The following is a 54,686-nucleotide window of genomic DNA, read 5'->3' as shown; positions in this document are numbered from 1 at the left end:
ACTAGCACCCACTGAGCTAACCGGCCTCACGAGAGTGGTCCTCTCTGTGCTGCAAAAAATCGAACTCAGGGAATTTCTTTTGTCCTCCTTTGAATAGAAAGCTGTGTAATTCAGTGTATGGGCTTTCTCATGCAGTTTCATGGTTCTTGTAACCCAAATCCTACACTGCCCCCCCATTTCACAGCATTTTTCAGCTGATTTAAAATGTACCTAAAGGAGGAGCATTATTGAAGACCATCAATTACCAAGAGCTTTTGTCAAAGGTTTTGGTGGTCATTTTTAATGACCACAGAGCGCTGTGACCTCGGTTTTACATCTCATCCAAAGGACAGCACCCTTTTACAACACAGCGTCTCCGTCACTATGCTGGGGCATTGGGACCCGCACAGACCTCAGGGTGAGCGCCCCCCCGCCGGCACTGTTACGTCCCAGTGTGTGTTCTGTGTGTTTTTCTGTTATGTCCACACTGCTGACCCTTGATTGTTCTCCCTTCCCCATTGGCCAACCATCACACCACTGTTTCAATATGATGTCATCATTAATCAGCCTTCAGCCAATCAGAACACATTTTATTCACTATATAACATGGAGGCTTTCAGAAAGAAAAGGCCTTTCATTTGACTTCGGTCCCGTTCGGTTTTGGTTTTCGCTTCGCTTCGCTTCTTGTTATTGCTTTGGCTTCGTTTGTTGGTTTGTTTTGCTTTGTGTTTGTGTATTTTCGTATAGCTTCGGCTTTGTTGTTTTGTTGGTTTTACGTTAGTTTCTTTGTACTTTCGTTTGTTTGTGTGTTCATCCTTGATTTGTCTTTACCTTGCCAAAGTGTTACATGTTCAACTTATGTGTTCTTTTGTACCCTGTCCTGTTGATTACTCTTGTTTTTCCTTATTTGTATTCCTGGTTCACTTGTGTTTTTGTGTGAACTTTTGTATATAAGGTTAGTTTAGGTTGTTGGGTACACTTACACACTTAGTTAATTTTGTATTAGTACACTAGTTTAGTACGGGTGAGTGCCATTTGTCTTGTATGGTTTTGGGTAGTCAGTGCAGGTTAACTAGGGTGTTGAAGACGCAGAAGACCGTGTGTTTCTGGTTTTCTTTTGTAGTCAGATTAGCTTTCCCTCACTGTCCTAGCCAGCTCCATTTTGTTTGTTATTTTCTTTTCTTTGGCACCACTCTAGTTCCTTACCCTTATCACGCTTCCTAGTCCCTCACCAAAACCCATCTGCTTCCAAAAGACTTATCCTAAATGTTACACCCCTGTTCCCCTAGACACTTGGGGTTGTAACATTATTGGGGGCTCGTCCGGGATATCAAATTCCCGTCCTAAGGATTTTTTTTTGTGTTGCAGAATTTTGGTGTTGGTACAGGATTTTGATTTGTGGATTGTGTTTTGGCAAGGTACTGTAGTTATGGCTACTTTTGATTTGCGAAAGTTTGTGGAGGAACCTTCCTTTGAGCAGCTGGATAAGTGTAGGAAGGACGAATTGCTCCAAATTGCTGATTACTTCCAGATTCAGGTTTCGACGCAAGTTCTTAAAAGGGACGTCAAGAGAGCTGTGATGGATAGGTTGGTAGAGTTAGAGGTCATTGCATTAACGAGCAGGTACGCCGGTTCTCCTGGGGCTGGTGCTAAACCTGCTATGGTGGTGGAAGAACAGGACGAGGTGCAGGGGGTGGCTGAAGACTTAGTGGAGGCTGAGGTCAAGGCCACCTTGCCTCCCTTTGAACCGTTCTCTCCGGTCTCCACCGGGTCAAAAAGCGACACTCGCCTGAAAGTTCATTTGGCCCGCTTGCACATGGAGGCGCAGGAAAAAGCCCAAGTGCGCCAGGCAGAATTTGAATTGCGCCTTGCAATTCGTAAGATGGAGATCGAGGCGGAGAAAGAGGTTAAGCTCCGACAGCTTGAGCTAGAAGCACGAAAGAATGCTCCTGCTGTGCAGCCGACCCACTCCGAGGCCTCTAGCGTGTCTCCTTTGCAAGATCCACTCTCTACCACCTTTGATGTAAGTAAGCACATTGCTTTAGTTCCTCTGTTTAGGGAGACGGAAGTTGATTCGTACTTTGGTGCATTCGAGCGAATTGCCACATCACTTCGTTGGCCTAAGGAGGTTTGGTCACTGCTTTTGCAGTGTAGATTAGTGGGCAAAGCTCAGGAAGTTTGTTCTACACTTTCTTTAGAAGAAAGTTTGAATTACAATACTGTGAAAGCTGCTATCTTACGGGCTTATGAATTGGTTCCTGAGGCTTATAGACAATGCTTCAGAAATCATCGTAAAGTGTCAGACCAGACATTTGTTGAATTTGCTAGAGAGAAGGGCACTCTCTTTGATAAACGGGTTGTAGCCAGTAAAGTGAGTGACTTTAACTCATTGCGTGAGTTAATGCTCTTAGAGGAATTTAAGAACTGTTTGCCTGAACGCATTGTTGTGTATTTGAATGAGCAAAAAGTAACTACTTTATCGCAAGTCGCTGTTTTGGCAGATGAGTTCGTGCTCACTCATAAGAATGTTTTCATGTCTGTGCGTGCGGAGAAGACTTTGTCTACTCTAAGTTCCCAGTCTCAGTCTCCCCCAGTAAAAACTAGTTCCTCACGTCTTAAAGAGGAGCGTGAATGTTTTTATTGTCACAAAAGAGGTCATATAATTGCAGATTGTTTGGCCCTAAAACATAAGCAGCAGCAACAGCAACATCCTAAGAGTGCTGGGTTTGTTAAGACTGTTTCCCGTTCTGCTATTCCTTTGTCTAGTGAAAACAGTCTCCCTGACCCTAGTTATGATTAGTTATTTTTTTTCACTTTACCGTGAATCGGGCTCAGCTGCACAGAGGAGAGAGGACAGGTGACAGGGGAGTCACACGCTGGCGGTTTGAATACGCGGAAGATCACTGAGGGATCCACAGTATATGGACCCTCCGTGCGCCATCAGTCCACACTCCGGACTCTGAATCCTGCCATCCGAGTTAAGATCTCGGCGGAACCTGAGGCGCAGTTCCTTCTTAAAACGTAATCTGGTGAGCATTTCTAGAATCGTACTTGTATAGATGCAGCCTTTAATGTGTTGCTAGGTTAAAATTGATGATTTCCTGAACTTCAGTAGGCAACTGCCCTCTTGATTTCGGATTTAATTTCTTTATTACAGGGGCGCTTTTATGAAGACAGAGTCATGTTCAGGTACTTTGCTTGATGGAGGAAGCTCATTTCGGACTCTGTGATCTGCTCACCTGGAAAGGTCTGCTGTACTACTACAAGAGAGAAGTAGAGTCTGGAAGAAGGGACAATTTTATGATGCTTTGGAAGATAATGTTTTTTTTTTCTTTGAAATCGAAATGAATCAGAATATCAGTGCAAAAGACAAACTCTTGGTTTGGTTTAAAGAGATATGGTTTTAAAACAGACAAAATGTAGAAAACAGGTGTTTCTCACTTTTGGAAAAGAATGGACCGGGGGTAATATTTTACTAGTTGCAGTGCTGATCTCACTGGGTTACAGTCCTACAGTGTCACACCAGGGCCAGTGGCGCAATGGATAACGCGTCTGACTACAGATCAAGAGATTGCAGGTTCGACTCCTGCCTGGCTCGGGTTGTTTTTAAAAGCATCGGGCTACTCCCTAAGCAGTCTGTGCTACTTACTGCATTGTAATCGTACCCAGTAAGAGATTTCCTTCATGTAAATGAACTGCACCTGACAGCTTTAGAAAAACACCTGGGCTCAGTACGGTGCTGAGAGCTCAGCGTTGCTGTTGTTCTAATTAGCACGCACTGCATCGGCTATGAGCCCGAACTTTTCAAATATTCCGATCAGTTAGTCAACACGTAGTCCACATGAACGGTAGAAATATTCTCTTGTCTGTCTCTTGTTTGTATAGAACTGAATGTCCCTGACAATGTACTGTTAGTTTTAATTGAAGAACGGCATTTGTGTTCAAATATACCAGACAAGTTTACGTAACTGCTCATGCGACACTCAGTTGTAATTAGTCAAGAAATAAAGTCGAACAACAGCTGCGGGTTTGATTCTGAACGTATGAGATTGCAACGCCTTTTACTTCCATTGACAAATGACAGAGATTCGAAGAGAGATCCTTCAGACCAGCAAGCAAACCCACGGCTATTTCGGTTTTCTATCTAGGCAACGTTGGTGTCTGCAATAGCATACATGAAAGCGTGATGCAATTTCTGTGGCTACATTTGTTGCACGTCATGCACAGTAAGAGTGTTTCTAACACCAAATAAAAAGTCAACAATTAGCGATGACGCCTTCTCCTCAGTTAACCCACTGAAACCCTTGCTGTTAACAGTTCTTTACTGCGTGGTTTACCAGCACCTACATATCATGTCGGTTCTTTCAGCTTTATTCATTAGGTTTTCAAAGGCATAAGTAGAGCACCAGAGGTGCGAACGCAAAATGTGTGGTTATCTGAAGAATTGCTTTCAATGGCAGCGGGTCCAAGCGATTTAGCGTTTTTATAGTACCGGGAAAGGAGAAACGGCACTTTGCCTTTGCCGCGCAGGCACAAGGAGACGTGCGACAGACGCCGGAGTCGGCAAGTTCCGAACTTGCGCGGGGAGTCCCCAACGCACTTAACCACTCGGCCACGACAAAAGCGAGTTTGCTGCCGCCGCATTCCTCCTATAATCTAACACGGAGTGCGAGGTGGCTGCGGAAACCTTTTTAAAGTCGCTCTCCGTTAAAAAAAAAATACCTTTCACAAGATTCGTGCCGGCAGACAGACACGCCTCAGAGGGTTTAAGGCTGGCTTCACGTTCAAATGATAAAGTCCCCCAGTCCGGATGTCAAAATGCAACTTTGGCAGACAGAAAAAACATCAACAAACCACAAATGGTTTTTACAAGCTGCACCACACTGCACTTTCAAAAGCATTTACATTCGTGTTAGACGCGGGAATTGCCTTTGATTTGCGGGCTTACGAACGCCATGGAAAACGAAACAAAACTAAAGCCCTCAGCTCCTGCACTTGATTATAATGCCGTTACGTGTCGAAGCAGGAATTTATGTCATCCTACCACTGCAACACGGGGAATAGAGAGAAATGAGTACACGCTACGAATTGTCTCTTATCAGTCCCTACAGTTGTAAGGCGCCTGGAAGCGTGCACCCCCATCATTAATCTTTGCGCATCTGTGCAAGGTAAACTCTGGAGCAGTCTTTGAAACGGCTCAAAGGAAACACGTGATTGATTCCATGTGCATCTGGGGTTCATTTCTTATTTACATTTAATTCAAGGGAAAGGCTTGGGTCAGTTTCAGACGGCCTCCAACAGCGAGATTCAAGCGCCCCACCTTCAGCCCAATCTGCGCAGCCAGAACGCCAACGGTTCCTATGCTCTCCGGGGTGCGGTTGTGACCCCGTAACCTAAAATGTTGGTGGCAGACAAATGGAGACTAACAGGTGATGTCCTAGGACAGGACTACATTGTGGGGATGGTGACCATTGCTTGGAAAAGAGTGCGAGGCCCCTTTAGAAAAACATTTTGTTAACAGGCATTCTGCCTCAGCCTAAACACCTATAGCTTGCAAAGCGCATGCTATTAGACAGGCACCTCTGCAAGACCTTAAGAGTCTCTTAAACTAGTGATAGTAAGGTGTTCCCAATGGGCGATGTTCGGCTTTCAAATCATCTCTCCGTGGAAGCGCCGAGATGCAGCTGTTTAAGGCTTAGAAGCAGCTGACTGTTTTACTGCCTAACTGATCACTGTCAGTCAGGGAGCTCAGAGGTGAAAAGCCTGTCTGAGAGACAATTCGCCGTCGATCAGTTCAATATGTTCCGTACCAGCTCGGCGCACCTGAGATCATCTTGGTAGCCGTGTAGCTCAGATGAGTGAGAGCGTGTGTGTGTACCACCGTGATTGGATGCCGGTCCTTCTCAGGTCACAGTAAACCTTCTGCTGCCTAACTTTCCTAATTTTGGGGATCCCTTTGAAAAAGCAAAGGAAAAAAAAAACTGGCTCTTCATCAGCGTGATCGACCCAACCCAGTGTGCCCCAGTGGCCTAATGGATAAGGCACTGGCCTCCTAAGCCAGGGATTGTGGATTCGAGTCCCATCTGGGGTGCTCCTGTCCCATTTTGAGCGTACAAATGTCCTTGTGATTTGCAAAGCTGCAACCCCACCTTACTCAGTAGCGTCTCTGCTTTTCTCTCACATACAGTTGGGAGAAAAACTTTTGTAAACAGCCCTTCGGAATGATGTGGATTTCTGCATGAATGGCTCCTAACATGTGATCTTATCTTTATCTAAGTCATAATAATTAATAAAGAGAGTCTGATTTCACAAACAACACACGCCCAACATTTGACATTGCTGTTTCTTTATTGACCAAATGGTTTAAACAATCAAGGTCATTGATGGAAAAAGTACGTGAACCCTTATATTAAGGAGCTAGTGGAACCTCCTTTATGACAAAAACCTCAACCCCCACTTTCTGTAGCGGCTTGTCAGACCTGAGCAGCGGTTAGGAGGTATTTTGGCCTATTCCTCTATGCAAAACTGTTTCAGTTCATGTATATTTTTGGGATGTCTTGCGCTGAATGGCCTGCTTCAGATCACGCCACAGCACTTCAATGGGATTGGGGTCAGGACTCTTACTTGGCCATTCCAACATACGGAATTTCTTCTGTTTCAGCCACTCTGTTGTTGATGTACTCCTTTGTTTTTGTCATGTTGCAAGACCCAGCGTCTTTTGAGTTTTAGATCACAGGCAGACACCCTGACATTCTGCTGTAGAATTTCCTGATACATCTCGGAATTCATCGGTCCCTCGATGATTGCAAGCCGTACAGCCTCCGCCATGCTTCCCAGGTGGGATGAGGTTTTGGAGTTGGTATGCGGTGTTTTGTTATCTCCAAACATAACGCTGTGCACATTTACCAACAAGTTCAACTTTTGTCACGTCTGTCCACAGAACATTGTTCCAGGAGTTGTGGAACATCCATGTGGTCTTTAGCAAACTTGAGAGGGGCAGTGGTGGTTTTTTTGGGGGGGAGAGCAGTGGTTTCCTCCGTGGTGACCTCGCATGATCTCCACTCCTGTTCAGATTTCTTCTTATGGTGGACTCATGAACACAGACGTAAGACAAAGTAAACCACCTGTTTGCTAGATCCCATCCCCAGTCAGCTAGTCAAAGATTCCCTCGAAGGACTGGCAGGACCTATAATTAGTATGATGAATGCATCGCTTGCGTCAGGCGTCGTACATGATCAATTTAAGGTAGTGGTTCTTAGACCGCTCCTTAAGAAGTCAAATTTGGATCCACAAGTTCTTAACAACTACAGGCCTGTCTCAAAGGTCCCATTTCAATCTAAAAGTCTTGAAAGAATAGTTGTTGCCCAACATCAAATGGATTCAAATAATATACTTGAGAAATTTCAGTCTGGTTTCTGAAACTGCATTAACAAGAGTCGTAAATTATATTCTCTTAGCTACTGATGCGGGGAATACAACAGTGCTAGGTATGCAAACTTTAGGTTGCGCTTCTTCTTGCTGCATCATTGGCATGAGTGGAGCTTTTTAAACGTCTGTACTTACTGCGCCCCATAAGAAATCGTTTGTCCCTGTTCAAAAGAGATTGTGCGATGTCCTGCAGCGTTCGCAAAGCAAACCTTTGACAGTTTGAATAGAGGAATTTATTCTGCTTCCTGTGCGTGCAGTAGTTACAAACTTGAACGTCTTTACACGATCTCCTGCAGTTTTCAGTGGGCAGGCTTGGTCAGATGGCTTGGAAAAACGCACAGTGTTTCGGCTCGGGAAACATCATGAGCAGTGTCCTGCATGTTTTCTGTGTATAGCTGTCTTTTAACGCATACAGAATTCATTCGAAATCATTGATTTCTCCAATTAACAAGGGTCCCTTAAATGATGAGTCAAAGTAACATCTAATCGGATTAGTTTCCTTAGAGCTGGTTCAGAGTTTGCTCAAGAGTTTACATTTCACAGATGCGCAAAGAAGAATGTTGGGGGTGCACGCTTCAAGGCACCTTACAGCTGTAGGGAGTGATTCGAGACGATTCGTGGCGTGTGCTCGTTCCCATATACCATACGCCCCGGCGTGCAGTGCTAGGATGACGTACAATACCACTTGGGCACGTAACAGCGTTATATGCAAGTGCGGGACGTGAGGGTTTTCGTTTGTTCGTTTTGTTTTGCTCTGCTTTGCTTTGTTTTGCTTTCCATCGCGTGGGTAAGAGCGTAAATAAAAAGGTGATTCCTGCGTCTACCACTAATGTAAGAGCTATTTCAAGTGCGGCGTGGTGCGGCTTTTCAAATGCTTGTGGGCATTTCTCTGTTGTTGATTCTTTTTTTGTGTGTAACAAAGTGGCATTTTCATGTCCGGACGGGGAGACTTTATCATTCCGACATGAAGCCACCCTTAAGTCCTCTGAGGCATGTCTGTCTGCAAGGCTTGTATTTTGGAAATGTTTTTTTGAAACGGAGAACGACTTTGAAATAGGCTTCCGCCGGCGCCTCGCGATCCAGGTAAGATTGTAGCAAGAACGCAGCGGTGGTGGGGCTTGCTGTAGTCGTGGCCGAGTGGTTAAGGCGATGGACTAGAAATCCATTGGGGTCTCCCTGCGCAGGTTCGAATCCTGCCGACTACATTGTCTGCCTCCAGTCGGTGTGTTCCGGCGCAATCAAAGAAGCGCGCCTCTTTGCTGTTCCTGGTGGTTTTAAAACGCCCAATCGCTTGTACCCACTGCCTTGGAAATAAATTCTTCAGTGTCCGCAAATGGCATTTTGCAGCTGGAAGCATATGTCGACGTTTTTTTGCACAGAGCACCAAAAAAGCGTCTTTTTTGAAGGCCCAGACACTGAGCGTTGGTGGTTCAGCGGTAGAATTCTTGCCTGCCACGCGGGAGGCTTGGGTTTGATTCCCGGCCAATGCAGTGGCTTTTGCAGCAAGTGGCTCCATCACTTGCATCCCCTTGCAACTCGCAACTGAAAACCCACTGAAGCTAAGCAGGTGCGAGCCAGGTCAGTACCCGGATGAGGGTAAGCTACAGGGAAAAACAAAGCTTCCAGCTGGAAGCGGTGTTAATGGTGCCGGCGGGGGGGCGCTCACCCTGAGGTCTGTGCGGGTCCCAATGCCCCAGCATAGTGACGGCGACGCTGTGTTGTAAAAGGGCGCTGTCTTTCGGATGAGATGTAAAACCGAGGTCATAGTGCTCTGTGGTCATTAAAAATGACCACCAAAACCTTTGACAAAAGCTCTTGGTAATTGATGGTCTTCAAAAATGCTTCTCCTTTAGGTACATTTTAAATCAGCTGAAAAATGCTGTGAAATGGGGGGACATTTCAGGCCAGTGTAGGATTTGGGTTACAAGAACCATGAAACTGCACGAGAAAGCCCGTACACTGAATTACACGGCTTTCTATTCAAAGGAGGGCAAAAGAAATTCCCTGAGTTCGATTTTTTGCAGCACAGAGAGGACCACTGTCGTGAGGCCAGTTAGCTCAGTTGGTTAGAGCGTGGTGCTAAGAACGCCAAGGTCATGGGTTCGATCCCCGTATGGGCCAGGTTCTTTTCTCCTCTCTTACCAAAGCTGTTAGGTTCCTTTCCGTGGTGAGAGGGGTTGTCATGCAACGCTGCCACATAGTGCCGACAGACAAGAGTGTTGCAGGAGAAGAGAAAAGTGTTTGAAGATTTAAGAGTGTCTTAGGTGGAGCCAAAATCAAGTGTCACAAATGTAAGTGGTTGGATTTCCAATGTTTAATATGGTAAAAATAAGCAGAAGTTATCTGCCAGTCATTGCACAGTCTGCCATGCTTTTGTCAGATACTGTAAAGTGGTGTCGAACTGGAGCCTCACCATTTGCATATGTGAGGCTCCAGTTATACATCGAGTGTCACATTAAATGACAAAAATGAAGAGAGTTAAAGCAGCTGGAGAGGTTTTCTTACAACTTTTGAGCTGACACAGTTTTGGAAAATGTTTCCTTCACACTGCCCTGTACAACATAGGCAGCCAAGAGTCTCCAAAACAAAACAGAATTGACAGATAGGAGAAAATTCCCACTCGTCCTGAAGTTCCCAAAATCCAGCACTGAGCATAAACAAAGTGTCTAAGTAGCGTGGGAATGCTAACCCTAACCCTAGCTGGAGTTTGAGCAATCCAGCACTGAGCGTAAAAAGATGAGTCAAAGTAACGTCTAATCGGATTAGTTTCCTTAGAGCTGGTTCAGAGTTTGCTCAAGAGTTTACCAAGAGGACATTGATTCGTCAAATATACGTATATTCACGGCGAAAATACGGCTATACGTATATATACGTCGCCTCGACGTATAATCAACGTCAAATTGCAACCGTAAAATTGACGACATTAATAAACGCATATATAACGTCGAAAACACATCTAACACAGTGCCTGAGGCTTTTTACTGTACGTATCGTGTGTGCCGCAACTAGGAGTATACGGCTCTCTGCACAGTGTACGAAGTAAATTATTTTCACAGTAATTAATTTACACGTTTATAATAAATATAGTAAATATAATAAATTAATTACTGCGAAAATAATTTTCTTCGTAAATCCTGCAATCCAGATGATTGGGGCATTGGTGCATGGCTACAGTCTGTGTTAGGAACATGGAGAGGGTCTCTGGTTCAATTCATATTTGTGGGTCTGGTATTATTCGTTATGATCATATCGTTAATATCCTGTTTGAAAAACATGTGGACTAAAGCTGCTGCTTCTGTGCTAATTGTACGCCCTGAAGGGATCATGAAGGTCAAAAAATGATTTCATGGGAAAGGTTCTCTTATCTAGTGGCAGAACCTGATGGGTAGAACAATATAGTTTTAAGGGGGGTTACCCTTGGGAGTGATTCCCCTAGATGCAAATGATTTTTGTGGTTTGTTTGTTCATAATAAGATGTTTTGCAGGAACGGAACAAAGAGAAATTTTACAACTTCAGCTAGAATTGTTCTGCAAAACGTCACAGCTGAGGCAGGGGAACAATGTGTAGATTTTTCTAAGAGTTATTACCCAGTTGTTGACCAATCTGTTGACCAAAGTTGACCAAAAAAGCCTAAGATTATGCTGGGCTCCAGCCCACAGGGATTTACCTGTGCTGTAAGAACTAATGAGTGAATAAGGAGACTGGATTCTGGTGAAAGACTTCAGGAAAAAGAAATGGTGTTCACTCAGGTGGAGGGGGCTGTACCAGGTGCTGCTGACCACTGCCACTGCTGTGAAGGTCACAGAAATGGTGCCCTGGATTCATGCTTCCCACTGTAAAAAGGTCACAAACGAACTGAGCAAAGCGCAGGAGTGATGTCTCCACAAGGACAGATGGGGATAACCTGCTTGGGACTGATGTGCACAGCCCTTTTCCTTTTTATGTAGAAGCCTGTCACCACCCCAAAAGAGGAAGAATCTAAACACGAAGCCTCTTTGTATACAAACTGGCTGAATGAAACTGATAATGAGGGGGATATGAGTAATTTGTGGTATAAATTTATAAATCATACTGTAAAGTTAAAGAAATTTAATGCATCTTGTTATATATGTGCTTTAATGCCTCATTCTACAGCCTCACCCATGCGACTTTTTATGAAATGTACTCTTTTATTAATATAACGTTAGAAGGCTTAGACGCTATCAAACAAGAATTAAGGGGAGTTAGATTAATGGCACTTCAGAACAGGTTCGTGCTGGACCTTCAAAATGCAGCATCTGGAGGAGTCTATGCTTTAGTAGGAGACTCCTGTTGTACATATATTCCAGCTAATGACGATGATTACGGAAATCTTACGCTCGCTATTCAGCATTTGAAAGAACTAAAAGACAATGTGAATAAACAGAGAGGCATAAAAGATACACCGGCTTTTCTCTCCTGGTTAGAATCACTGTTTGGGCCAGGGGGAATGTTTTTCTTTTAAGTTACTAACACCGATTATAGGGGCTGTGATACTTGTCTTCCTGTTTTTATGTTGCTGTATGACATGTATTATTCCAATGCTTCGAAATATGGAAATATGGTACCTAGGGGGATAAACTGTTCATCCTTCCAGTCTGGAGAATTGGCAGCTGTCTGACGTCAGTAAGTGATCCTTAAAAATTAATAGTTCCATGACAGTGTGCATCACCAGAAAATCAATTTCAATGCATTAAAACTCTTGTTATCCTTCTGATCATTGAAGTGTCATTGCCCCAGCACTGTATACTCTTACTTTTGACGCCTGTCTGAAGTTGGATCCATTTCTAAGAATGGTGACTCACATATCCTCATGCTCAACTTTGGCTCAACCACACAAACTATGAAGATAATCATCTGCTTTTGCTCCAAGATTTATGTTACTAGGCTCTCTCCTGGGGATCCTCGTGTTCAAACATTGCCCTTATTGTGGATGATCCATGACAGAATTCAGGGAATTCAGAATTCTGATACCTCAGCTCAGATTCTCACTGGGCAGACTGTCATTGCCTGGTGTGAATGTGTGCATATCTGTTTTTGTGCATGTTCTGTGGCCTGTTGTACAGTACATCACAAATGAAAGGGAAATGGAAAACTAAAATAAGACTCAAGTGTTTTATCTTTCATTAACAGTGTTTCATTAGTATCTATGCTAGATCCTGTCATCCACTGCTTACCACGACAGGCTCTAGCACGGGATAGCAGCTAATACATTTAACAATCTCACTGCACAATGTTGTATATTCAAGGGCTGATCTTCTGTACTTTTTCTTTCACTTTTCATTTCCTAGAAACTCAGTCCTGCCAGGAATAATCTGAGAACAAAATCAATCTGAGTGAAAATCTAAGCAGAGGAAGATTGTTTTACAGAGTCAACAAGGTCTAATTCAAGGTCATCAGCACTAACAACATTCTCTCTGGAGACAGGCGATAAGAAAATTGAAAGTGTGTATTGTTACACAACAGCAGAGACTATGAGTTATGCTATCATGAGAGTGGTGATGGATTTTTTTCATTGCTTAGTTTTGCAGGTTCTGTACATTTGAACATTCAAAGTGACTAAAGTAAAGGAGTTTTCCCTTTTTACCACATAATTCCCAAAAATCAACACTAATAGAAAGCCTAATTCCAGCCAAGATTCAATTACAGTCTCTCAAGCATCCCAGCAGTGGATTTCATGACTTCAGACAGCCATCTTTATCAGTGGAGAACTCAATGCTCTGAGGTTTACTGGCAGAGTCTCACACTGGGTAATATGTTGGTAAATAATGTCCTATGGAATTCTACTATTGATAAATTCTACTATGGAACTGGGATGTGTCCTGAAAAAATCTTCTATGATAGTGGTACAGTCCATCACACCCCACCTACAGCCTTTAAAAGAGAAAAAAAAACTGACAACAACAAAGTAAGTCTGTGGTGTAATCAACTAGGTCTTGCAAACATACTTAACCTCTTCCAGCTACCAACATTACAAATGCTGTTTAGATGGTTATTTTTTGGCTTCTGATATTATGGTGGAAAAAGAGCCCTGGAATCTTTGTAGAAGGACAAAAGACGGAAAGAACAGGCAGTGTAACCATGGCGAAGAGAAGGGAAATATTGGAGAGAGCTTTTTTCATACACTTTTTATCATTGTTTTTCCAGCCCAACAATGATCAACTAATATGGGCAGGCGTCCTGTGCCAAATCCAATCTACCTTTCTTCCAAGCATACAGGAATGTCAGTGAATTAAATATTGACATATGAAAATACCCAAAAATATGCAATCACACATATGCAGTTTGAGCAAACATAAGACAATACCCAAGTACCACAAACTACCAGGCATCATTAGCAGTTCAGGTGGGGAGCTGTGTCAGCATGCGTAGGCTGCAAAGGAACAAGTAATAGGTCTATTCCATGCTTAAAAGAGAAGAAAGAAAACACAACATTTCAGCCGTGGAGCCCTCACACCTGAAGAAGGCTCCACGGCCGAAACGTTGTGATTTCTTTCTTCTCTTTTCATCTAGTGTCATTAGCCAGTTCCTGTCAAAATAAAATAGAAATGGATAACATTCTAGAGAGAGTTTGAAATACCAAGGTACAATTTAAACCATATTTCTTCCACTATAACCACAATATTTTGGAGAGATCGCTGAGCCTAACTGTTCTGGCATGCCCGTTAGCCTCAGTCCTGCTTCAGCAATGAATGCAACGGGGCACATTCTGAGGGAGATGCGGTCAATCAGGTTGCAGGAAAACCACGCTATGCTTTTTTTTGAGATCCTGAAAAGGACAGAGGGGCCATGTATATGTGTGCAGCTGGATATGTAATTGCAGGTGGCGTAGCAAATTCTGCTGAAGCCCCACTGCCTGGTGTGGACGGTAGCTGTGCATGTTGCAGCAGAATTGTGCATGTGAGATCAAGGGGGCATGTCATGTGTTTGAGCACTTCACTCCCTTCCGGAAGCACGTGATTCCCTGAGTCCCAAAAATTTGTAAGTTCTTTGGATGACCTGTGGACCGATCTTTCACGATGAAGAATTCCTTAAGAAGAATAGATCTCGGCCCACCATCCCAATGCCTCCATCTCAAAACAGCAACCTCCCACTGCCCTTAGTCTGCAAGGCAGTCCTTTCAAGTGCGATGATGACGCCGGGACCTTTGTTGCCTATTGTACGAGCTGAACTTTTGTGCTCATCAATTCAACGCTCTTTCCATCAACTCATCTTGTCTTTTGACGCTTCGTGTTTTGTGCTCCTTTGACTACTCTTTGGCAACATGGGCAGGCTGACAGCAGCGCGAAGTAAAGTAATGGCAAATTTCTTGACTTATTTCTGAATGTGAATGTTCTTTAGAAAAGGGATGCGGCGTTGCTTCTCCCCCGTGTAAAGGTCACGCATTCCAGACGTGGTTATGAGCGAACAGTTGCCGCAAGTGTTTGAAAAGAGCAAGAGAGGAAGCAGCCCTGCCCCGTGTGAGGATCAAACTCAGGACCTTCAGATGATGAGACTGACGCGCTACCAACTACACCAACGAGGCCAGCTGCAGTACACAGCCGGAAAGTTTGCCTCATATGGATTTCAGTCGCCCGTTCCCTAATCTTTAGACGCCCTCTGCTGGATGTTGCATTTGCCTTTTGATCTCACCGATACTTTTTTGGTCTGTTTCTGTTGCAAGTCCGTTTTTCAGATCTCACGTAGCACAAGTCTCTCTGGCTGAAGTGGCCTCTCTGCTTCAGCATCGTGCCCTCACTCAGCCATTAAAAACGTCACTCGGACTTCTGACATGCTGACATGAAATGTCAAGAGAGAGTGGCGGAGACGCTTAAGGCAGAGAGAAGATGAAGAGGGGGCGTGGCTGCGAAATGATTGACAGCTGCATGACGCTCTCCATGCAAGGCTTGACCACAGGCTAAAGGACACCTTTCGGCACATCAAGCTCTAAGCACACACCTGGAGGACGTGGGAAATGATCCCGCCACCTCTCGCATGCAAAGCGAGCGCTGTACCATGCAAGATAACCCCCCTCACTGGGGCTCATGCCTCAGTGTCGCCTAGTGCCGCTTGTTCCCCTCTTACCGGGTGCAGTTCACTGCCCTTCGTCTGCAAGGCAGTCGTGTAATTGCGGCTTTCTTGACTTATTGATGAAGGTCTGACTGGACGAGCGAATGACGCCTCTCCCCCGTCCTCAAGCTCGCTGACAGAATAAAATGGAAAGTGCTGCCGTGGCTCATTGGTTTAGGGGTATGATTCTCGCTTAGGGTGTGGGAGGTCCTGGGTTCAACTCGCGGATGAGCTCTTGTGTGCTCTTTTTGTCCTCGTCCACAAGACTGGGAACTGATATCCACATCACCTTGCAGCATCTGCTTATGGCAAACGATGGAATGTGACTAATGACTGAACGAGCCTGGTGAATACTCATCACGTGGCACAATGAGAGCGTGCAGTCAGCTGTCCAAGGCAGCAACCTCATTGCTCGTTCAAAAGAACACATACTGAAAACTCATCACCACTATGTCGTAAATGAGCACCGCGATCGCTTGTTGTCATGCGTCCTTACTTGGGAAATGCAGAAGCAAAAACTGCCCTCTCTCAGCCACCGAAACGTGTGCGGCTCGCCTTGCACTCTCTGCGCCTCGCTTATTTATGGAGCTGTCTGCTCTTCTTTCTGTTGAAGTGCGCAAGTTACGGGGCGTACTGCACACTATGATGTGCTCAATGACAGCTTTCAAGATTTGAAAACTATGAGCTTGATGGCTCAAGTCGAACGAATGTAGTTGTTACGCAATTGATGATCAAACGCACGTATTCTAACGATTCGTGAGAGTATGTTCTAAAGGTCCCTGGCTCGATCCTGGGTTTCGGCATTTTGTTTCATCGCACCCTTTGTTCCTCTCTCCAGCGCCCCCTGCCTAAAGTGACGCTTCCCTTTCTCAGCCCGAAACGCAAGCGAGACACCAGCAGCTGTCCCTGCAGGTTTCCGTAGTGTAGCGGCTATCACGTTCGCCTGATACGCGAAAGGTCCCCGGTTGGAGACCGGGCAGAAACAGCCTCGTTTTGCACGCTCCTGTACTTCACAGAGGTATTGAGCGACCGGTCATTTGTTCCCAATGTATTTCCGGTGCCTTCATGCACTCTTGTACCAAACGCACGTTCCTTCTGTACGTGGAGCTGATCATTTGCAATTGGGCTGTGCCGACAGACCAGGACGAGCTCTGTCGGCTCAAAAGCAGCGCAGGACCTGCAAGAACAACAGAAAGATTAGCATCCAGCGGGGGCTTCTTAGTGAGCCCAAGATCTCATCAAGAATCGGCTCCAGCAACAGGGCTGGGCGCATTGTTCCATTCTCCGACCACTCTCGGTGTAAACAAGTCCCTCCTGGTCTCTGCTTGAATTGCACTTTCCTGCGTTTGCTTTGGTGTAACTGGCTTCCCCTGCATGGGCGAATGTGAAGAAGATCCTTAGTAAGTCATTGAAGAAACCCGAGAAGAGGTCGGAGTGGCCTCTGTCGTTCATCAACGATCCAGTCAGGCAGTACTCCTCTGTAAAGCGCTGTTCGTTCACATCGATTGGCTTTTTTTTGCCTTCATTCGTGCAAGTAGTAAAAGCAGACGACCCTATTCTGCCGTGACCCGGATTCGAACCGGGGTTGTTGCGGCCACAACGCAAAGTACTGACCACTATACGATCACGGCGAGTTACTGATACACACGGGACAGGGCGGAAAAGGCTGTGCTCTCTTCGTGTGACATAATTTGGAAAAGTCCTGACGTTGCATTTCAACTGAGCCCCAGTATACATCGACCCTTCGACACTCTGAGTGACAACTCTCTTGCGTGTTTTCTCATATTTATGTAGTTTGCTTGCATGATGCCGGGAACAGCGGCATTGTGCGCTCCCATATGTTCTAGCGGTTAGGATTCCTGGTTTTCACCCAGGCGGCCCGGGTTTGACTCCCAGTATGGGAACGTGTCGTTTTTGCCTCCTGCTTTCCAAAAGATCAGCACCGTGTACGAAGGAGCCGCATTAAAACTACTCGAACGTGCAAAACGTGCGAGAAGAGGGGACGCTTGTTTCCAGCCGAAACTTCTCGCGTGTGAGATGAGCTGACCATCGCTGGTAGACTGGTAGACAGGGCTGACCTTGGGCAATAGGATTTTTACTCTCCAAGATGATATTTGCACTTTCTGGAGAGGCGATTTTCTCCACTTCAGTAGCCCGATTTCGTCGATTGCGTGGAGAGGGCTGTAGAATGTGGTGCGGCCTTTCCTGCTCCGTCCATGACAGGCGTGCTGGTCTCTGGAGAGAGAGCACGGTCCATCAGCGCACTCCAATAAAGGCACTGGAAGCAGCTGAATCACATTGGCGAAGCTCAGCACTGGGCCGCTGGGCACATCTTACCACCGTTTCCGTAGTGTAGTGGTTATCACGTTCGCCTCACACGCGAAAGGTCCCCGGGTGGAAACAGACTTCAGACTTCTTTTGTCGCCATGCACAAAAGGGGATTGGGGATTCGCCTAGCGCTGTGATCGAACAGACCCACTCACCTATTAGTGTGGCGGGATCTGCACAGTGCATGTCGCAGCGCATCCTGCTTTCACTTCAATGTGCGTCCTGATGTACCCCGGTCTCCCGCGTGACAGGTGGGGACAGGTGACAGGTCCTATACTAACGAGGAAGACATCGCTCTCTCCGACCCCCGGCATCGTGTCCCGACCCACCGTGCTTGAAGCCGACGCGTGCTGTGATTCCTTTACGGAGCAGAAATGACAACCGAGGAGCCGAGAGATCATTTCAGCATTTCGCGTCTGAACGGAAAACACAAACGACCAACTCGGAATGACTTGCCTTTGACGCTTTTCAAAGCGTTCTTTGTGCACGATGACTGCGCCGCCTAGCAGATACAAATGGGTTGTACAACTTTGAACTAGCAAATGGAAGAGGGCTAAGCCCCCTCTATTTTAGCCCAGGTTCGATCTGTCTCCCAGAATCACCAGGGCGCACACACACACACCCGTGCCGTTGAAGTGCTCTGCTTCAATTCTAAGGGCAACTCAACATTCACTCCTAACCCGAGTGCAGAAAAGACAGCGTCTGCAGCAGCAGCAGCTCAGGTCTCTGCACAGGAGCTAAGCTGCCCCCATCTCCTCTGCTCTGCGGCTCCGGCGGAGTGGAGTCCTGCCTGGAGCTGTGTTTGCAGGCGGCGGCTCCCCGCGCCCTGTCTGTGCATCGTGAAATTAATTAATAACGTTAATAAATTTATAAAGTAAATTTATAAAGTTAATAAAGTTATAAATTAGAAATTAATAACGATATAATTATATTCATGTACCGCAACACAAGAATAGTACACGCTGTACATTGTCTGTCGATAATGTTTCTGTAGTGCTTTAGTGGGTTAGGTTCCTGACTTCCATATCGCACGGTCTATGATTGAATCCCATGGAACTATGACTTCATTTTTTAACAAACATTTCTTTGAAAAAATGAAACGTTTCCCTTGGTCAGAGATTAAATAAAACCTCACTTTTTTTGAGGTTTTACTGTGCAGAGTGAGGTTTTATCTCACTTTTTTTGAGCAGAAGGTTTACTGTGACCTCAGAAGGGCCGGCATCCAATCACGGTGGTACACACACACGCTCTCACTCATATGAGCTACACGGCTACCAAGATGATCTCGGGTGCGCCGAGCTGGTACGGAACATATTGAACTGATCGACGGCGAATTGTCTCTCAGACAGGCTTTTCACCTCTAAGCTCCCTGACTGACAGTGATCAGCTAGGTAGTGAAACAGTCAGCTGCTTCTAAGCCTTAAACAGCTGCATCTCGGCGCTTCCACGGAGAGATGATTTGAAAGCCGAACATCGCCCATTGGGAACACCTTACTATCACTAGTTTAAGAGACTCTTAAGGTCTTGCAGAGGTGCCTGTCTAATAGCATGCGCTTTGCAAGCTATAGGTGTTTAGGCTGAGGCAGAATGCCTGTTAACAAAATGTTTTTCTAAAGGTGTGTCCAAGTGGCTGCAAAAGGACAACACTCCCGGGGCGCCATGGCTTAGTTGGTTAAAGCGTCTGTCTAGTAAACAGGAGATCCTGGGTCTGAATCCCAGTGGTGCCTTCTTTGTTCTATCTTCTCTAATAGTAGTGGTCATTATGGACAACCGCCTACGGCTAGACTTAATTAAATGCAAGTATTCATTTCCTGTCCTTAATGCGACTTGTTTTTCTTAAAATGGATGCAACTTGCAAAACATGAAATACAAACCTTGCTAATCAGCGCTAGCGGCTGGCAAAAAAAAAAAAGAAGTCAGCAATGTTTTTTTCTTTAACCTTAACCCTACTAATGGAGAAGAGTTAAACGACCGAGTCTATTCAACTTCCCAGTGGGCATTGACTCGTCGAATATACGTATATTTACGGCGAAAATACGGCTATACGTATATATACGTCGCCTCGACGTATAATCAACGTCGAATTGCAACCGTAAAATCGACGACATGAGTGTACTATCATGTTAGATTATGATAGTCCGCACTCCGGACTCTGAATCCTTTCCCCGGAGTAAAACCTGTTACATTGAAAGAATGCTTCTCACAGGTTAAAAGAGGGACCCTTGTTAATTGGAGAAATCAATGATTTCGAATGAATTCTGTATGCTTTAAAAGACAGCTATACACAGAAAACATGCAGGACACTGGTTCCCGAGCCGAAACACTCTTTTCAAACTGTCGAAGGTTTGCTTTGCGAACGCTGCAGGACATCGCACAATCTCTTTTGAACGGGGACAAACGATTTCTTATGGGGCGCAGTAAGTACAGACGTTTAAATAGCTCCACTTATGCCGACGATGCAGCACGAAGAAGCGCAACCTAACGTTTGACAGACAAAAGCCGGGCGCCGCTACGAGCAATATGAAATCGAACTGAGAGCACACGGCGTTTCGCGCTGACTCAAAAGTGATCTCGACAGACGCTGTTCTCTGCATAACGCTGAAAGAGCTAAAGAGCGTTTCTGTTGAGACGTAACAAACTCGTTTCTTTCTACCATGATAAAATCTGTCTTTAAACACCTTGCTCAGTATCTGACGAGACTGTCAAAAATTGCTTTCGCCGATTGTATTGCAAACCGGCGGAAGCGTGGTATTGGGAAAAGTTTTCAACTAGCAATAATCGCGCCTCGGCTAAACCTCACAGGCTACAATACTGCCACTGCGCAAAGCTGACGGTTGCCAGGCAACCGCCGGGATCCTATGGAAATCGTTATCAATCGTCTCATGGCATGTCGTTGCTGTAACGCTTCATATTTGTCGACTTCTTCTAGCTTGAGGTTTTGAAGAATTTCATGACAGACAAGGGCTCCGTCGGGAACAAAGGGCGTTGTGAGAAAACCGTTGCTTATTTTCAGCAGCAGAAATACAAGCCTTTAAATACAAGATGACAGAACAATGACGAAGGGCATGCCGGGAGGAACTCATGCACTACAGAGGAAAGGGGGCGGTCACGTACAGTTCACATTCAAGCCACAAGTACTCTTCTCGGATGTTGCACAAACAAATCCTAACGTCCTGAAAGCATTGCAGCATGTTTGTGTCCCACTTCCCGTGGCTGCAGGACGACTGACACGAACGGACAAACACAATCTGTGGCGTTTAGCGTGACATAGTCTTGCAGGCATCGTGCTGTCTCACTGCAATACTATACCGCTGGAGGAAACAGTCCATCTGGCCATGAAACTCATTTGAATGTCTAGCTACAGCAACTAACAATATCATGATTTATTCAGAAATCAGTTCTTCAGATAACCACACATTTTGCGTTCGCACCTCTGGTGCTCTACTAATGCCTTTGAAAACCTAAGGAATAAAGCTGAAAGAACCGACACAATATGTAGGTGCTCGTAAAGCACGCAGTAAAGAACTGTTAACAGCAAGGGTTTCAGTGGGTTAACTGAGGAGAAGGCGTGATCGCTAATTGTTGACTTTTTATTTGGTGTTAGAAACACTCTTACTGTGCATGACGTACAATAAATGTAGCCACAGAAATTGCATCACGCTTTCATGTATGCTATCGCAGACACCAACGTTGCCTAGATAGAAAACCGAAATAGCCGTGGGTTTGCTTGCTGGTCTGAAGGATTTCTCTTCGAATCTCTATCATTTGTCAATGGAAGTAAAAGGCGCTGCAATCTCATACGTTCAGAGTCAAACCCGCAGCTGTTGTTCGACTTTATTTCTTGACTAATTACAACTGAGTGTCGCATGAGCATTTACGTAAACTTGTCTGGTATATTTGAACACAAATGCCGTTCTTCAATTAAAACTAACAGTACATTGTCAGGGACATTCAGTTCTATACAAACAAGAGACAGACAAGAGAATATTTCTACCTTCATGTGGACTACGTGTTGACTTACTGATCGGAATAATTGAAAAGTTCGGGTCATAGCCCATGCAGTGCGTGCTAATTAGAACAACAGCAACGCTGAGCTCTCAGCACCGTACTGAGCCCAGGTGTTTTTCTAAAGCTGTCAGGTGCAGTTCATTTACATGAAATAAATCTCTTACTGGGTACGATTACAATACAGTAAGTAGCACAGGCTACTTAGGGAGTAGCCTGATGCGTTTAAAAACGACCCGAGCCAGGCAGGAGTCAAACCTCCAAACGCCTGATCCATAGTCAGACGTGTTATCCATTGCGCCACTGGCCTTGGTGTGACACTGCAGGACTGTAACCCAGTGAGCTCAGCCCTGCAACTAGTAAAATATTACCCCCGGTTCATTCTTTTCCAAAAGTGAGAAACACCTGTTTTCTACATGTTGTCTGTTTTAAAACCATATCTCTTTAAACCAAACCAAGAGTCTGTCTTTTGTACTGATATTCTGATTCATTTCGTTTTCAAAGAAAAAAAAACATTATATTCCAAAGCCTCATAAAATTGTCCTTCTTCCAGACTCTACTTCTCTCTTGTAGTAGTACAGCAGACCTTTCCAGGTGAGCAGATCACAGAGTCCGAAATGAGCTTCCTCCATCAAGCAAAGTACCTGAACATGACTCTGTCTTCATAAAAGTGCCCCTGTAATAAAGAAATTAAATCCGAAATCAAGAGGGCAGTTGCCTACTGAAGTTCAAGAAGTCATCAATTTTAACCTAGCAACACATTAAAGGCTGCATCTATACAAGTACGATTCTAGAAATGCTCACCAGATTACGTTTTAAGAAGGAACTGCGCCTCAGGTTCCGCCGAGATCTTAACTCGGATGGCAGGATTCAGAGTCCGGAGTGCGGACTGATGGCGCACGGAGGGTCCACATACTGTGGATCCCTCAGTGATCTTCCGCGTGTTCAAACAGCCAGCGTGCGACTCCCCTGTCCCTGTGACCTCATTGCTCTGCTCTCGCCTCTGAAAATGTTGAAATCGCATGTGGAACAGGAAAATGACCCTCGAGTACGGGGGAAAAAAAAGAAAAAGATCATCTGGAGCGCGCCAACCCATGTCCGGACAGCCCAGATCCCTCGACGAGGTGGCCGAGTGGTTAAGGCGATGGACTGCTAATCCATTGTGCTCTGCACGCCTGGGTTTGAATCCCATTCTCGTCGCGCTCCATGTGTGCCCGTTCGGCGTTGGCCCTCCTGTTTGCTCCGGTTCTAGAGCCGTGCATTTTCTAGCGGTGGCTGAACATGGTATAGTAGGCTAACGTCGGTATCGAGCAGTAACAGTAACGGTATTTACGTGTCGCTGCTGCCAAGTGGCTCTGGGTTGAGACCGCGTTTTCACTTACTTGCAACGCAAACGGAGAAAGCGATTTTTGACAGTCTCTCGAGAGACCGCGCTAGGTGTTTAGGGATAGACTTTGTCAGTTCCCCCTGGGATGGTGGCCTCTCAAATAGTTTGTGATTCCTTATACAGTAGAAGCCTGCTTCGTGGCTTAAATCCAAGCTAAGGAAACGAGTTAGAGGTCTGATGCAGAACTGCGAATTCAATGAAGGGGAACACTACAGTACATTGCACTGTATGTGTGAGGAAAGCTGCCCCCTTCAGTCCCTTGTCGACCGAACAGAGGACTGTAAAGGATACCGCCAAGAAACTTAAGGATGCTGGTTGGAATCCAGCTCCAAAGAAGCCCCTTTGGGTGTTATGTCATCAAAAAGTAAGAACAGCGAATCTCCCTTTGATCAAAAGCGCAACAGAGCTGTTTTCCGTGGAGCAGGTTTCAGACCCGTAGACCTGTTTTATTTGTAGGGCAGGGCGCATTCCCAAACGCGAATCTCCTGTTTTAGAAATGCTTTGGGCGGCGTGAAGTGAAAATAAGAAGTGGGCTCCAGATGCACATGGAAGCAATCAAGTGTTTCATCCGAGCTGTTTCAAAGACTGCCCAAGAGCTTTCCTTTCACAGAGGCGCAACGATTAATGATGGGGGTGCACCCTTCAATGCGCCTTACGACTCTAGGGAGTGATTGAGACGATTCGTAGCGTGTGCTCATTTCTCTCTATTCCCCGTGTTGCAGTGGTAGGATGACGTCAATTACTGCTTCGACACGTAACGGCATTATAATCACGTGCAGGAGCTGAGGGCTTTAGTTTTGTTTCGTTTTCCATGGCGTTCGTAAGCGCGCAAATCAAAGGCAAGTCCTGCGTCTAAGACGAACGTAAATGCTTTTGAAAGTGCAGTGTGGTGCAGCTTGTAAAATCCTTGTCCACATTTGTGGTTTGTTGATGTTTGTTCTGTCTGCCAAAGTTGCATTTTGACATCCGGACGGGGGGACTTTATCATTTGAACGTGAAGCCAGCCTTAAACCCTCTGAGGCGTGTCTGTCTGCCGGCACGTATCTTGTGAAAGGTATTTTCTTTTTAACGGAGAGCAACTTTAAAAAGGTATCCGCAGCCACCTCGCAGTCCGTGTTTGATTATAGGAGGAATGCGGCGGCGGCGGGCTCGCTTTTGTCGTGGTCGAGTGGTTAAGGCGATGGGCTCGAAATGCGTTGGGGCTTCCCCGCGCAGGTTCGAAACCTGCCGACTCCGGCGTCTGCCGCACGTCGCCTTGTGCCTGCGCGGCAGAGGCGAAGTGCCGCTTCTCCTTTCCTGGTACTATAACAACGCTAAATCGCTTGGCCCCGCTGCCATGGACATCAATTCTTCAGATAACCACACACTTTGCCTTCGCACCTCTGGTGCTCTGCTTATGCCTTTGAAAACCTAATGAATAAAGCTGAAAGAACCGACACGATATGTAGGTGCTCCTAAAGCACGCAGTAAACAACTGTTAACAGCAAGGGTTTCAGTGGGTTAACTGAGGAGAAGGCGTGATCGCTAATTGTTGACTTTTTATTTGGTGTTAGAAACACTCTTACTGTGCATGACGTGCAACAAATGTAGCCACAGAAATTGCATCACGCTTTCATGTATGCTATTGCAGACACCAACGTTGCCTAGATAGAAAACCGAAATAGCCGTGGGTTTGCTTGCTGGTCTGAAGGATCTCTCTTCGAATCTCTGTCATTTGTCAATGGAAGTAAAAGGCGCTGCAATCTCATACGTTCAGAATCAAACCCGCAGCTGTTGTTCGACTTTATTTCTTGACTAATTACAACTGAGTGTCGCATGAGCAGTTACATAAACTTGTCTGGTATATTTGAACACAGGTGCCGTTCTTCAATTAAAACTAACAGTACATTGTCAGGGACATTCAGTTCTATACAAACAAGAGACAGACAAGAGAATATTTCTACCGTTCATGTGGACTACGTGTTGACTTACTGATCGGAATAATTGAAAAGTTCGGGCTCATAGCCGATGCAGTGCGTGCTAATTAGAACAGCAACGCTGAGCTCTCAGCACCGTACTGAGCCCAGGTGTTTTTCTAAAGCTGTCAGGTGCAGTTCATTTACATGAAGGAAATCTCTTACTGGGTACGATTGCAATGCAGTAAGTAGCACAGACTACTTAGGGAGTAGCCCGATGCGTTTAAAAACGACCCGAGCCAGGCAGGAGTCCAACCCGCAATCTCCTGATCCGTAGTCAGACGCGTTATCCATTGCGCCACTGGCCCCGGTGTGACACTGCAGGACTGTAACCCAGTGAGATCAGCACTGCAACTAGTAAAATATTACCCCCGGTCCATTCTTTACCAAAGTGAGAAACACCTGTTTTCTACATTTTGTCTGTTTTAAAACCATATCTCTTTAAACCAAACCAAGTGTCTGTCTTTTGCACTGATATTCTGATTCATTTCGATTTCAAAGAAAAAAAAAACATTATCTTCCAAAGCATCATAAAATTGTCCCTTCTTCCAGACTCTACTTCTCTCTTGTAGTAGTACAGCAGACCTTTCCAGGTGAGCAGATCACAGAGTCCGAAATGAGCTTCCTCCATCAAGCAAAGTACCTGAACATGACTCTGTCTTCATAAAAGTGCCCCTGTAATAAAGAAATTAAATCCGAAATCAAGAGGGCAGTTGCCTACTGAAGTTCAAGAAGTCATCAATTTTAACCTAGCAACACATTAAAGGCTGCATCTATACAAGTACGATTCTAGAAATGCTCACCAGATTACGTTTTAAGAAGGAACTGCGCCTCAGGTTCCGCCGAGATCTTAACTCGGATGGCAGGATTCAGAGTCCGGAGTGCGGACTGATGGCGCACGGAGGGTCCACATACTGTGGATCCCTCAGTGATCTTCCGCGTGTTCAAACAGCCAGCGTGTGACTCCCCTGTCCCCGTGACCTCATTGCTCTGCTCTCGCCTCTGTGCAGCCGAGCCCGACTCATGGTAAAGTGGAAAAAAGTATGCCCTCAACGTGAGATTGACTCTGGAGTGAGGATAGACGTTACCTTTTTATCGTTGAACAGGATGTATGTGATGTGGCGACTAGGTTCAATTTTGTATCCTCTTTAAAAGATTAAGGACTGGGGTGAGCGTGATTTACCACCCTTTCAGCTAAGAACCCGACGTGCGCACCGTTTAAGCTGCATAGACTCGGTCGTTTAACTCTTCTCCATTAGAAGGGTTAAGGTTAAAGAAAAAAACATTGCTGACTTCTTTTTTTTTTTGCCAGCCGCGAGTGCTGATTAGCAAGGTTTGTATTTCATGTTTTGCAAGTTGCATCCATTATAAGAAAAACAAGTTGTTCAAGACAGGAAATGAATGCTTGCATTTAATTAAGTCTAGCCGTAGGCGGTTGTCCATAATGACCAGTTCTGTTCGAGAAGACAGAACAAAAAAGGCACCGCTGGGATTCGGAGCCAGGGTCTCCTGTTTACTAGACAGGCACCTTAAGCAACTAAGCCACGGCGCCCCGGGAGAGCTGTCCTTTGACAGCCACTTGGACACACCACTCAGACACATCTGCATTCGGTGTGTGCTCCGCCTGCTCGCTGAGCAAGTTGCCACCTTTACATATAATAGCAACATCAACACCAAGAGAAAGGGTGACAAATGGCTTTTATCTGGAACTTTTCATGTCCAAGGAGCTCAATGTGCTTTCTGTGTACAACAGGGCCACTGAACTCCACACTGGCCACTGAACCACAGCAGTGGCTTGCTGGCTTGACATCTCCCAAGGAAAATGTTGAAATCGCATGTGGAACAGGAAAATGACCCTCGAGTACGGGGGAAAAAAAAGAAAAAGATCATCTGGAGCGCGCCAACCCATGTCCGGACAGCCCAGATCCCTCGACGAGGTGGCCGAGTGGTTAAGGCGATGGACTGCTAATCCATTGTGCTCTGCACGCATGGGTTCGAATCCCATTCTCGTCGCGCTCCATGTCTGACACGTGTGCCCGTTCGGCGTTGGCCCTCCTGTCGTTTGCTCCGGTTCTAGAGCCGTGCATTTTCTAGCGGTGGCTGAACATGGTATAGTAGGCTAACGTCGGTATCGAGCAGTAACAGTAACGGTATTTACGTGTCGCTGCTGCCAAGTGGCTCTGGGTTGAGACCGCGTTTTCACTTACTTGCAACGCAAACGGAGAAAGCGATTTTTGACAGTCTCTCGAGAGACCGCGCTAGGTGTTTAGGGATAGACTTTGTCAGTTCCCCCTGGGATGGTGGCCTCTCAAATAGTTTGTGATTCCTTATACAGTAGAAGCCTGCTTCGTGGCTTAAATCCAAGCTAAGGAAACGAGTTAGAGGTCTGATGCAGAACTGCGAATTCAATGAAGGGGAACACTACAGTACATTGCACTGTATGTGTGAGGAAAGCTGCCCCCTTCAGTCCCTTGTCGACCGAACAGAGGACTGTAAAGGATACCGCCAAGAAACTTAAGGATGCTGGTTGGAATCCAGCTCCAAAGAAGCCCCTTTGGGTGTTATGTCATCAAAAAGTAAGAACAGCGAATCTCCCTTTGATCAAAAGCGCAACAGAGCTGTTTTCCGTGGAGCAGGTTTCAGACCCGTAGACCTGTTTTATTTGTAGGGCAGGGCGCATTCCCAAACGCGAATCTCCTGTTTTAGAAATGCTTTGGGCGGCGTGAAGTGAAAATAAGAAGTGGGCTCCAGATGCACATGGAAGCAATCAAGTGTTTCATCCGAGCTGTTTCAAAGACTGCCCAAGAGCTTTCCTTTCACAGAGGCGCAACGATTAATGATGGGGGTGCACCCTTCAATGCGCCTTACGACTCTAGGGAGTGATTGAGACGATTCGTAGCGTGTGCTCATTTCTCTCTATTCCCCGTGTTGCAGTGGTAGGATGACGTAAATTACTGCTTCGACACGTAACGGCATTATAATCACGTGCAGGAGCTGAGGGCTTTAGTTTTGTTTCGTTTTCCATGGCGTTCGTAAGCGCGCAAATCAAAGGCAAGTCCTGCGTCTAAGACGAACGTAAATGCTTTTGAAAGTGCAGTGTGGTGCAGCTTGTAAAATCCTTGTCCACATTTGTGGTTTGTTGATGTTTGTTCTGTCTGCCAAAGTTGCATTTTGACATCCGGACGGGGGGACTTTATCATTTGAACGTGAAGCCAGCCTTAAACCCTCTGAGGCGTGTCTGTCTGCCGGCACGTATCTTGTGAAAGGTATTTTCTTTTTAACGGAGAGCAACTTTAAAAAGGTATCCGCAGCCACCTCGCAGTCCGTGTTTGATTATAGGAGGAATGCAGCGGCGGCGGGCTCGCTTTTGTCGTGGTCGAGTGGTTAAGGCGATGGGCTCGAAATGCGTTGGGGCTTCCCCGCGCAGGTTCGAAACCTGCCGACTCCGGCGTCTGCCGCACGTCGCCTTGTGCCTGCGCGGCAGAGGCGAAGTGCCACTTCTCCTTTCCTGGTACTATAACAACGCTAAATCGCTTGGCCCCGCTGCCATGGACATCAATTCTTCAGATAACCACACACTTTGCCTTCGCACCTCTGGTGCTCTGCTTATGCCTTTGAAAACCTAATGAATAAAGCTGAAAGAACCGACACGATATGTAGGTGCTCCTAAAGCACGCAGTAAACAACTGTTAACAGCAAGGGTTTCAGTGGGTTAACTGAGGAGAAGGCGTGATCGCTAATTGTTGACTTTTTATTTGGTGTTAGAAACACTCTTACTGTGCATGACGTGCAACAAATGTAGCCACAGAAATTGCATCACGCTTTCATGTATGCTATTGCAGACACCAACGTTGCCTAGATAGAAAACCGAAATAGCCGTGGGTTTGCTTGCTGGTCTGAAGGATCTCTCTTCGAATCTCTGTCATTTGTCAATGGAAGTAAAAGGCGCTGCAATCTCATACGTTCAGAATCAAACCCGCAGCTGTTGTTCGACTTTATTTCTTGACTAATTACAACTGAGTGTCGCATGAGCAGTTACATAAACTTGTCTGGTATATTTGAACACAAGTGCCGTTCTTCAATTAAAACTAACAGTACATTGTCAGGGACATTCAGTTCTATACAAACAAGAGACAGACAAGAGAATATTTCTACCGTTCATGTGGACTACGTGTTGACTTACTGATCGGAATAATTGAAAAGTTCGGGCTCATAGCCGATGCAGTGCGTGCTAATTAGAACAGCAACGCTGAGCTCTCAGCACCGTACTGAGCCCAGGTGTTTTTCTAAAGCTGTCAGGTGCAGTTCATTTACATGAAGGAAATCTCTTACTGGGTACGATTACAATGCAGTAAGTAGCACAGACTACTTAGGGAGTAGCCCGATGCGTTTAAAAACGACCCGAGCCAGGCAGGAGTCCAACCCGCAATCTCCTGATCCGTAGTCAGACGCGTTATCCATTGCGCCACTGGCCCCGGTGTGACACTGCAGGACTGTAACCCAGTGAGATCAGCACTGCAACTAGTAAAATATTACCCCCGGTCCATTCTTTACCAAAAGTGAGAAACACCTGTTTTCTACATTTTGTCTGTTTTAAAACCATATCTCTTTAAACCAAACCAAGAGTCTGTCTTTTGCACTGATATTCTGATTCATTTCGATTTCAAAGAAAAAAAAAACATTATCTTCCAAAGCATCATAAAATTGTCCCTTCTTCCAGACTCTACTTCTCTCTTGTAGTAGTACAGCAGACCTTTCCAGGTGAGCAGATCACAGAGTCCGAAATGAGCTTCCTCCATCAAGCAAAGTACCTGAACATGACTCTGTCTTCATAAAAGTGCCCCTGTAATAAAGAAATTAAATCCGAAATCAAGAGGGCAGTTGCCTACTGAAGTTCAAGAAGTCATCAATTTTAACCTAGCAACACATTAAAGGCTGCATCTATACAAGTACGATTCTAGAAATGCTCACCAGATTACGTTTTAAGAAGGAACTGCGCCTCAGGTTCCGCCGAGATCTTAACTCGGATGGCAGGATTCAGAGTCCGGAGTGCGGACTGATGGCGCACGGAGGGTCCACATACTGTGGATCCCTCAGTGATCTTCCGCGTGTTCAAACAGCCAGCGTGTGACTCCCCTGTCCCCGTGACCTCATTGCTCTGCTCTCGCCTCTGTGCAGCCGAGCCCGACTCATGGTAAAGTGGAAAAAAGTATGCCCTCAACGTGAGATTGACTCTGGAGTGAGGATAGACGTTACCTTTTTATCGTTGAACAGGATGTATGTGATGTGGCGACTAGGTTCAATTTTGTATCCTCTTTAAAAGATTAAGGACTGGGGTGAGCGTGATTTACCACCCTTTCAGCTAAGAACCCGACGTGCGCACCGTTTAAGCTGCATAGACTCGGTCGTTTAACTCTTCTCCATTAGAAGGGTTAAGGTTAAAGAAAAAAACATTGCTGACTTCTTTTTTTTTTTGCCAGCCGCGAGTGCTGATTAGCAAGGTTTGTATTTCATGTTTTGCAAGTTGCATCCATTATAAGAAAAACAAGTTGTTCAAGACAGGAAATGAATGCTTGCATTTAATTAAGTCTAGCCGTAGGCGGTTGTCCATAATGACCAGTTCTGTTCGAGAAGACAGAACAAAAAAGGCACCGCTGGGATTCGGAGCCAGGGTCTCCTGTTTACTAGACAGGCACCTTAAGCAACTAAGCCACGGCGCCCCAGGAGAGCTGTCCTTTGACAGCCACTTGGACACACCACTCAGACACATCTGCATTCGGTGTGTGCTCCGCCTGCTCGCTGAGCAAGTTGCCACCTTTACATATAATAGCAACATCAACACCAAGAGAAAGGGTGACAAATGGCTTTTATCTGGAACTTTTCATGTCCAAGGAGCTCAATGTGCTTTCTGTGTACAACAGGGCCACTGAACTCCACACTGGCCACTGAACCACAGCAGTGGCTTGCTGGCTTGACATCTCCCAAGGAAAATGTTGAAATCGCATGTGGAACAGGAAAATGACCCTCGAGTACGGGGGAAAAAAAAGAAAAAGATCATCTGGAGCGCGCCAACCCATGTCCGGACAGCCCAGATCCCTCGACGAGGTGGCCGAGTGGTTAAGGCGATGGACTGCTAATCCATTGTGCTCTGCACGCCTGGGTTCGAATCCCATTCTCGTCGCGCTCCATGTCTGACACGTGTGCCCGTTCGGCGTTGGCCCTCCTGTTGTTTGCTCCGGTTCTAGAGCCGTGCATTTTCTAGCGGTGGCTGAACATGGTATAGTAGGCTAACGTCGGTATCGAGCAGTAACAGTAACGGTATTTACGTGTCGCTGCTGCCAAGTGGCTCTGGGTTGAGACCGCGTTTTCACTTACTTGCAACGCAAACGGAGAAAGCGATTTTTGACAGTCTCTCGAGAGACCGCGCTAGGTGTTTAGGGATAGACTTTGTCAGTTCCCCCTGGGATGGTGGCCTCTCAAATAGTTTGTGATTCCTTATACAGTAGAAGCCTGCTTCGTGGCTTAAATCCAAGCTAAGGAAACGAGTTAGAGGTCTGATGCAGAACTGCGAATTCAATGAAGGGGAACACTACAGTACATTGCACTGTATGTGTGAGGAAAGCTGCCCCCTTCAGTCCCTTGTCGACCGAACAGAGGACTGTAAAGGATACCGCCAAGAAACTTAAGGATGCTGGTTGGAATCCAGCTCCAAAGAAGCCCCTTTGGGTGTTATGTCATCAAAAAGTAAGAACAGCGAATCTCCCTTTGATCAAAAGCGCAACAGAGCTGTTTTCCGTGGAGCAGGTTTCAGACCCGTAGACCTGTTTTATTTGTAGGGCAGGGCGCATTCCCAAACGCGAATCTCCTGTTTTAGAAATGCTTTGGGCGGCGTGAAGTGAAAATAAGAAGTGGGCTCCAGATGCACATGGAAGCAATCAAGTGTTTCATCCGAGCTGTTTCAAAGACTGCCCAAGAGCTTTCCTTTCACAGAGGCGCAACGATTAATGATGGGGGTGCACCCTTCAATGCGCCTTACGACTCTAGGGAGTGATTGAGACGATTCGTAGCGTGTGCTCATTTCTCTCTATTCCCCGTGTTGCAGTGGTAGGATGACGTCAATTACTGCTTCGACACGTAACGGCATTATAATCACGTGCAGGAGCTGAGGGCTTTAGTTTTGTTTCGTTTTCCATGGCGTTCGTAAGCGCGCAAATCAAAGGCAAGTCCTGCGTCTAAGACGAACGTAAATGCTTTTGAAAGTGCAGTGTGGTGCAGCTTGTAAAATCCTTGTCCACATTTGTGGTTTGTTGATGTTTGTTCTGTCTGCCAAAGTTGCATTTTGACATCCGGACGGGGGGACTTTATCATTTGAACGTGAAGCCAGCCTTAAACCCTCTGAGGCGTGTCTGTCTGCCGGCACGTATCTTGTGAAAGGTATTTTCTTTTTAACGGAGAGCAACTTTAAAAAGGTATCCGCAGCCACCTCGCAGTCCGTGTTTGATTATAGGAGGAATGCGGCGGCGGCGGGCTCGCTTTTGTCGTGGTCGAGTGGTTAAGGCGATGGGCTCGAAATGCGTTGGGGCTTCCCCGCGCAGGTTCGAAACCTGCCGACTCCGGCGTCTGCCGCACGTCGCCTTGTGCCTGCGCGGCAGAGGCGAAGTGCCGCTTCTCCTTTCCTGGTACTATAACAACGCTAAATCGCTTGGCCCCGCTGCCATGGACATCAATTCTTCAGATAACCACACACTTTGCCTTCGCACCTCTGGTGCTCTGCTTATGCCTTTGAAAACCTAATGAATAAAGCTGAAAGAACCGACACGATATGTAGGTGCTCCTAAAGCACGCAGTAAACAACTGTTAACAGCAAGGGTTTCAGTGGGTTAACTGAGGAGAAGGCGTGATCGCTAATTGTTGACTTTTTATTTGGTGTTAGAAACACTCTTACTGTGCATGACGTGCAACAAATGTAGCCACAGAAATTGCATCACGCTTTCATGTATGCTATTGCAGACACCAACGTTGCCTAGATAGAAAACCGAAATAGCCGTGGGTTTGCTTGCTGGTCTGAAGGATCTCTCTTCGAATCTCTGTCATTTGTCAATGGAAGTAAAAGGCGCTGCAATCTCATACGTTCAGAATCAAACCCGCAGCTGTTGTTCGACTTTATTTCTTGACTAATTACAACTGAGTGTCGCATGAGCAGTTACATAAACTTGTCTGGTATATTTGAACACAGGTGCCGTTCTTCAATTAAAACTAACAGTACATTGTCAGGGACATTCAGTTCTATACAAACAAGAGACAGACAAGAGAATATTTCTACCGTTCATGTGGACTACGTGTTGACTTACTGATCGGAATAATTGAAAAGTTCGGGCTCATAGCCGATGCAGTGCGTGCTAATTAGAACAGCAACGCTGAGCTCTCAGCACCGTACTGAGCCCAGGTGTTTTTCTAAAGCTGTCAGGTGCAGTTCATTTACATGAAGGAAATCTCTTACTGGGTACGATTGCAATGCAGTAAGTAGCACAGACTACTTAGGGAGTAGCCCGATGCGTTTAAAAACGACCCGAGCCAGGCAGGAGTCCAACCCGCAATCTCCTGATCCGTAGTCAGACGCGTTATCCATTGCGCCACTGGCCCCGGTGTGACACTGCAGGACTGTAACCCAGTGAGATCAGCACTGCAACTAGTAAAATATTACCCCCGGTCCATTCTTTACCAAAGTGAGAAACACCTGTTTTCTACATTTTGTCTGTTTTAAAACCATATCTCTTTAAACCAAACCAAGTGTCTGTCTTTTGCACTGATATTCTGATTCATTTCGATTTCAAAGAAAAAAAAAACATTATCTTCCAAAGCATCATAAAATTGTCCCTTCTTCCAGACTCTACTTCTCTCTTGTAGTAGTACAGCAGACCTTTCCAGGTGAGCAGATCACAGAGTCCGAAATGAGCTTCCTCCATCAAGCAAAGTACCTGAACATGACTCTGTCTTCATAAAAGTGCCCCTCTAATAAAGAAATTAAATCCGAAATCAAGAGGGCAGTTGCCTACTGAAGTTCAAGAAGTCATCAATTTTAACCTAGCAACACATTAAAGGCTGCATCTATACAAGTACGATTCTAGAAATGCTCACCAGATTACGTTTTAAGAAGGAACTGCGCCTCAGGTTCCGCCGAGATCTTAACTCGGATGGCAGGATTCAGAGTCCGGAGTGCGGACTGATGGCGCACGGAGGGTCCACATACTGTGGATCCCTCAGTGATCTTCCGCGTGTTCAAACAGCCAGCGTGTGACTCCCCTGTCCCCGTGACCTCATTGCTCTGCTCTCGCCTCTGTGCAGCCGAGCCCGACTCATGGTAAAGTGGAAAAAAGTATGCCCTCAACGTGAGATTGACTCTGGAGTGAGGATAGACGTTACCTTTTTATCGTTGAACAGGATGTATGTGATGTGGCGACTAGGTTCAATTTTGTATCCTCTTTAAAAGATTAAGGACTGGGGTGAGCGTGATTTACCACCCTTTCAGCTAAGAACCCGACGTGCGCACCGTTTAAGCTGCATAGACTCGGTCGTTTAACTCTTCTCCATTAGAAGGGTTAAGGTTAAAGAAAAAAACATTGCTGACTTCTTTTTTTTTTTGCCAGCCGCGAGTGCTGATTAGCAAGGTTTGTATTTCATGTTTTGCAAGTTGCATCCATTATAAGAAAAACAAGTTGTTCAAGACAGGAAATGAATGCTTGCATTTAATTAAGTCTAGCCGTAGGCGGTTGTCCATAATGACCAGTTCTGTTCGAGAAGACAGAACAAAAAAGGCACCGCTGGGATTCGGAGCCAGGGTCTCCTGTTTACTAGACAGGCACCTTAAGCAACTAAGCCACGGCGCCCCAGGAGAGCTGTCCTTTGACAGCCACTTGGACACACCACTCAGACACATCTGCATTCGGTGTGTGCTCCGCCTGCTCGCTGAGCAAGTTGCCACCTTTACATATAATAGCAACATCAACACCAAGAGAAAGGGTGACAAATGGCTTTTATCTGGAACTTTTCATGTCCAAGGAGCTCAATGTGCTTTCTGTGTACAACAGGGCCACTGAACTCCACACTGGCCACTGAACCACAGCAGTGGCTTGCTGGCTTGACATCTCCCAAGGAAAATGTTGAAATCGCATGTGGAACAGGAAAATGACCCTCGAGTACGGGGGAAAAAAAAGAAAAAGATCATCTGGAGCGCGCCAACCCATGTCCGGACAGCCCAGATCCCTCGACGAGGTGGCCGAGTGGTTAAGGCGATGGACTGCTAATCCATTGTGCTCTGCACGCCTGGGTTCGAATCCCATTCTCGTCGCGCTCCATGTCTGACACGTGTGCCCGTTCGGCGTTGGCCCTCCTGTCGTTTGCTCCGGTTCTAGAGCCGTGCATTTTCTAGCGGTGGCTGAACATGGTATAGTAGGCTAACGTCGGTATCGAGCAGTAACAGTAACGGTATTTACGTGTCGCTGCTGCCAAGTGGCTCTGGGTTGAGACCGCGTTTTCACTTACTTGCAACGCAAACGGAGAAAGCGATTTTTGACAGTCTCTCGAGAGACCGCGCTAGGTGTTTAGGGATAGACTTTGTCAGTTCCCCCTGGGATGGTGGCCTCTCAAATAGTTTGTGATTCCTTATACAGTAGAAGCCTGCTTCGTGGCTTAAATCCAAGCTAAGGAAACGAGTTAGAGGTCTGATGCAGAACTGCGAATTCAATGAAGGGGAACACTACAGTACATTGCACTGTATGTGTGAGGAAAGCTGCCCCCTTCAGTCCCTTGTCGACCGAACAGAGGACTGTAAAGGATACCGCCAAGAAACTTAAGGATGCTGGTTGGAATCCAGCTCCAAAGAAGCCCCTTTGGGTGTTATGTCATCAAAAAGTAAGAACAGCGAATCTCCCTTTGATCAAAAGCGCAACAGAGCTGTTTTCCGTGGAGCAGGTTTCAGACCCGTAGACCTGTTTTATTTGTAGGGCAGGGCGCATTCCCAAACGCGAATCTCCTGTTTTAGAAATGCTTTGGGCGGCGTGAAGTGAAAATAAGAAGTGGGCTCCAGATGCACATGGAAGCAATCAAGTGTTTCATCCGAGCTGTTTCAAAGACTGCCCAAGAGCTTTCCTTTCACAGAGGCGCAACGATTAATGATGGGGGTGCACCCTTCAATGCGCCTTACGACTCTAGGGAGTGATTGAGACGATTCGTAGCGTGTGCTCATTTCTCTCTATTCCCCGTGTTGCAGTGGTAGGATGACGTCAATTACTGCTTCGACACGTAACGGCATTATAATCACGTGCAGGAGCTGAGGGCTTTAGTTTTGTTTCGTTTTCCATGGCGTTCGTAAGCGCGCAAATCAAAGGCAAGTCCTGCGTCTAAGACGAACGTAAATGCTTTTGAAAGTGCAGTGTGGTGCAGCTTGTAAAATCCTTGTCCACATTTGTGGTTTGTTGATGTTTGTTCTGTCTGCCAAAGTTGCATTTTGACATCCGGACGGGGGGACTTTATCATTTGAACGTGAAGCCAGCCTTAAACCCTCTGAGGCGTGTCTGTCTGCCGGCACGTATCTTGTGAAAGGTATTTTCTTTTTAACGGAGAGCAACTTTAAAAAGGTATCCGCAGCCACCTCGCAGTCCGTGTTTGATTATAGGAGGAATGCGGCGGCGGCGGGCTCGCTTTTGTCGTGGTCGAGTGGTTAAGGCGATGGGCTCGAAATGCGTTGGGGCTTCCCCGCGCAGGTTCGAAACCTGCCGACTCCGGCGTCTGCCGCACGTCGCCTTGTGCCTGCGCGGCAGAGGCGAAGTGCCGCTTCTCCTTTCCTGGTACTATAACAACGCTAAATCGCTTGGCCCCGCTGCCATGGACATCAATTCTTCAGATAACCACACACTTTGCCTTCGCACCTCTGGTGCTCTGCTTATGCCTTTGAAAACCTAATGAATAAAGCTGAAAGAACCGACACGATATGTAGGTGCTCCTAAAGCACGCAGTAAACAACTGTTAACAGCAAGGGTTTCAGTGGGTTAACTGAGGAGAAGGCGTGATCGCTAATTGTTGACTTTTTATTTGGTGTTAGAAACACTCTTACTGTGCATGACGTGCAACAAATGTAGCCACAGAAATTGCATCACGCTTTCATGTATGCTATTGCAGACACCAACGTTGCCTAGATAGAAAACCGAAATAGCCGTGGGTTTGCTTGCTGGTCTGAAGGATCTCTCTTCGAATCTCTGTCATTTGTCAATGGAAGTAAAAGGCGCTGCAATCTCATACGTTCAGAATCAAACCCGCAGCTGTTGTTCGACTTTATTTCTTGACTAATTACAACTGAGTGTCGCATGAGCAGTTACATAAACTTGTCTGGTATATTTGAACACAAGTGCCGTTCTTCAATTAAAACTAACAGTACATTGTCAGGGACATTCAGTTCTATACAAACAAGAGACAGACAAGAGAATATTTCTACCGTTCATGTGGACTACGTGTTGACTTACTGATCGGAATAATTGAAAAGTTCGGGCTCATAGCCGATGCAGTGCGTGCTAATTAGAACAGCAACGCTGAGCTCTCAGCACCGTACTGAGCCCAGGTGTTTTTCTAAAGCTGTCAGGTGCAGTTCATTTACATGAAGGAAATCTCTTACTGGGTACGATTACAATGCAGTAAGTAGCACAGACTACTTAGGGAGTAGCCCGATGCGTTTAAAAACGACCCGAGCCAGGCAGGAGTCCAACCCGCAATCTCCTGATCCGTAGTCAGACGCGTTATCCATTGCGCCACTGGCCCCGGTGTGACACTGCAGGACTGTAACCCAGTGAGATCAGCACTGCAACTAGTAAAATATTACCCCCGGTCCATTCTTTACCAAAAGTGAGAAACACCTGTTTTCTACATTTTGTCTGTTTTAAAACCATATCTCTTTAAACCAAACCAAGAGTCTGTCTTTTGCACTGATATTCTGATTCATTTCGATTTCAAAGAAAAAAAAAACATTATCTTCCAAAGCATCATAAAATTGTCCCTTCTTCCAGACTCTACTTCTCTCTTGTAGTAGTACAGCAGACCTTTCCAGGTGAGCAGATCACAGAGTCCGAAATGAGCTTCCTCCATCAAGCAAAGTACCTGAACATGACTCTGTCTTCATAAAAGTGCCCCTGTAATAAAGAAATTAAATCCGAAATCAAGAGGGCAGTTGCCTACTGAAGTTCAAGAAGTCATCAATTTTAACCTAGCAACACATTAAAGGCTGCATCTATACAAGTACGATTCTAGAAATGCTCACCAGATTACGTTTTAAGAAGGAACTGCGCCTCAGGTTCCGCCGAGATCTTAACTCGGATGGCAGGATTCAGAGTCCGGAGTGCGGACTGATGGCGCACGGAGGGTCCACATACTGTGGATCCCTCAGTGATCTTCCGCGTGTTCAAACAGCCAGCGTGTGACTCCCCTGTCCCCGTGACCTCATTGCTCTGCTCTCGCCTCTGTGCAGCCGAGCCCGACTCATGGTAAAGTGGAAAAAAATATGCCCTCAACGTGAGATTGACTCTGGAGTGAGGATAGACGTTACCTTTTTATCGTTGAACAGGATGTATGTGATGTGGCGACTAGGTTCAATTTTGTATCCTCTTTAAAAGATTAAGGACTGGGGTGAGCGTGATTTACCACCCTTTCAGCTAAGAACCCGACGTGCGCACCGTTTAAGCTGCATAGACTCGGTCGTTTAACTCTTCTCCATTAGAAGGGTTAAGGTTAAAGAAAAAAACATTGCTGACTTCTTTTTTTTTTTGCCAGCCGCGAGTGCTGATTAGCAAGGTTTGTATTTCATGTTTTGCAAGTTGCATCCATTATAAGAAAAACAAGTTGTTCAAGACAGGAAATGAATGCTTGCATTTAATTAAGTCTAGCCGTAGGCGGTTGTCCATAATGACCAGTTCTGTTCGAGAAGACAGAACAAAAAAGGCACCGCTGGGATTCGGAGCCAGGGTCTCCTGTTTACTAGACAGGCACCTTAAGCAACTAAGCCACGGCGCCCCAGGAGAGCTGTCCTTTGACAGCCACTTGGACACACCACTCAGACACATCTGCATTCGGTGTGTGCTCCGCCTGCTCGCTGAGCAAGTTGCCACCTTTACATATAATAGCAACATCAACACCAAGAGAAAGGGTGACAAATGGCTTTTATCTGGAACTTTTCATGTCCAAGGAGCTCAATGTGCTTTCTGTGTACAACAGGGCCACTGAACTCCACACTGGCCACTGAACCACAGCAGTGGCTTGCTGGCTTGACATCTCCCAAGGAAAATGTTGAAATCGCATGTGGAACAGGAAAATGACCCTCGAGTACGGGGGAAAAAAAAGAAAAAGATCATCTGGAGCGCGCCAACCCATGTCCGGACAGCCCAGATCCCTCGACGAGGTGGCCGAGTGGTTAAGGCGATGGACTGCTAATCCATTGTGCTCTGCACGCCTGGGTTCGAATCCCATTCTCGTCGCGCTCCATGTCTGACACGTGTGCCCGTTCGGCGTTGGCCCTCCTGTCGTTTGCTCCGGTTCTAGAGCCGTGCATTTTCTAGCGGTGGCTGAACATGGTATAGTAGGCTAACGTCGGTATCGAGCAGTAACAGTAACGGTATTTACGTGTCGCTGCTGCCAAGTGGCTCTGGGTTGAGACCGCGTTTTCACTTACTTGCAACGCAAACGGAGAAAGCGATTTTTGACAGTCTCTCGAGAGACCGCGCTAGGTGTTTAGGGATAGACTTTGTCAGTTCCCCCTGGGATGGTGGCCTCTCAAATAGTTTGTGATTCCTTATACAGTAGAAGCCTGCTTCGTGGCTTAAATCCAAGCTAAGGAAACGAGTTAGAGGTCTGATGCAGAACTGCGAATTCAATGAAGGGGAACACTACAGTACATTGCACTGTATGTGTGAGGAAAGCTGCCCCCTTCAGTCCCTTGTCGACCGAACAGAGGACTGTAAAGGATACCGCCAAGAAACTTAAGGATGCTGGTTGGAATCCAGCTCCAAAGAAGCCCCTTTGGGTGTTATGTCATCAAAAAGTAAGAACAGCGAATCTCCCTTTGATCAAAAGCGCAACAGAGCTGTTTTCCGTGGAGCAGGTTTCAGACCCGTAGACCTGTTTTATTTGTAGGGCAGGGCGCATTCCCAAACGCGAATCTCCTGTTTTAGAAATGCTTTGGGCGGCGTGAAGTGAAAATAAGAAGTGGGCTCCAGATGCACATGGAAGCAATCAAGTGTTTCATCCGAGCTGTTTCAAAGACTGCCCAAGAGCTTTCCTTTCACAGAGGCGCAACGATTAATGATGGGGGTGCACCCTTCAATGCGCCTTACGACTCTAGGGAGTGATTGAGACGATTCGTAGCGTGTGCTCATTTCTCTCTATTCCCCGTGTTGCAGTGGTAGGATGACGTCAATTACTGCTTCGACACGTAACGGCATTATAATCACGTGCAGGAGCTGAGGGCTTTAGTTTTGTTTCGTTTTCCATGGCGTTCGTAAGCGCGCAAATCAAAGGCAAGTCCTGCGTCTAAGACGAACGTAAATGCTTTTGAAAGTGCAGTGTGGTGCAGCTTGTAAAATCCTTGTCCACATTTGTGGTTTGTTGATGTTTGTTCTGTCTGCCAAAGTTGCATTTTGACATCCGGACGGGGGGACTTTATCATTTGAACGTGAAGCCAGCCTTAAACCCTCTGAGGCGTGTCTGTCTGCCGGCACGTATCTTGTGAAAGGTATTTTCTTTTTAACGGAGAGCAACTTTAAAAAGGTATCCGCAGCCACCTCGCAGTCCGTGTTTGATTATAGGAGGAATGCGGCGGCGGCGGGCTCGCTTTTGTCGTGGTCGAGTGGTTAAGGCGATGGGCTCGAAATGCGTTGGGGCTTCCCCGCGCAGGTTCGAAACCTGCCGACTCCGGCGTCTGCCGCACGTCGCCTTGTGCCTGCGCGGCAGAGGCGAAGTGCCGCTTCTCCTTTCCTGGTACTATAACAACGCTAAATCGCTTGGCCCCGCTGCCATGGACATCAATTCTTCAGATAACCACACACTTTGCCTTCGCACCTCTGGTGCTCTGCTTATGCCTTTGAAAACCTAATGAATAAAGCTGAAAGAACCGACACGATATGTAGGTGCTCCTAAAGCACGCAGTAAACAACTGTTAACAGCAAGGGTTTCAGTGGGTTAACTGAGGAGAAGGCGTGATCGCTAATTGTTGACTTTTTATTTGGTGTTAGAAACACTCTTACTGTGCATGACGTGCAACAAATGTAGCCACAGAAATTGCATCACGCTTTCATGTATGCTATTGCAGACACCAACGTTGCCTAGATAGAAAACCGAAATAGCCGTGGGTTTGCTTGCTGGTCTGAAGGATCTCTCTTCGAATCTCTGTCATTTGTCAATGGAAGTAAAAGGCGCTGCAATCTCATACGTTCAGAATCAAACCCGCAGCTGTTGTTCGACTTTATTTCTTGACTAATTACAACTGAGTGTCGCATGAGCAGTTACATAAACTTGTCTGGTATATTTGAACACAGGTGCCGTTCTTCAATTAAAACTAACAGTACATTGTCAGGGACATTCAGTTCTATACAAACAAGAGACAGACAAGAGAATATTTCTACCGTTCATGTGGACTACGTGTTGACTTACTGATCGGAATAATTGAAAAGTTCGGGCTCATAGCCGATGCAGTGCGTGCTAATTAGAACAGCAACGCTGAGCTCTCAGCACCGTACTGAGCCCAGGTGTTTTTCTAAAGCTGTCAGGTGCAGTTCATTTACATGAAGGAAATCTCTTACTGGGTACGATTGCAATGCAGTAAGTAGCACAGACTACTTAGGGAGTAGCCCGATGCGTTTAAAAACGACCCGAGCCAGGCAGGAGTCCAACCCGCAATCTCCTGATCCGTAGTCAGACGCGTTATCCATTGCGCCACTGGCCCCGGTGTGACACTGCAGGACTGTAACCCAGTGAGATCAGCACTGCAACTAGTAAAATATTACCCCCGGTCCATTCTTTACCAAAGTGAGAAACACCTGTTTTCTACATTTTGTCTGTTTTAAAACCATATCTCTTTAAACCAAACCAAGTGTCTGTCTTTTGCACTGATATTCTGATTCATTTCGATTTCAAAGAAAAAAAAAACATTATCTTCCAAAGCATCATAAAATTGTCCCTTCTTCCAGACTCTACTTCTCTCCTGTAGTAGTACAGCAGACCTTTCCAGGTGAGCAGATCACAGAGTCCGAAATGAGCTTCCTCCATCAAGCAAAGTACCTGAACATGACTCTGTCTTCATAAAAGTGCCCCTCTAATAAAGAAATTAAATCCGAAATCAAGAGGGCAGTTGCCTACTGAAGTTCAAGAAGTCATCAATTTTAACCTAGCAACACATTAAAGGCTGCATCTATACAAGTACGATTCTAGAAATGCTCACCAGATTACGTTTTAAGAAGGAACTGCGCCTCAGGTTCCGCCGAGATCTTAACTCGGATGGCAGGATTCAGAGTCCGGAGTGCGGACTGATGGCGCACGGAGGGTCCACATACTGTGGATCCCTCAGTGATCTTCCGCGTGTTCAAACAGCCAGCGTGTGACTCCCCTGTCCCCGTGACCTCATTGCTCTGCTCTCGCCTCTGTGCAGCCGAGCCCGACTCATGGTAAAGTGGAAAAAAGTATGCCCTCAACGTGAGATTGACTCTGGAGTGAGGATAGACGTTACCTTTTTATCGTTGAACAGGATGTATGTGATGTGGCGACTAGGTTCAATTTTGTATCCTCTTTAAAAGATTAAGGACTGGGGTGAGCGTGATTTACCACCCTTTCAGCTAAGAACCCGACGTGCGCACCGTTTAAGCTGCATAGACTCGGTCGTTTAACTCTTCTCCATTAGAAGGGTTAAGGTTAAAGAAAAAAACATTGCTGACTTCTTTTTTTTTTTGCCAGCCGCGAGTGCTGATTAGCAAGGTTTGTATTTCATGTTTTGCAAGTTGCATCCATTATAAGAAAAACAAGTTGTTCAAGACAGGAAATGAATGCTTGCATTTAATTAAGTCTAGCCGTAGGCGGTTGTCCATAATGACCAGTTCTGTTCGAGAAGACAGAACAAAAAAGGCACCGCTGGGATTCGGAGCCAGGGTCTCCTGTTTACTAGACAGGCACCTTAAGCAACTAAGCCACGGCGCCCCAGGAGAGCTGTCCTTTGACAGCCACTTGGACACACCACTCAGACACATCTGCATTCGGTGTGTGCTCCGCCTGCTCGCTGAGCAAGTTGCCACCTTTACATATAATAGCAACATCAACACCAAGAGAAAGGGTGACAAATGGCTTTTATCTGGAACTTTTCATGTCCAAGGAGCTCAATGTGCTTTCTGTGTACAACAGGGCCACTGAACTCCACACTGGCCACTGAACCACAGCAGTGGCTTGCTGGCTTGACATCTCCCAAGGAAAATGTTGAAATCGCATGTGGAACAGGAAAATGACCCTCGAGTACGGGGGAAAAAAAAGAAAAAGATCATCTGGAGCGCGCCAACCCATGTCCGGACAGCCCAGATCCCTCGACGAGGTGGCCGAGTGGTTAAGGCGATGGACTGCTAATCCATTGTGCTCTGCACGCCTGGGTTCGAATCCCATTCTCGTCGCGCTCCATGTCTGACACGTGTGCCCGTTCGGCGTTGGCCCTCCTGTCGTTTGCTCCGGTTCTAGAGCCGTGCATTTTCTAGCGGTGGCTGAACATGGTATAGTAGGCTAACGTCGGTATCGAGCAGTAACAGTAACGGTATTTACGTGTCGCTGCTGCCAAGTGGCTCTGGGTTGAGACCGCGTTTTCACTTACTTGCAACGCAAACGGAGAAAGCGATTTTTGACAGTCTCTCGAGAGACCGCGCTAGGTGTTTAGGGATAGACTTTGTCAGTTCCCCCTGGGATGGTGGCCTCTCAAATAGTTTGTGATTCCTTATACAGTAGAAGCCTGCTTCGTGGCTTAAATCCAAGCTAAGGAAACGAGTTAGAGGTCTGATGCAGAACTGCGAATTCAATGAAGGGGAACACTACAGTACATTGCACTGTATGTGTGAGGAAAGCTGCCCCCTTCAGTCCCTTGTCGACCGAACAGAGGACTGTAAAGGATACCGCCAAGAAACTTAAGGATGCTGGTTGGAATCCAGCTCCAAAGAAGCCCCTTTGGGTGTTATGTCATCAAAAAGTAAGAACAGCGAATCTCCCTTTGATCAAAAGCGCAACAGAGCTGTTTTCCGTGGAGCAGGTTTCAGACCCGTAGACCTGTTTTATTTGTAGGGCAGGGCGCATTCCCAAACGCGAATCTCCTGTTTTAGAAATGCTTTGGGCGGCGTGAAGTGAAAATAAGAAGTGGGCTCCAGATGCACATGGAAGCAATCAAGTGTTTCATCCGAGCTGTTTCAAAGACTGCCCAAGAGCTTTCCTTTCACAGAGGCGCAACGATTAATGATGGGGGTGCACCCTTCAATGCGCCTTACGACTCTAGGGAGTGATTGAGACGATTCGTAGCGTGTGCTCATTTCTCTCTATTCCCCGTGTTGCAGTGGTAGGATGACGTCAATTACTGCTTCGACACGTAACGGCATTATAATCACGTGCAGGAGCTGAGGGCTTTAGTTTTGTTTCGTTTTCCATGGCGTTCGTAAGCGCGCAAATCAAAGGCAAGTCCTGCGTCTAAGACGAACGTAAATGCTTTTGAAAGTGCAGTGTGGTGCAGCTTGTAAAATCCTTGTCCACATTTGTGGTTTGTTGATGTTTGTTCTGTCTGCCAAAGTTGCATTTTGACATCCGGACGGGGGGACTTTATCATTTGAACGTGAAGCCAGCCTTAAACCCTCTGAGGCGTGTCTGTCTGCCGGCACGTATCTTGTGAAAGGTATTTTCTTTTTAACGGAGAGCAACTTTAAAAAGGTATCCGCAGCCACCTCGCAGTCCGTGTTTGATTATAGGAGGAATGCGGCGGCGGCGGGCTCGCTTTTGTCGTGGTCGAGTGGTTAAGGCGATGGGCTCGAAATGCGTTGGGGCTTCCCCGCGCAGGTTCGAAACCTGCCGACTCCGGCGTCTGCCGCACGTCGCCTTGTGCCTGCGCGGCAGAGGCGAAGTGCCGCTTCTCCTTTCCTGGTACTATAACAACGCTAAATCGCTTGGCCCCGCTGCCATGGACATCAATTCTTCAGATAACCACACACTTTGCCTTCGCACCTCTGGTGCTCTGCTTATGCCTTTGAAAACCTAATGAATAAAGCTGAAAGAACCGACACGATATGTAGGTGCTCCTAAAGCACGCAGTAAACAACTGTTAACAGCAAGGGTTTCAGTGGGTTAACTGAGGAGAAGGCGTGATCGCTAATTGTTGACTTTTTATTTGGTGTTAGAAACACTCTTACTGTGCATGACGTGCAACAAATGTAGCCACAGAAATTGCATCACGCTTTCATGTATGCTATTGCAGACACCAACGTTGCCTAGATAGAAAACCGAAATAGCCGTGGGTTTGCTTGCTGGTCTGAAGGATCTCTCTTCGAATCTCTGTCATTTGTCAATGGAAGTAAAAGGCGCTGCAATCTCATACGTTCAGAATCAAACCCGCAGCTGTTGTTCGACTTTATTTCTTGACTAATTACAACTGAGTGTCGCATGAGCAGTTACATAAACTTGTCTGGTATATTTGAACACAGGTGCCGTTCTTCAATTAAAACTAACAGTACATTGTCAGGGACATTCAGTTCTATACAAACAAGAGACAGACAAGAGAATATTTCTACCGTTCATGTGGACTACGTGTTGACTTACTGATCGGAATAATTGAAAAGTTCGGGCTCATAGCCGATGCAGTGCGTGCTAATTAGAACAGCAACGCTGAGCTCTCAGCACCGTACTGAGCCCAGGTGTTTTTCTAAAGCTGTCAGGTGCAGTTCATTTACATGAAGGAAATCTCTTACTGGGTACGATTGCAATGCAGTAAGTAGCACAGACTACTTAGGGAGTAGCCCGATGCGTTTAAAAACGACCCGAGCCAGGCAGGAGTCCAACCCGCAATCTCCTGATCCGTAGTCAGACGCGTTATCCATTGCGCCACTGGCCCCGGTGTGACACTGCAGGACTGTAACCCAGTGAGATCAGCACTGCAACTAGTAAAATATTACCCCCGGTCCATTCTTTACCAAAGTGAGAAACACCTGTTTTCTACATTTTGTCTGTTTTAAAACCATATCTCTTTAAACCAAACCAAGTGTCTGTCTTTTGCACTGATATTCTGATTCATTTCGATTTCAAAGAAAAAAAAAACATTATCTTCCAAAGCATCATAAAATTGTCCCTTCTTCCAGACTCTACTTCTCTCCTGTAGTAGTACAGCAGACCTTTCCAGGTGAGCAGATCACAGAGTCCGAAATGAGCTTCCTCCATCAAGCAAAGTACCTGAACATGACTCTGTCTTCATAAAAGTGCCCCTCTAATAAAGAAATTAAATCCGAAATCAAGAGGGCAGTTGCCTACTGAAGTTCAAGAAGTCATCAATTTTAACCTAGCAACACATTAAAGGCTGCATCTATACAAGTACGATTCTAGAAATGCTCACCAGATTACGTTTTAAGAAGGAACTGCGCCTCAGGTTCCGCCGAGATCTTAACTCGGATGGCAGGATTCAGAGTCCGGAGTGCGGACTGATGGCGCACGGAGGGTCCACATACTGTGGATCCCTCAGTGATCTTCCGCGTGTTCAAACAGCCAGCGTGTGACTCCCCTGTCCCCGTGACCTCATTGCTCTGCTCTCGCCTCTGTGCAGCCGAGCCCGACTCATGGTAAAGTGGAAAAAAGTATGCCCTCAACGTGAGATTGACTCTGGAGTGAGGATAGACGTTACCTTTTTATCGTTGAACAGGATGTATGTGATGTGGCGACTAGGTTCAATTTTGTATCCTCTTTAAAAGATTAAGGACTGGGGTGAGCGTGATTTACCACCCTTTCAGCTAAGAACCCGACGTGCGCACCGTTTAAGCTGCATAGACTCGGTCGTTTAACTCTTCTCCATTAGAAGGGTTAAGGTTAAAGAAAAAAACATTGCTGACTTCTTTTTTTTTTTGCCAGCCGCGAGTGCTGATTAGCAAGGTTTGTATTTCATGTTTTGCAAGTTGCATCCATTATAAGAAAAACAAGTTGTTCAAGACAGGAAATGAATGCTTGCATTTAATTAAGTCTAGCCGTAGGCGGTTGTCCATAATGACCAGTTCTGTTCGAGAAGACAGAACAAAAAAGGCACCGCTGGGATTCGGAGCCAGGGTCTCCTGTTTACTAGACAGGCACCTTAAGCAACTAAGCCACGGCGCCCCAGGAGAGCTGTCCTTTGACAGCCACTTGGACACACCACTCAGACACATCTGCATTCGGTGTGTGCTCCGCCTGCTCGCTGAGCAAGTTGCCACCTTTACATATAATAGCAACATCAACACCAAGAGAAAGGGTGACAAATGGCTTTTATCTGGAACTTTTCATGTCCAAGGAGCTCAATGTGCTTTCTGTGTACAACAGGGCCACTGAACTCCACACTGGCCACTGAACCACAGCAGTGGCTTGCTGGCTTGACATCTCCCAAGGAAAATGTTGAAATCGCATGTGGAACAGGAAAATGACCCTCGAGTACGGGGGAAAAAAAAGAAAAAGATCATCTGGAGCGCGCCAACCCATGTCCGGACAGCCCAGATCCCTCGACGAGGTGGCCGAGTGGTTAAGGCGATGGACTGCTAATCCATTGTGCTCTGCACGCCTGGGTTCGAATCCCATTCTCGTCGCGCTCCATGTCTGACACGTGTGCCCGTTCGGCGTTGGCCCTCCTGTCGTTTGCTCCGGTTCTAGAGCCGTGCATTTTCTAGCGGTGGCTGAACATGGTATAGTAGGCTAACGTCGGTATCGAGCAGTAACAGTAACGGTATTTACGTGTCGCTGCTGCCAAGTGGCTCTGGGTTGAGACCGCGTTTTCACTTACTTGCAACGCAAACGGAGAAAGCGATTTTTGACAGTCTCTCGAGAGACCGCGCTAGGTGTTTAGGGATAGACTTTGTCAGTTCCCCCTGGGATGGTGGCCTCTCAAATAGTTTGTGATTCCTTATACAGTAGAAGCCTGCTTCGTGGCTTAAATCCAAGCTAAGGAAACGAGTTAGAGGTCTGATGCAGAACTGCGAATTCAATGAAGGGGAACACTACAGTACATTGCACTGTATGTGTGAGGAAAGCTGCCCCCTTCAGTCCCTTGTCGACCGAACAGAGGACTGTAAAGGATACCGCCAAGAAACTTAAGGATGCTGGTTGGAATCCAGCTCCAAAGAAGCCCCTTTGGGTGTTATGTCATCAAAAAGTAAGAACAGCGAATCTCCCTTTGATCAAAAGCGCAACAGAGCTGTTTTCCGTGGAGCAGGTTTCAGACCCGTAGACCTGTTTTATTTGTAGGGCAGGGCGCATTCCCAAACGCGAATCTCCTGTTTTAGAAATGCTTTGGGCGGCGTGAAGTGAAAATAAGAAGTGGGCTCCAGATGCACATGGAAGCAATCAAGTGTTTCATCCGAGCTGTTTCAAAGACTGCCCAAGAGCTTTCCTTTCACAGAGGCGCAACGATTAATGATGGGGGTGCACCCTTCAATGCGCCTTACGACTCTAGGGAGTGATTGAGACGATTCGTAGCGTGTGCTCATTTCTCTCTATTCCCCGTGTTGCAGTGGTAGGATGACGTCAATTACTGCTTCGACACGTAACGGCATTATAATCACGTGCAGGAGCTGAGGGCTTTAGTTTTGTTTCGTTTTCCATGGCGTTCGTAAGCGCGCAAATCAAAGGCAAGTCCTGCGTCTAAGACGAACGTAAATGCTTTTGAAAGTGCAGTGTGGTGCAGCTTGTAAAATCCTTGTCCACATTTGTGGTTTGTTGATGTTTGTTCTGTCTGCCAAAGTTGCATTTTGACATCCGGACGGGGGGACTTTATCATTTGAACGTGAAGCCAGCCTTAAACCCTCTGAGGCGTGTCTGTCTGCCGGCACGTATCTTGTGAAAGGTATTTTCTTTTTAACGGAGAGCAACTTTAAAAAGGTATCCGCAGCCACCTCGCAGTCCGTGTTTGATTATAGGAGGAATGCGGCGGCGGCGGGCTCGCTTTTGTCGTGGTCGAGTGGTTAAGGCGATGGGCTCGAAATGCGTTGGGGCTTCCCCGCGCAGGTTCGAAACCTGCCGACTCCGGCGTCTGCCGCACGTCGCCTTGTGCCTGCGCGGCAGAGGCGAAGTGCCGCTTCTCCTTTCCTGGTACTATAACAACGCTAAATCGCTTGGCCCCGCTGCCATGGACATCAATTCTTCAGATAACCACACACTTTGCCTTCGCACCTCTGGTGCTCTGCTTATGCCTTTGAAAACCTAATGAATAAAGCTGAAAGAACCGACACGATATGTAGGTGCTCCTAAAGCACGCAGTAAACAACTGTTAACAGCAAGGGTTTCAGTGGGTTAACTGAGGAGAAGGCGTGATCGCTAATTGTTGACTTTTTATTTGGTGTTAGAAACACTCTTACTGTGCATGACGTGCAACAAATGTAGCCACAGAAATTGCATCACGCTTTCATGTATGCTATTGCAGACACCAACGTTGCCTAGATAGAAAACCGAAATAGCCGTGGGTTTGCTTGCTGGTCTGAAGGATCTCTCTTCGAATCTCTGTCATTTGTCAATGGAAGTAAAAGGCGCTGCAATCTCATACGTTCAGAATCAAACCCGCAGCTGTTGTTCGACTTTATTTCTTGACTAATTACAACTGAGTGTCGCATGAGCAGTTACATAAACTTGTCTGGTATATTTGAACACAGGTGCCGTTCTTCAATTAAAACTAACAGTACATTGTCAGGGACATTCAGTTCTATACAAACAAGAGACAGACAAGAGAATATTTCTACCGTTCATGTGGACTACGTGTTGACTTACTGATCGGAATAATTGAAAAGTTCGGGCTCATAGCCGATGCAGTGCGTGCTAATTAGAACAGCAACGCTGAGCTCTCAGCACCGTACTGAGCCCAGGTGTTTTTCTAAAGCTGTCAGGTGCAGTTCATTTACATGAAGGAAATCTCTTACTGGGTACGATTGCAATGCAGTAAGTAGCACAGACTACTTAGGGAGTAGCCCGATGCGTTTAAAAACGACCCGAGCCAGGCAGGAGTCCAACCCGCAATCTCCTGATCCGTAGTCAGACGCGTTATCCATTGCGCCACTGGCCCCGGTGTGACACTGCAGGACTGTAACCCAGTGAGATCAGCACTGCAACTAGTAAAATATTACCCCCGGTCCATTCTTTACCAAAGTGAGAAACACCTGTTTTCTACATTTTGTCTGTTTTAAAACCATATCTCTTTAAACCAAACCAAGTGTCTGTCTTTTGCACTGATATTCTGATTCATTTCGATTTCAAAGAAAAAAAAAACATTATCTTCCAAAGCATCATAAAATTGTCCCTTCTTCCAGACTCTACTTCTCTCCTGTAGTAGTACAGCAGACCTTTCCAGGTGAGCAGATCACAGAGTCCGAAATGAGCTTCCTCCATCAAGCAAAGTACCTGAACATGACTCTGTCTTCATAAAAGTGCCCCTCTAATAAAGAAATTAAATCCGAAATCAAGAGGGCAGTTGCCTACTGAAGTTCAAGAAGTCATCAATTTTAACCTAGCAACACATTAAAGGCTGCATCTATACAAGTACGATTCTAGAAATGCTCACCAGATTACGTTTTAAGAAGGAACTGCGCCTCAGGTTCCGCCGAGATCTTAACTCGGATGGCAGGATTCAGAGTCCGGAGTGCGGACTGATGGCGCACGGAGGGTCCACATACTGTGGATCCCTCAGTGATCTTCCGCGTGTTCAAACAGCCAGCGTGTGACTCCCCTGTCCCCGTGACCTCATTGCTCTGCTCTCGCCTCTGTGCAGCCGAGCCCGACTCATGGTAAAGTGGAAAAAAGTATGCCCTCAACGTGAGATTGACTCTGGAGTGAGGATAGACGTTACCTTTTTATCGTTGAACAGGATGTATGTGATGTGGCGACTAGGTTCAATTTTGTATCCTCTTTAAAAGATTAAGGACTGGGGTGAGCGTGATTTACCACCCTTTCAGCTAAGAACCCGACGTGCGCACCGTTTAAGCTGCATAGACTCGGTCGTTTAACTCTTCTCCATTAGAAGGGTTAAGGTTAAAGAAAAAAACATTGCTGACTTCTTTTTTTTTTTGCCAGCCGCGAGTGCTGATTAGCAAGGTTTGTATTTCATGTTTTGCAAGTTGCATCCATTATAAGAAAAACAAGTTGTTCAAGACAGGAAATGAATGCTTGCATTTAATTAAGTCTAGCCGTAGGCGGTTGTCCATAATGACCAGTTCTGTTCGAGAAGACAGAACAAAAAAGGCACCGCTGGGATTCGGAGCCAGGGTCTCCTGTTTACTAGACAGGCACCTTAAGCAACTAAGCCACGGCGCCCCAGGAGAGCTGTCCTTTGACAGCCACTTGGACACACCACTCAGACACATCTGCATTCGGTGTGTGCTCCGCCTGCTCGCTGAGCAAGTTGCCACCTTTACATATAATAGCAACATCAACACCAAGAGAAAGGGTGACAAATGGCTTTTATCTGGAACTTTTCATGTCCAAGGAGCTCAATGTGCTTTCTGTGTACAACAGGGCCACTGAACTCCACACTGGCCACTGAACCACAGCAGTGGCTTGCTGGCTTGACATCTCCCAAGGAAAATGTTGAAATCGCATGTGGAACAGGAAAATGACCCTCGAGTACGGGGGAAAAAAAAGAAAAAGATCATCTGGAGCGCGCCAACCCATGTCCGGACAGCCCAGATCCCTCGACGAGGTGGCCGAGTGGTTAAGGCGATGGACTGCTAATCCATTGTGCTCTGCACGCCTGGGTTCGAATCCCATTCTCGTCGCGCTCCATGTCTGACACGTGTGCCCGTTCGGCGTTGGCCCTCCTGTCGTTTGCTCCGGTTCTAGAGCCGTGCATTTTCTAGCGGTGGCTGAACATGGTATAGTAGGCTAACGTCGGTATCGAGCAGTAACAGTAACGGTATTTACGTGTCGCTGCTGCCAAGTGGCTCTGGGTTGAGACCGCGTTTTCACTTACTTGCAACGCAAACGGAGAAAGCGATTTTTGACAGTCTCTCGAGAGACCGCGCTAGGTGTTTAGGGATAGACTTTGTCAGTTCCCCCTGGGATGGTGGCCTCTCAAATAGTTTGTGATTCCTTATACAGTAGAAGCCTGCTTCGTGGCTTAAATCCAAGCTAAGGAAACGAGTTAGAGGTCTGATGCAGAACTGCGAATTCAATGAAGGGGAACACTACAGTACATTGCACTGTATGTGTGAGGAAAGCTGCCCCCTTCAGTCCCTTGTCGACCGAACAGAGGACTGTAAAGGATACCGCCAAGAAACTTAAGGATGCTGGTTGGAATCCAGCTCCAAAGAAGCCCCTTTGGGTGTTATGTCATCAAAAAGTAAGAACAGCGAATCTCCCTTTGATCAAAAGCGCAACAGAGCTGTTTTCCGTGGAGCAGGTTTCAGACCCGTAGACCTGTTTTATTTGTAGGGCAGGGCGCATTCCCAAACGCGAATCTCCTGTTTTAGAAATGCTTTGGGCGGCGTGAAGTGAAAATAAGAAGTGGGCTCCAGATGCACATGGAAGCAATCAAGTGTTTCATCCGAGCTGTTTCAAAGACTGCCCAAGAGCTTTCCTTTCACAGAGGCGCAACGATTAATGATGGGGGTGCACCCTTCAATGCGCCTTACGACTCTAGGGAGTGATTGAGACGATTCGTAGCGTGTGCTCATTTCTCTCTATTCCCCGTGTTGCAGTGGTAGGATGACGTCAATTACTGCTTCGACACGTAACGGCATTATAATCACGTGCAGGAGCTGAGGGCTTTAGTTTTGTTTCGTTTTCCATGGCGTTCGTAAGCGCGCAAATCAAAGGCAAGTCCTGCGTCTAAGACGAACGTAAATGCTTTTGAAAGTGCAGTGTGGTGCAGCTTGTAAAATCCTTGTCCACATTTGTGGTTTGTTGATGTTTGTTCTGTCTGCCAAAGTTGCATTTTGACATCCGGACGGGGGGACTTTATCATTTGAACGTGAAGCCAGCCTTAAACCCTCTGAGGCGTGTCTGTCTGCCGGCACGTATCTTGTGAAAGGTATTTTCTTTTTAACGGAGAGCAACTTTAAAAAGGTATCCGCAGCCACCTCGCAGTCCGTGTTTGATTATAGGAGGAATGCGGCGGCGGCGGGCTCGCTTTTGTCGTGGTCGAGTGGTTAAGGCGATGGGCTCGAAATGCGTTGGGGCTTCCCCGCGCAGGTTCGAAACCTGCCGACTCCGGCGTCTGCCGCACGTCGCCTTGTGCCTGCGCGGCAGAGGCGAAGTGCCGCTTCTCCTTTCCTGGTACTATAACAACGCTAAATCGCTTGGCCCCGCTGCCATGGACATCAATTCTTCAGATAACCACACACTTTGCCTTCGCACCTCTGGTGCTCTGCTTATGCCTTTGAAAACCTAATGAATAAAGCTGAAAGAACCGACACGATATGTAGGTGCTCCTAAAGCACGCAGTAAACAACTGTTAACAGCAAGGGTTTCAGTGGGTTAACTGAGGAGAAGGCGTGATCGCTAATTGTTGACTTTTTATTTGGTGTTAGAAACACTCTTACTGTGCATGACGTGCAACAAATGTAGCCACAGAAATTGCATCACGCTTTCATGTATGCTATTGCAGACACCAACGTTGCCTAGATAGAAAACCGAAATAGCCGTGGGTTTGCTTGCTGGTCTGAAGGATCTCTCTTCGAATCTCTGTCATTTGTCAATGGAAGTAAAAGGCGCTGCAATCTCATACGTTCAGAATCAAACCCGCAGCTGTTGTTCGACTTTATTTCTTGACTAATTACAACTGAGTGTCGCATGAGCAGTTACATAAACTTGTCTGGTATATTTGAACACAGGTGCCGTTCTTCAATTAAAACTAACAGTACATTGTCAGGGACATTCAGTTCTATACAAACAAGAGACAGACAAGAGAATATTTCTACCGTTCATGTGGACTACGTGTTGACTTACTGATCGGAATAATTGAAAAGTTCGGGCTCATAGCCGATGCAGTGCGTGCTAATTAGAACAGCAACGCTGAGCTCTCAGCACCGTACTGAGCCCAGGTGTTTTTCTAAAGCTGTCAGGTGCAGTTCATTTACATGAAGGAAATCTCTTACTGGGTACGATTGCAATGCAGTAAGTAGCACAGACTACTTAGGGAGTAGCCCGATGCGTTTAAAAACGACCCGAGCCAGGCAGGAGTCCAACCCGCAATCTCCTGATCCGTAGTCAGACGCGTTATCCATTGCGCCACTGGCCCCGGTGTGACACTGCAGGACTGTAACCCAGTGAGATCAGCACTGCAACTAGTAAAATA

At 46.4% G+C, this 54,686-nt stretch overlaps 16 non-coding genes across 16 annotated transcripts; 13 read left to right on the top strand and 3 right to left on the bottom strand.

The window, feature by feature from the left end:
* The first annotated feature begins 3,504 nt into the window (after positions 1–3,504).
* On the top strand, positions 3,505–3,577 carry trnac-aca (transfer RNA cysteine (anticodon ACA)). Its single transcript has one exon. It is a non-coding gene; the product is annotated as a tRNA-Cys (tRNA).
* A 2,420-nt stretch (positions 3,578–5,997) lies between these two features.
* Positions 5,998–6,070, top strand: trnar-ccu (transfer RNA arginine (anticodon CCU)). The gene has a single exon. It is a non-coding gene; the product is annotated as a tRNA-Arg (tRNA).
* Positions 6,071–8,530: 2,460 nt separating this feature from the next.
* On the top strand, positions 8,531–8,612 carry trnas-aga (transfer RNA serine (anticodon AGA)). Its single transcript has one exon. It is a non-coding gene; the product is annotated as a tRNA-Ser (tRNA).
* An 842-nt stretch (positions 8,613–9,454) lies between these two features.
* trnal-aag (transfer RNA leucine (anticodon AAG)) lies at positions 9,455–9,528 on the top strand. Its single transcript has one exon. It is a non-coding gene; the product is annotated as a tRNA-Leu (tRNA).
* Positions 9,529–14,878: 5,350 nt separating this feature from the next.
* Positions 14,879–14,951, bottom strand: trnam-cau (transfer RNA methionine (anticodon CAU)). The gene has a single exon. It is a non-coding gene; the product is annotated as a tRNA-Met (tRNA).
* A 1,436-nt stretch (positions 14,952–16,387) lies between these two features.
* trnai-gau (transfer RNA isoleucine (anticodon GAU)) lies at positions 16,388–16,460 on the top strand. Its single transcript has one exon. It is a non-coding gene; the product is annotated as a tRNA-Ile (tRNA).
* A 574-nt stretch (positions 16,461–17,034) lies between these two features.
* Positions 17,035–17,106, bottom strand: trnah-gug (transfer RNA histidin (anticodon GUG)). The gene has a single exon. It is a non-coding gene; the product is annotated as a tRNA-His (tRNA).
* A 2,350-nt stretch (positions 17,107–19,456) lies between these two features.
* Positions 19,457–19,530, top strand: trnat-agu (transfer RNA threonine (anticodon AGU)). Its single transcript has one exon. It is a non-coding gene; the product is annotated as a tRNA-Thr (tRNA).
* Positions 19,531–20,490: 960 nt separating this feature from the next.
* On the bottom strand, positions 20,491–20,632 carry LOC138226206 (U4 spliceosomal RNA). The gene has a single exon (XR_011184430.1). It is a non-coding gene; the product is annotated as a U4 spliceosomal RNA (small nuclear RNA).
* Positions 20,633–27,081: 6,449 nt separating this feature from the next.
* On the top strand, positions 27,082–27,163 carry trnas-gcu (transfer RNA serine (anticodon GCU)). Its single transcript has one exon. It is a non-coding gene; the product is annotated as a tRNA-Ser (tRNA).
* Positions 27,164–31,249: 4,086 nt separating this feature from the next.
* Positions 31,250–31,331, top strand: trnas-gcu (transfer RNA serine (anticodon GCU)). Its single transcript has one exon. It is a non-coding gene; the product is annotated as a tRNA-Ser (tRNA).
* Positions 31,332–35,416: 4,085 nt separating this feature from the next.
* On the top strand, positions 35,417–35,498 carry trnas-gcu (transfer RNA serine (anticodon GCU)). Its single transcript has one exon. It is a non-coding gene; the product is annotated as a tRNA-Ser (tRNA).
* Positions 35,499–39,584: 4,086 nt separating this feature from the next.
* trnas-gcu (transfer RNA serine (anticodon GCU)) lies at positions 39,585–39,666 on the top strand. The gene has a single exon. It is a non-coding gene; the product is annotated as a tRNA-Ser (tRNA).
* A 4,085-nt stretch (positions 39,667–43,751) lies between these two features.
* Positions 43,752–43,833, top strand: trnas-gcu (transfer RNA serine (anticodon GCU)). Its single transcript has one exon. It is a non-coding gene; the product is annotated as a tRNA-Ser (tRNA).
* Positions 43,834–47,918: 4,085 nt separating this feature from the next.
* trnas-gcu (transfer RNA serine (anticodon GCU)) lies at positions 47,919–48,000 on the top strand. The gene has a single exon. It is a non-coding gene; the product is annotated as a tRNA-Ser (tRNA).
* A 4,085-nt stretch (positions 48,001–52,085) lies between these two features.
* Positions 52,086–52,167, top strand: trnas-gcu (transfer RNA serine (anticodon GCU)). The gene has a single exon. It is a non-coding gene; the product is annotated as a tRNA-Ser (tRNA).
* Positions 52,168–54,686: the final 2,519 nt, after the last annotated feature.

Source organism: Lepisosteus oculatus, unplaced genomic scaffold (assembly GCF_040954835.1).
Source record: "Lepisosteus oculatus isolate fLepOcu1 unplaced genomic scaffold, fLepOcu1.hap2 HAP2_SCAFFOLD_113, whole genome shotgun sequence".
NCBI classification, from domain to species: Eukaryota; Metazoa; Chordata; class Actinopteri; order Semionotiformes; family Lepisosteidae; genus Lepisosteus; species Lepisosteus oculatus.
Note: the sequence above shows the minus strand (reverse complement) of the source record. Positions and strands in the feature narration are given on the sequence as shown.